Below are 71,106 nucleotides of genomic sequence, written 5' to 3'. Positions count from 1 at the left end.
ATAGGAAACAAAACCACCACCTATACAGGGCAAAGCAACCACTCTCTATACTACATTCCATCCTACTCTTCTCCAAAATGTTCCTTGTGCCTTTTATCCCAGTACTTGGGAGCCTGAGACCTCAGCAATTTAGGGAGGCCCTCTCCACATCTTAGTGAGCTCCCATTTTAAAATAAGCACTAAAATAGGGCTGGGGTGTAGCTCAGAGGTAGAATGCCCCTGGGGGCAATCCCCAGTACCACCACCACCACCACCACTAAAACCAAAAAATGTTCCGTGCAGAGTGGGAGACGCCTGCAGGAATGAGGCACCGAACCTGGACTCTGTGTAAGAACGCCACAGTAGGCATGCATTAGCCCATTAACTCGGAGGGATCTGGGGTCACAGTGGACGGTTTTCTATTAATAGGGGATAAAGCTTCTGCAGACATTAGCGATAATGCTCTCATGGCCCGCGCAAAGTTAACTCCTCCCGGGCCAGCAAGAGAAAACAGGTCCTGCTCAGGCAGCAGTGTGCTTGAACCGCGTTTTGTACCGATACCCTTAACAGGCCAGACCCCCAAGCCCATCCTAAGTTTGTCTCCAGGGAGGGACGGGCGGGGGGCAGCAGGTGGCCAGCAAGTGCTGGTCAGCTCAGCTTTGCCACGCACACGGCTAGGGCCACAGCCGCCAGCAGCACGGCGCTGAAAACGGTGGCGGCCAGGGCTTTGTTGGGGTCGCAGGGCCCCGTCCGCTCCTCTACGGACATTCCGCCGGCCGAGGAGGCGCGGGCACTGGCACTGGAGAGGAGTTCGGCGCCCGCGGCCTGCCGGGCCTGCACTGTCCAGCGGGGCACGTTGACCTTCATTTCCATGTTGTAGATCATCTCGCCCACCTGAAGGATCTCGCGCTCCAACTCCTGCAGGTCGGCGACGTCGAAGTCGCTCTCCGCTTCGTGCCGCAGGCTGCGCGCGCTCAGGGCGCGTGCGGCCACCGCCGAGGAGCCGCCGGCCACCCCGGTGCGCACCAGCGGCCGGCGCGGGGCGTGCAGCGGGAAGGCGGCGCCCAGCGCCAGGGCGCGCTGCATGTCGGCCTCCAGCAGGTCCAGGCAGCCGGAGAAGGCCACCCAGAGGCGCTCGAACTCGGAGCGCTCCTCCGCCGCCAGCCCCCGGTCCCGCAGCGCGACCGTCAGCCGGGCGCCCGCGGCCACCGCCAGCTCCCGCGCCTTCTGGCGCGTCTTCTGCAGCTCTTCCCGCAGGTTCTGCGAGTCCGCCGAACCGCCGACGGTCAGCACCAAGTGGTGGTAGCACGCGGTGGCTCTGTTAAGAGCGTCCAGCAGCGCCTTGCACTCCTCCCTGGCCATGGCCGTGCGCGCCCGCGCCGCCCCGGAGCCCGCGCCCCTCTCGCGCCCTCAGCGCAGCACGGCGCCGCCAGCCCCCGCCCCAGCCCCGGGCTGGCTGGCCCGCACGCTCCTCATGGCCGGCGGCTCGCTAGGTGTTGGCTCAGCCGTCCTCGGAGCCGCCCGGGACCCGCGACGCGCGCCTCCGACGACCCGGCGCGGAAGGGAGCCCGATCAGCTGCCTCCCATCTGCTCGTCCATTCTCCCCGCACGCACTCGGAATCACGCGCCGTATCTCTGCGCGACCCTTGCTTCCACAGTGGCTTCCTGCGTGGCCCGGGGCACGGACCCCATCCTCCGTGGGACTCAGCCCAGGGCCGCCCAGCCCTGCGCTCCGCCTAAGCCGCCGCCTCGGGCTGCGGGGCGGGGTTTTCTAGGACCCGCCCACCACCGGCGGCCCCGCCCAGTCCCCCGACGAGGGGTAGGCGGGGCCTCGCTCGAGGAGGTCACGTGTGGGTCCCCCCTCGGACCCTACTACTGTTCTGGAATGTTAGCGCTAGGCAGATTCAACTTTCCCTATTTTGAAAACTGAGATCCAGATAAAAAGCGGGCTTAGGTCACAGCGAAGTTTGAGCAAGTGAATGGTCTAGAACCAAGGCACATCGACGCCAAGACTCTGGGAGGCAAAAGAAAGTGCTGTGCCTCATAGGACTTGGCGCCTCCGTCTGCACAGCGAGCAGGGGAGGGCTTCCTGCGGGGCCCGACAGCTTCCCGGCGGGGATCCGCCGCTCCACGCTGTCCAGCCCCCTTTCAGCTGGCGCGCTTGGGCCCCACCCTCCCGTGTCAGCTCGCCGCTGGCACCGCCCCTTCCGTTCTGGGCAGGCGCAGTCGGTGGCCCAGGGAGGGACTCGTCTGAGTAGGAAGCGTTGTGAGTCGCCTGAGCCCCACCCCCGGCTGGGCCGCGCTCAATGATTGCTCTGTGTCCCCGTCACTCCTAAGAAGAGCGGCCGCTCATTGGGCCGGCGGGGGCCCGAGGCGCGGCTCCACCCAACGGCAGTGTAAAGGGGTGGGTTGTGGAGCGGAGTCGCGGCGCGAGGGTCGTGGGCTCGAGGTCTCAGCGCGGGACTCGGAAGGTGCTGTAGCAGCCTAGACTAGGCTGGGAGTGAAATTATGTAGAGTCCTAAGTAAGTGTCCGCCGGCCCGTCTCCTCCTTGCCTCCCTTACCTCCGACGCTGGCGCCGTGGGCCCAGAGGCCGGGCGGAGTCCGAGCGGGAGGGGGGAGGGGCTCCTCCTCTGGAGCCCGCGCCCCGGGCTGGGTTGCGGGGCCAGGGCCCGCTGGGCGGTCCAGCCCGCTCTGATCCGCAGCCGGGCGCGCTCGCCCTCTGTGCCCCTCGTGTCCAGAAGGAAGAGGCAGCCCGAAGTACGCGCTCTCTGACCCCTGCGGCTCCGGGACAGGTCGGCGGGTCTGGTCCGGAGAGTTGGGACTTGAGGGCAGTGGGCGGGTCCGTCACTCACGCTCGGAGTCGCCTAGGCGTTTTCCAGGCTGTTTGCGGGGGTAGGAAGGGGGAGGCTGTAGGTGTGGGTCTCAGCCTTCCGCAGGCTATTGTAATCGCTCCGAGGATGCGGGCGAGGGGGAATCTCTAACTGCTGCTTTTCGTGGGGCGAGGTCTCCTCGTTCACTTTGGTGAAGATTACTTCAGGAAAACTTAAGCACTAAGAGATTCTCCAAACTCTGGGTTTGTTCAGTTTTTTTAGTTGAAAATGGACCGACAAGTGGTGAGCGAGCCGCAAGGTGGGCACTTGAGGTCCATGCTGGGCAGTAAGAGCAGGCGATGCAAATTCACAGAGGATTAGGACATTCAGGGAACGAGGGGGGTGGCAAGAGGGGGGAATCATTAGGATGCACATGAGCTAAGGTTTTTTTTCTTTTCTTTTTTGTGGTGCTGGGGATTGAACCGAGGGCGCATTCTGCCTTTGAACTACATCCTCATTCCAATTTTATTTTTTATTTGGAAGCAAGGTTCAAGTTGCTGAGGCAGTCTTCCAACCAGTGATCCTTCTGTCTCAGCCTCCCAAGTCTTGGGGTTATAGGTGTGTGCCACCGTACCCGGGTTGAGCTGTTTGCCAAGTTTATGGGTTTAATGGAGGGCTCCGTTTTGATTAAACAGCGCCCCCCCCCCCCGCCCTAGAGTACAGCAGTGGTTATTAACACTTTGAGATAACTAACCGGCATGGGGCATGGTGTTAAGGCAGCCAAGGGGGCTGGAGTGTTGAATCCCAGGACTTGCTTTCACTCAGGGTTTGTCCTTTCACCGGTTCTGCTGGGTATTTGGGGCTAGGTTTTGAGCGCTCAGGACCTTGGTGGTTCTCAGTGGAGGAGGTCTCAGACCCACGAACAACAAGGGCCTTGAATGGAAATAGTAATTTTCAGGACAAAATGGGTAAAGAGAGGGGAACCCCATCTTTTTGGGGAGTTTGGGGGACAGGCATGGATGATGAAGTTGGAAAGATGGGCAGAGGTAGGACGTCAGAGGCCCTCAGCACCAAGCAGGCAGGTTGGGAGTTCAGCTGATAGGGAAAAGGAGAAGGGTTTCAGGAATCCTGATTGGACTTCACTGTTGGAAATATTACTGTGTTGTGTTTGAGAACAGGTGTGAGAGCCCTAGTCTGGGAGTTGGAGGATGGGAGCAGGAGCAGGTGCTTCTCAGCAGTCCTAGTGGCAAGAAAGCAGTTGGGTCCCTGAAGTTGGGTAGACAGTTCAAGTTTTCTTCTGCCTTTGACTTGTCACCTGAATTACTCCTGCCATGTAGCAGGAGATCAGGCAATAGTGTCTGCATAGGGCCTGGAGTCAAGGCCTTGACTGTACCTCCATGTCTATATTGGACTCTTTTGCCCACATTACAGGCAACTACTGTTTTGTTTTGGTGTATGTGGGGAGTACTGGGATTGAGCTCAGGGATGTTTTACCTCTGAGCTACACCCCTAGTCCTGTTTTTGTTTTATAAATTTTGAGATCAGATCTTGCAAAGTTGCCAAGGATAGCCTCAAAATTGCAATCATCCTGTCTCAAACTCCTGAGTACTGGAATTACAGCTGTGTGCCACTGTGGCTGGCTAACGGCTGGGTCTTTGATATTGACATGTGCTATTTAGTGTTTTTGTGGCATTTGTCCTGTCGAGGCTCTCACTGGTTATCAGTTGCCAGCATTGGACTGGCGTCCACTAACTTCCTCCTCTCCTAGAGGTGCCAAAGAATATGACCATGTGATGATAGATATGAGACCGAGAAAGGACTCAGTCCAGAAGAATACATGCCTTATTTGTCCTGGAGTCGATTCTATGTTAGAATCACACTGAGAAGTGTCCCTTGGAGGTCCTGCCCTTCTACCCAAGATTCTGGTACAGAATCTTGTGGTTCTACCTGCAACTCCAGGAGCCATGTGATGAGATGGTGCTCTTGTGGTACTCTTGTGGGAATCGAACTCAGGGCCTCGTGCTCCCTGAGTAGGTGGAATTACAGGCATGTGCCATTGCATCTTGCTGATGTGGTGGCATTCTGAGGGGTAGTTATACTTTCTCATACTTTCCTTCTTCATGGTTCCATCCTGCTTCCAGTCCTGGGACTTTTTCTCCTTCTCTAATTATGCACATTCCAGCTATCTTGTTTGGCCAGCCCTGAGTACCCTTTTTGTTTTGGAGTTTTTGCTTTTGTGCCTAGATTGGCCTTGATCCTGTGATCCTCCTGCTTTAGCCTCTCAAGTTTTGGGATTATAGGAGTGCATCAGAATACCTGGCTTCCTATGTGTGTGTGTTGGGATCAAATCCAGGGGGTTCTACCTCTGAGCTTCCCACCTCCTAGCTCTTTTACTTTTTACATTTTGAAACAGAAGCTTGCTGAATTGCTGAGTCTGGCCTTGAATTTTCAATCCTGCTATCTCAGGCTCTCAAGTACTGGTATTACAGGTGTGCCACCACGCTCGGCTTTCCAGCTTCCTCTTAATACCCCACTATCAATTTGTTCAAGTGGATGAACATTTGCTCTGTGCCTATAGTGAGCCAGACACAGGGCTGAATGCTTTAATGAGGAGCTTTAAGAAAAACATGGATATGATCCATAGATGTTATAGGCCAGAAGGATGCAAGTGACTATAACAGCATACATTACATCATCAAGTTGCTCCTATTGGTATTAAGCATGGGTGAAAAGAAAGTTTTCCTTTCTCTCTTTTTCCTCCTGAATCACAAATTAAATCAGCTCTAAAGTATTGCTCACGAGTTAGAAAGTGTACTTAGTCTAGGGTCTTTGGTCTGGGCCCTGGAAGGCTGGAAGCAGCCACAGTGGTGTGGTCTTGGTGGGGAGTGCTTCTCTGGGAGCACAGGTGTTGCTGTGCTAGGTCTGCTGAGCCAGACCACATGCTGTCACCAGATGGTTCCTCACTCCCCAGGCTTACCCAGGCTGCCAAGAGGGTTGAAGACCACAAAACCACCCAGGTGCTCACTGTCACCGGGAATGCTCATGAATAGAGGCCTCCTTTGGCTCTCTATTCATGGAGTAGCCTCAGTTAACTCCTGTTCAGAGGTATTTGGAATCTCTAACTCCACTTGCCTTTCTGTGATTTATCCCATCATCTGAGCTCAGGCAGTGATGGGAGTTTTACGGAATTCTGTAAGAGAATTCTCATTTGTTTTATATACAGAAGTCAGTTTTCTTTGCATGTTATTTTAGAATAGAAAACTATTTGTTGCAAGTAGACTTTTCAAGGTATTATTATTATTATTATTATTATTATTATTATTATATTAGAGATTGAACCCAGGGCATTCTACCTCTGAGCTACACCCCAGTCCTGCCTTTTATTCTTTATTTTGAAACAGGGTCTCACTAAGTTGCAGAGGGCCTCACTAAGTAGCTGAGGCTGGCTGCAAACCTGTGATCCTCCTGCCTCAGCCTCCGAAAGTACTGAGATTACAAGCATGTGCCACCATGCCTGGCTGGTATTAAATATTTTAAAACATTTATTCATATATATGAATTCAGCTGTGGTATTAGGTACCAACTTGGACTTGATTATTGCATATTGTTTACTCTAGGACAAAAATGTTGAACAGAGCTCTTTGACTCTCTATGCCTGGACAGAAGGTTCAGTCATTGGTGACCCAGAGGACTAATATGTCAGAGAAGGAAGATGACTTAGAGCCAGGTAGCAGCAAGCTCTGTCTGCTCAACATTAGTGCTTAAAACGCAGGAGGTACATAAACAAATGTATCAAAGTTAATCACCAAACAAGCATGGGATTGAGGGAGGGGGAGGGAATGGGATGGGGGCTGGATGAGGGCTAATTGGATGATGTGTGCTTGTATATCCTCTCAAGTCTTGTACTCCATTGTGATATATGATTACAATGCACCAATAAAAATAAATTAAAAAAAAACTTGTGTGTTCACACACTTCACAAGCATGACCTTGCTATTGTACTTTGTTCTGACTTACTGGACCTAGATTCTTTTTCTTTTTTTTGTGGTGCTGGGGATAAATCCAGAGCCTTGTGCCTGTGCAGATTATCACTGAGCTACACCTCCAACCTCTACTTGGTTCTTATGACTTCCCTGGATTCATCTTCTCATCTAGTAAAAACAAAACAAAACAAAATAAAACATGCTGGGCTTGGTGGAACATACCTGTAATCCCAGTACTTGGGAGGCTGAGACAGGAGGAGCCCAGGTTTGAGGACAGCCTCAGAAAGTAGTCTCTCATCAACCTAGCAAGATCCTGTTTCAAAATACGAATAAAATAGGGCTGGGGGTATAGCTTGGGGGTTAGAATGCCCCTGGGTTTAAAAAAAATAGAGTTACTCTTGGGTATTCTATGCTGTAAAAATAAATAAGTAAATAAATAATAAATAAATACAGAAATAAAATGGGGCTGAGGGTGTAGCTGCCCCTGGATTTACTCCCCAGTACTACAAAAAGGAAAAAAGAAGTTACTCTTGGGTTTTGTCTGCCCACATGGAACCTGTGCTTCTTGAACCTGTGGTTCTGATCTCATCTGTGCCAGACATGGCTCTTTCATTCCCTGCTCTCCCCCTTCTCTACTGTTCCCTTCTCTCTTTGGTCTTTCACTCCCAGGTAGATTGTTTTGTTTTGTTTTTGCTGTACTATGTACCTCCGAGTTACACCCCCAGTCCTGTTTTTTATTCTTAATTTTGAAACAGGATCTCACTAAGTTGCGAAAGGTCTAAGTTGCTGAGGCTGGCTTCAGACCTGTAATCCTCCTGTCTCAGCTTCCCAAGTACTGGGATTATGAGTGTGCTCCACCATGCTTGGCCTAACTGTGTTCTTAATTCTTCCACTGAGGTCCTTTCTGTCTCCTTGGGAGGGGAGGTTTCAGTGCTCTATCAGCATCCAGTCTGAGGATCGGGAGTGTTCTTTTCCATCTTAAGTCTGACCATATTGCACATCCTGTTTCTTTAGGAGTTTTTGTCCAAAGTGTCCTTATTACTGTTGCCCTCTGCCACATAGAACCAATGGTGTCAGGAACCAAGAAGACTGTTGTCTTCTTGTGGCTCTGTCCTGGTAAAATCACAGTTGTTCTGTTGGAGACTCACAAAGGATTATCTGGGCTTTAGTAACAATTGACTTCAAATACCTGAATTTCTGAAAGCTCTTGGGCCAAAAGGAAAGGATTACTCTTCTTCCTAAGAGGTTTTATGGGGAGCTCACGGGCCTCCTTCAGGCAGACCCCAGGGAGATCTGCAGTCAGGATAGGTCTGGCTGGACAAAGAAAATTTGATGTGGAGCCTGTATGGCTTCTTGTGGACTTTTCTATTTGGGTAAATAAAACATGGCTGCTGTATATCTCTGGCTCATGAAACAACCCTTTTGCGGGCAAGTTACTTTACATGTTGGGCGTAGTGGTTAAAGGATGAGTTTTAGAACAAATTCTTATATCTGTGTAATCTTGAGTCAGACAGCCGAACCTCAGTTTCTTCATCTGCAGCATGGGGCTAATGATATCTGCTTATCTGGAGTCATTTGAACATTAAAATGGGAAGAGGACGTATAGAAGTTACTACAGTGCTGAGAACAGGGCTGCTCCCAAATGGCTGCTTTTTTATCATTAGTCATAAAGGATAGAATTCATAATGCATATATTCATATGGTTTTGGTGTTTTCCCAAGAAGGCATTAGGGAACATTGTAGAGAGAAATTCAATTTTTCATTTATATTTCATTCATTGATTTTTACCAAGGGTAAATTTTCAAGGTGCCCCCTAATGGCTGCTAATTTGCTCTCTATAATGGTGAGAAGACTTTAGGCTCCAACCCAGAACCTTTAGCATACAAAAATTTCTAGTGACATTTTAATTGTTTTTATAATTTTTTGTCTTTGTCACTAAGGATTGAATTCAGGGATGTTCTACTTCTGAGCTGTACCCCCAAACCTACTTTATTTCTTCTTTTGAAACAGGGCCTCACTAAGTTGCCAAGGCTGGCCTTGAACCTTTAACCCTCCTATCTCAGCCTCCCAAGCACTGGTACTACAGGCATGTACCACCATACCTGGCATGTGTGTGTGTGTGTGTGTGTGTGTGTGTGTGTGTGTGTATGTGTGTATTATATATTTTTTGTAGTACTAGGGATTGAACCCAGGGACATTCTACCATTAAGCTATGCCCCCAGTCCTACTTTTTACATTTTTAAACAGGGTCTCACTAAGTTGCTGAGGCTGTTAATGAACCCGCAGTCCTCCTATCTCAGCTTTCCAAGTACTGGGATTGCAAGCGTGTGCATTTGGCTTGCCTTTGTTTATCTTCTTGCTTGATTCAGTGTTGTTCTTCTGTAATTTCAGTGACTCTGGAGGCAGAAGCAGGACTCCAAATTTGAGACCAGCCTAGGAAACTTAGTGAGACTATCTCAAATTAAAAATAAAAAGGTCTGAGGATGTAGCTCAGAGGTGGAGTGCCCATGGGTTTGGGTTCCATCCCCCAGTACCACAAAAATAAGTAAGTAAATAAGCACATAAACAAACTCAAAAGGGCTGAGGAGATAAGTTAGTGGTAGAGTGTCCCTGGATTCAATCCTGAGTACCAGTAAACAAACAGACAAACCACAACCAGAAAAATATTTATCATCATTTCTCATAAAGCATATTTTTTCTTTATTTTTTTTAGAGGGGGAACTGGAGATTAAACACAGGGGTACTCTACCTCCAAGCTACACCCCCAGCTACCCCCTTTAAATTTTAATTTGTGTGTGTGTGTGTGTGGTACTAAGGATTGAACCCAAAAGGCATTCTACTTCCAACATATATTGCCGTCCAATTTTATTTCTTATTTGGAAACAGGGTCTCTTTAAGTTGCTGAGGCTGGCTTCGACCTGCGATCCTCCTGTCTCAGCCTCCCAAGTACTGGGATTACAAGTGTGTGCCACCACAACTGACTTATTTTTTTTTTTAATTTTGTAACAAGATCTCACTAAGTTGCTGAGGCTGGCCTTGAACTTGCAATCCTCTAACTCAGCCTCCCATGTACTGGCATTACAGGTGTGCACCATAACACCTGGCTCTGTTTTTCTATCTACTTACGTATGTATGTATGTATATACGTATGTATGTATGTATGTATGTATGTATGTATTCATTTATTTATTTACACTACTGAGGATTGAACCAACCTAAAACTTAGTAGCTTACAACTGCACCAGTTTCACTATTCTTGTCTGCTATGTGGCTGGCTGGGTGGCATGTCTGCAGGTCCCACTCCTGTTGCTTTGTTCTGCTGGCAATTTGGCTGTGCTCACTGGACTACCTGGAGTTTCTTTCCCCATGGTCTTTTACCACATGGAGTTCCCAAGCATGCTGTTCTTGGCTTACTCAGAGAATGAGAGGAATCTGCAAGGCCTCTTAAAACTGATGCTCAGAAATCAAATAGCATTCAGTTCTATCTCTGGGTTGAAACAGGCCACAGTTCTGGCTAAAATTCAAAGGCCAGAGAAATAGTCTCCAACTTGGGATGGGAGAATGGCAAAGGGGCATGCTAGAGATGAGCATAGGTTTTCTAAGACCCCAAAACAACTGATCACAAAGGTAAAAATTGACAAATCAAATTTTATAAAAAGAGACTTCCGGGAAGATGGCGACGGAGAAAAACAACCAATCTCTATTACCACAAAATCAGCGCCTTTCATAGCCAGAAAACACCATCAGCAGAGAAACAAAAAATGTAATTACAAGGGACAGAGAAAAAGAGGGCTGGAAAAATGAGACACCAGAAAGAATCCAGACCGCAGTGCTGTAGCCAGAGCCGCGGCGCAAAGCGGTGGGCGCCATTTTCCCTTGCAGCATCAGGCTCCAGAGAGGAGGGAACTCATAATGGAGCTCAGAGCCAAAGAGGAGATACGCCGGCCTCACGGCTGAGGACGCGACAGCAGCAGCTTACTGCCGGCGGCAGCGGTGAGCTCACCGGACGGCACCAGACCAACGCACTCAACAGCCCACCAGGCTCCAGAGAGGAGCGGCGGACAGCGAGCCAAGATGAGCCGCTGCGGAACAGCCGGGCAGGATTCGGCAGATTTCTCGGCGCAGGGAGCATCTAAAGCTCCCAGAGGCTGGGCTTAGCACACCCTTAAGGGACTCAGAGCGGAGCTCAAAACAGAAAAGAAATATGCCAGCCTCACGGCAGAGGGCGTGGCAGCGGCGCCATATTGCCATCGGCGGCAGCAGCAGTGAATTCACCAAGTCCACTACAGCTCCATCTGCGCACTCAACAACAGTGAGTCAAATTGTGGCCCCTAGAGGAGAAATCCCAGTACTGTACTCCCAGGGACTTGACCCAGTGGGGGAGTGGTGGTGGCAGAGATATCATACCATAGGAGAACACCTAACCTGGCAACCCCCATGGTCTAAAGCAGCCTCGATTGACTCCCAGGGTCTGAGACTCTGCAATACAACCTAGTAAAGGAGTAGTGGGGACCGAGATACCACAGACTCGAGATCCAGAGCACCTTAAGTGAAGTCATAGTGACCCAAGGGAAGAACCCAGAGAAGCCACAAACTTCTGAAATCATGGGAAAGAGGAATAACAATGGAGCAATGAATGCCCACAAACCCACAACATCAGAACCTGATAAAACAGAAATTCAGAGATTTCTAGAAGATCAAATCAGGAAAATAACTAGAAATAATAGAGGTGTTTCGAAAAGAATTCAGAGAGAGCCAAAAAGAGATAAAGGATGCAATTAATGAAGTAAAGGCCTCAATTCAAAGTACAAACAACCGATTAGACCACATGGAGAGTAGAATCTCGCTCTTAGAAGAAGATCAATCCAAAAATGAACCCATAGTTTCTAATCTAGGAAAAAAAATATGACAGCAGGAATCTGACATTGAAGAAATATGGGCCCATTTTAAGAGAGCTAACCTAAGAATAATTGGAATAGAGGAGGGAAAAGAAGGTGAAACCAAAGGGATCAACAATCTCTTCAAGGAAGTAATAGCAGAAAATTTTCCAAACATAGAGCAAGAGGTCGATACACAGGTCCAGGAAACTTATAGAACTCCCTGTTAGAGAGGATCAGAGAAGAGGATCCCCATGCCACATAATTGTCAAAATGACCAATGTGGAAGCCAAGCAGAGAATCTTAAAGGCAACAAAAACAAAGGGCCAAGTGACATTCAGAGGCAAACCACTTAGAATCACTCCAAGAAATCACTGCCAATTTCAATGTTGTGAGGTTTTATGACCCATATTTTCTTCTAAAAAGTTTATAGTCTTAAGATTTATATTTAGGTCTTTTATCTATTTTGAGTTAATATTTGTATATGGTGTTAGGTAAGGGTCCAATTTTATTCTTTTTCATGTAATTATTATTTTTCAACAATATTTAGTTAAAAGATTAGTATTTCCCCCACCAAATGTTCATGGAAACCTTGTCAAAAATAACTTGACAATATATGGAAGAATTTATCTCTAGGCTTTTATTTAACTCCAATGGTTTATATATCTGCCTTTAGAACAGTACTACACTGTTTCAATTATTGTAGCTTTAAATTGGTTTGAAATCAGAAAATATACATCTAGCTTTGTTCTTCTTCGAGATTGTTTTGGGTATCTAGAGTCCATATTCCATATCAGAATAGATTTTTTCTGAAAAATAAATGAATAAATCTATGATAGTTTCACCTAAAAAAAAAGAAAAAAATATTCTCTGGTAAGAAAGAAAGCAAAAAGAAATATTGAAATGTTATCTTTAAGTCATCTAAAGCTTGGTATCAGACAAATGAAACTGTTATGTGAGATTATCATCGTTAATATTGGATAAATCGCTATAAAACTAGATGTCAACCACTAAGCCAAGCATGGGAAGAAGGGATGGGGAGGTAACGGGGTGGGGATCGGGTAGGGGCTAACTGGGCGATGTGTGCATGTATGTCTACAAAAGTATTTTCCTTATACCATTATAATGTATGAATACAGTACACCAATAAAAAAAAATAGATACACAAACTTAAAAAAAGAAAAGAAAAAAAAGATTTTATAAAAAGAAAAAAAGCTATTTCTGAAAATATCCATTTGGAAAAATAAAAGACAGTCATAGCTAGAAGAAGTGGTGTGAGCCTGTAATCTCGGTCCACACTGAGATAGAAGGATCTTAAGTTAAAGGCCAGGCTGCACAGAATAGCTAGACAGCTGCCACTCCATCTTTTTGCCATCCCAAAGTAAAGCCAAGTCAGAGGCTGGAAGAAGATATTTATAACATATTTTAGCATCAAGATATTAAAAAAATCTATATACCATAAGACAAAGGCCAACATCCCAGGATAAAAGTAGGTATATGACATAAAGCAATTTATAAAGAAATGATGTTCAACTTCATTTAATTTTCATTTCTCTGACTTCACTAGAGGAGATATTGGAATCCCATTTATATTCACAGATGTGTCCAGTAGACTACTATAATAAAATACCATAGGTCGGGTATCTTATATATTTCTCAGTTCTGGAGGTTGGGAAGTACAAGGTCAAGCCACAGCAGATTCGGTATCTGATGAGGGCCTGCTTTGTGGTCCATAGTGTCTTCTCTATGTAACTCACATGGCAGAAGGAGCCAAGAAGTTCTCTCAGTCCTCTTTTATAAGAGCACTAATGTCATTCTTGGGGTCTCTGTTCTAACCTAATCACCACTCAAGGGCTCACCTTTGAATCATCCAAAGGGGTTATGATTTCAACATGTGAACTTTTGGGGAATATAAACATTCAGATCATAGTGCAGACTGATAGAAATGAAATAGTGGCTGGTAATGTGGTTCAGTGGTAGAGTGCTTGCCTAGCATATGTGAGGCCCTAGGTTTAATTCCCAGCACTGGAAAAAAAATATGATGATATGCAGATGTTGGTTATGTGACCTGAGGAAGGAGAGTGGGGGTAGAAAGTGGTCCAGTGTTGCCAGTGTCTGCCAAAGCTGTAGATGAACTCACCCTTTAGTTCCTCTCTTGTGGGCAGGCTTCCATATGTGTTCAAGGAACACACTCAGCTAGGCCTATAAGACTTCGTTGCACCATTGATTGTAACTCTGAAAACCCGAAGGCAACTTAAATTTTGGATACAAGATAAATTGCGACATATTCACTTAGAATAATACTGTATAGCAGGAATTAGTGAAGGAATATGATCTCTGTGGCTCAGCATGGATAGAAAACTTAATGTTGATTGAAAAGGGTATGTTCCAGAATTGTATTAGGATGTGATATATTTGAAGCCCACAAAGCAATACTTTTTATTATATTTGACTACGTAAGTATTAAAGTCATAAGCCGGGCGTAGTCGTTCGAAGCCATTGTCAGCTACTTAGTGATCCTCTCAGCAACTTAGTAAGACCCTGTTTCCAAATAATTATAAAACAGGTCTAGGAGTATAGCCTGGAGGTAGAAAAGCACCTGGGTTCCACCCCCAGTACCACCAAAATAAATAAAGCCATAAAAACATAGGCAAGATAGACATTAACTTTATGGTAATAGTTGCCTTTGAAAGGAGAGGAGGGAATGGGATGGGGCATCTAAAGGTGAATCCCAGTTTCTCCGATATACTTTATTTCTTAAAAATTGAGGCAAATACAGCAAAATGCTAAGTTTTGGGTAGTCGATTTGCTTTCTTTTCTTTTCTTTTTTTTCTTTTCTTTTTTTTTTTTTTTTTTTGGTGGTACTGGGGGACGAACCCAGAGGCTTTCTACCTCCAGGCTATACTCCCAGACCTTTTTTTTAATATTTTTTATTTGGGAACAGGGTCTCACTAAGTTGCAGAAAGCCTCACTAAGTAGCTGAGGCTGGCTTCAAACCCGTGCGATCCTCCTGTCTCAGCCTTCCAAGCGCGGGGATTACAAGCATGTGCCACCACACCTGGCTAGATTTGCTTTATTTTCTAGCACTTAAGTAGAGCTTAAAATATTTTGTCAGAAGTGTATGAGGCAGAGCCAGGCATGGTGGCACATGGTGGGCTTGTTATCCCAGCATTTGGGAGGCTGAGACAGGAGGATCACAGTTTAAGGAGAGCCTCAGCTACCTAGTGAGGCCCTTTGCAACTCAGTGAGACCCTGTTTCAAATAAAGAATAAAAAAATAGGTTTGGGGGTGTAGCTTGGAGTTAGAATGCCCCTGGGTTCCATTCCCAGTACCAAAAAACCAAACCAAACCAAACCAAAAAAACATGAGGCCAGGTGTGGTGGTGCACACTTGTAATCCCAGTACTTGGGAGGTTGAGATAGGAAGATCACAGATTCGTGGCCAGCCTCAGCAACTTAAGTGAGGCCCTCTGCAACTTAGACCCTGTTTCTTTTTCTTTTCTTTCCTTTGATACTGGGGGTTGAAGCCAGGGGCATTCTAGAACCTCTTAGCTACACCCCAGCCCTATTTTTTTTTTAATTCTTTATTTTAAAACAGGGTCTCACTAAGTTGCAGAGGGCCTCACTAAATAGATGAGGCTAGCCGCAAACCTGTGATCTTCCTGTCTTAGCCTCTCAAGTACTGGAATTACAGGCATGAGCCACCACACCTGGCTCCAGTGAGACCTTGTTTCAAAATAAAGAATAAAATAATAAAAAATTGGGCTGGGAATATAGCTCAGAGGTTGAACACCTCTGGGTTCAATACCCAGTAACATATACACAAAAAGTACATAAGTAGTGCTCACTTTGGCAGCACATATACTAAAATTAGACTGATAGAAGATTAGTATAGATCTGCACAAAGGTGACACACAAATTTATGAAGCATTGTATATTTTTGCAATAAATCATTAAGTTTCAAAAAAGAAAAAAAAAAGTACATGAATAGACAGGCCTAGTAGCTCACATCTGTAGTTCCAGCTACTTTGGAAGCAAAGGTGGGAGGATCACTTAAGCCCAGTTCAAGACCAGCTTGGACAACATAGTAAGACCCTGTCTCAAAAAAACAAAAAACAGAGACACATAACTGGGCATGGTAGTGCATGCCTGTAATCTCCATACTTGGGAGGCTAGGAGAGGAGGATCTCAGGTTGCTGCCAGCCTCAATAACTTTGTGAGGTCCTCTGCAACTTGGTGATACCCTGTTTCAAAATAAAAAATAATAGCCAGGAATGGTGGCACATGCTTATAACCTAGTACTTGGGAGGCTGAGACAGAAAGATTGCTATTTCAAAGCTAGCCTGGGCAACATAGGCTCTCAGCAACCTCATGAGACCCTGTTTCCAAATAAATAAAATCAGGCTAAGGATTTTGCTTGGAGGTGGAAAGCTTCTGGATTCAATTCCCCAACAGCAAAAAACAAAACAAAAACAAAAACAAAACACCCCCCCAAACCACAAATAAACAACAACAACAACAAAAAACATGATAGCTGGGTATTCCTAGTACTTGGGAGGCTTGAAACAGGAGGGCTATAGGTTTGAAGTCAGCCTCAGCAACCTAGTGAGACCCTTAGTACCTTATTGAGACCCTGTTTAAAAATAAAAAGGGTTGGAGTATAGCATGGAGGTAGAATGCCTCTGGGTTCAAAACCTAGTACAAAAAAAAAAAAAAAAAGTCCAGGAGCATCTTTAGAATGTCATAATTATGGTCATGTAGGATGTTCAGAAAATAGTCATTTGTTCACTGTTAGAGTTTAACAAGATCTTTTGAACTGTTTACACATTTAAACAATAAATGAGTCATCTGGAAATTGGTGGATCATATTTGACAATCCCTGATGGAGTGGTAAGAGTGTGGAGCAGAATAAATATGTGTCAAAAATGCATGTTAGAAATGGCCAGATGATGTGGGTGTGGTGGCGCATGCTTGTAATCCCCGCACTTGGGAAGCAGAGACAGGAGTATCATGCAGGATCGAAGCCAGCCGCGCTGGCTTAAGAGACCCTGTTTCCAAAAATTAAAAAAAGTATAAAACAGGTCTGGGAGTGTAGCCTGGAGGTAGAAGGGCTTCCAGGAACCCCAGTACCACAAAAAAAAAAAAAAGGAAGAAAGAAAGAAAGAAAGAAAGAAAGGAAGGAAGGAAAAGAAAGAAGGAAGGAAAGAAAGAAAGAAAGGAAAGAAGGAGCCAGATGAAGACTTCTGTGTGTTATGTATGAATCTGAAGGTGGGTATTCACTGCTCTTCCTCTATTGTCCCAGGATACTCACTTTGACTGCTCTGAAGTCCATATGGCTCTGTATGATGAAGATCTCCTGAAAAATCCTTTCTATCTGGCTCTTCAGAAGTGGCGTCCTGACTTGTGCAGCAAGGTGGCCCAAATCCACGGCATTGTGAGTGCATTGGTCCTGAGGGGTGTCCTTAGGTGTGGCTGATGCCACAGTGTGGTAGACTGAGGTGAACTTTGCAGGAAGCTGGCTCTACGTCAATCCTGTTGTGTCAATGAGCAGCCAGGAGTGAGCTGGCCTCCTCAAGCAGCCCAGAGTGTAACCCTTCTCGTCCCCTTTGTGACGAATCATGCCCCTTGGTGGAGTCCCCTAGATGGTGCTGCGGTCTCTGGGTGCCCTCTGTTTCTAATTTATTTTTTTGACCATGAGGACTTTTTGAGGGCAGAAGTCATGGCCTTGGGCGTCCTCACCTTCAAGGTAAGTGTTCACTCCTTTAGATGAAGGGAAGAGGGGGTGTGCAAACTCATACATAGCTTTGAAAGGCCTTTCCCAAAGGGAACATTCTTCTGTAATGCAGGCCACAACTTCAAAAACCTACAGGGGCGGTGCTGTAACTGGAATGAGAGAAGCTCATAGAGGAAACTAGCGTGTGGGTGAGGAAAGATAAAAGTAACAAAAGGAGGAAATTGGTTTTTTTTTTTTTTTTTTTTTTTGCGGTACTGGAGATGGAGGCGCATTCTACCTCTGAGCAACACCCCCAGCCTATTTATTCTTTATTTTGAAACAGGGTCCCTGAGTTGCAAAGAACCTCACTAAGTAGCTGAGGGTGTCTGAGAACTGGGATCCTCCTGTCTCAGCCTCCCAAATGCTGTGATTACAAGTGTGCGCCACCACACTCAACTAGTATAATCTTTTTATTGATCTTTTTTTTTTTTTTGTGGTACTGGAAATTAAACCCAGGGTAATTCTACCTCTGAGCTACATTCCCAGCCCTATTTTATTTTTTATTTTGAAACAGGTTTCACTACATTTGGGGGGACCTCCCTAAATTGACCTGTAATCCTCCTATCTCAACCTCTAAAATACTGGGGTTACAGACCTGCGCCATCATGCCTAGCTACTGATGTCCTTTAATTATAGGTTTTTTAGGCTTTAGGGGCTAACTTGGGAACCTAGCAATATGTCATCTGAGTTCCCAGAAGCTGACATTCAGCTCAGCTAAGGACACTGAGATTCACATTCTAGTTCAAAGGATCCATCCAACAGATCTCTGCTGTGAACATCTGTTATATGCTAGGCATTAAGCTATGTTTCCAGGGTTATGTGGATGGGGGTGGGGGATATAGGGAGTGTTCAGGGAATTCCAGAAGCAGTCCATTCCAGGCTAGAAGAATGAGTATAAGGCAGAAGTTGTCAAGGGCCCCTGTGAAGTGCGTAACCCAGTTAGGAGGAGTCAGGAGGATTCCCTGGAAAAGGTGTCACTGATACAGGATTTTGTTTCTGCATTCTTTTCTTTAGTTGTTTATTTAAAAAATATTTATAAAGGGGTTAAAGTTGTATTGTTAAACTTTGAAATGAGTGGGTCCCCAGCTTATGGTGCACGCGGGGATTGTACACTTTGTGTTCCACGGCTGTCTAGACCCCCTGAGGTCTGTTCCAGGAGTGCTCTAGCTCCCTCATGGGAGACCCACCTCCCTGGCACCTCATGGCTGTGTTGCCTCCTGCTTCTGGGTGGGCATCCTCACCCCTGTCTCAGCAGAACTCCTGTGGAGATGGATTGGTCACCACCTAGACTCTTGTCTTCCACTTTCAGTGAAATGCTCCGGGGAGGAGGGGCCTCTCACCTTTGGAGTGACAGGAACTGGAGCTCCTTTTTATGTCTGTCAGAAAAGTGGAGGAGGGGAGTTCTTCACCCAGTGACCATGGGCTACATAATCAGGAAGGGTGCTTGGCAGTGGGCACAGTACAGCAGGAGCTGGCCATGTGTTGTTCAAGCTGGGGAGGTGGAGGTGTGGGTAAACAAGCAAACAGGGTTCAATCATGCCGGGCGTGGTGTCGGACACTTGTAATTCCTGCTCTTGGGAGGCTGAGACAGGAGGATTGTGCAGGTTCAAAGCCAGTCTCAGCTACTTAGTGAGGCTCTCAGCAACTTAGTGAGACCCTGTTTCCAAATAAAGTATAAAAAAAAAATAAGTCTGGGAGTATAGCGTGGAGGTATGGAGGTAGAAGGCCCCTGGGTTCCACTCTCAGTACCACCAAAAAAACAGGGGTTCAGTCACATTTGGGGTGAAGTTTTCTGAGCACCTCAGTAGTTCCTGGTCCCGCAAAAGCTAGATGAAGGCCCTCTAGAATAGCCACCTGTGAGGCCGGGCATGGTGGTCTCCGCGCTCGGGAGGCTGAGACAGGAGGATCGTGCAGGTTCAAAGCCAGCTTTAGTTACTTAGTGAGGCTTTCAGCAACTTAGTGAGACCCTGTTTCCATAAAATATAAAAAAGGTCTGGGAGTATAGCCTGGAGGTAAAAAGCCTCTGGGTGCCATACCCAGTACCACCCAAAAAAAAAAAAAAAAAATAGCCACCTGTGTTTAGGATAGGGTAGAAGCCAGAGCGGGGGTCTCTCTTAGCCTTTGTTCAGGCATTAGATACCTCCAGGATGAGTGGGATCTGCTCTCTTGTCTCCAGAGTCTTTTTGTAATCAGTGTGAGCTACATTTTTTGTGCAGCTACAAAGTCACCTTGGAGCCTTAAGGTTGTTTTTTATTTATAAGCTGATACCCAAGGGGTCCCTTTATTTTAATTTTTATTTAAAATTTCATAGCCGGGCACAGTTAGACTTAAACCCCAGTACTTGGGAAGCTGAGATAAGAGGATCTCCGGTTCAACACCAGCCTCAGCAGCCTAGCAAGATCCTATTTCAAAACAGAAGAAAATAAATAAAAAGTGTTGGGGTATAGTTTGGAGGTAGGAAAAAATAAAAAGTGCTGAGGTGTCGTTTGGAGGCAGAATGCATCTGGGTTCAATCCCTAGGACCCCCCAGAATTCAGATTATGACATTTAATTTCAAACTTACAAGATTAGGAAGAATAACATAATGAGCCCCATATTCCTTCACCCAGCTTCCATTTTAGCAGGAATTTAGTGGCCAGTCAAAATTTATCTTTGTCTACTCTGAGACCCTGGTTTATTTTTAAGCAAATCCCAGAAACATATAAGTTAGACATATCATTTTATCTGTAAATATTTTTAGGAGTGTACTTTTTTGTGTGGTCTACACCTCCAGCCCTAATTTTTTTTTTTTTTCCCTATACTGGGGACAGAACCCAGGGGCATTCTACCTCCGAGGTTCACTTCCAGCCCTATTTTTTATCCTTTATTTGAAACAGGTTCTCACTGAGTTGTAAAGGGCCTCACTAAGTAGTAGCTGAGGTTGTTCAGGAACTGTGATCCTTCTATTTCAGACTCCTGGATGCTGGGATTACAAGTGTGTGCCACCACACTCGGCTTTTTCTTTATTTTGAAACAAGGTCTCACTAAATTGCAGAGGGCATCACTAAGTAGCTGAGGCTGGCTGCGAACCTGCAACCCTCCTGTCTCAGCCTCTCAAGTACTGGAATTACAAGTTGGGCCACCATGCCCGACTTAGTCTTAAGGTTTTTAAGTATTATATCTTCCATGCCAGGCATGTCACTTGCCTGTAATCCAGTATCTGGGAGGCTGAGACGGGAGGATTGCAGATGCTAGGCCATTGTATAGTAACTTAGACCCTGTTTCAAACAGGAAAGGTGGGGGAAACCATAGATTCAGTCTCCAGCACACATATGCACCATCACACAACATCATAGCTTCCTTTCCCCCCTCTTTTTCCTCCTTTTCCTTTTGCCTTTTGCCAGTTGTGGTCATATGGTATACTTTACATGCCCTCTGTATCTGAAATTGGTAGTTAAATTGACATCTTGATCTGACTCAGTCTTGGTTTATTGAGGGACAGACCTTTTCATAGACACCTCTTTCCTCTCTACAGCAAGTGCCCCCTTTTCTGCTGTAATACTTGTGTGCCTCTGAGGGGAGAGAGGCCATACCACTCTCTTTCACCTGCCTGGGGAAGCCCATGATGCTCCTCTTGAGGCTCCAGATGCCATGTCCTGGTGGCTCTGCAGAGGGAACTCCAGCAGGCACTGGGCCCTGCTTCCAGCACTGGCCTCCACGAGGCAGCAGGATGGGGTGGTGGTTAGCAAGGCGGCCAGAGTTTGAATCAAGTCCCTGCCACCCACTCACTGTGTGACCCTGGACAAGTTACTTAATTCTACTGAGCCTCAATTTCCTTTTCTGTGAAATGGGGATAATGCAGAAACTACCTACCTGGGTAGTTATTGGGGGTGATAGTTATATTAACCACTTAGTACAGTGCCTGGCATGTAGTAATACCCAAGAAATGGGGCCCCGGCTCAGAATTACATAAGCCTGTTTAAGATGACACTGCTAAACAGACCTCTGTTCTCACCTTGGAGAGTGCAAGACTCTTGCAGATGTTCACAGTTGTTAAAGCAAGGTTGTCGGGATGAGGTGTCCATTTTATCATGTTTCCACTCCTATGAAGATCTTGGTGAGCGCACCCTGCTCCCGCTGCCCCTCTTGGAATGTGGTCGCTATTCCCCCATCCAGGGCAGGGCAAAGGAGGGGATGGTAACAGCAGCCCTCCCTGAACATAGCCAGGCATTGTTTTGGTTGCTGTCGGTGTAGGACAGGGGCCACAGTTCCAGATTGTTCTCATAGTTTCCCCCTATCCCCCAAGCTTAATGATAGTTTGTGTGGAGGGCCCGGCCCCTGGAGCTTCCTATTCTGCCATTTTCTATGATATCCCCTAAAACTTAATTATTTCTCATATTGCTCATTTGAGTTATCAAGTAATAGCTTTGGATGGGGCCTTCGGGTAGAACCAGCTCCTTAACTGGTAGCCATGTAACATCTAATGGATGACTCAGCCGGGATCAATTTCTGGTGGATTTTTTTTTTTTTTTTGGGTGGTACTAGGGATTGAACCCAGGAACATACTTCCTCTTAGCTACACACTCAGCCTTATTTAGTTTTTATTTTGAAACAGGGTCTCATTAAGTTGCCTAGACTGGCCTCAAACCTTTGATCCTCCTGTCTCACCTACCAAGTACTGGGATTATAGGTGTGTACCACTGCCCTAGCTTGGTGGTGACTCTTAAGGACTCTGCGCTGCTTTAAGAGCCTGCTGAGAGAGGAAGAGGACCAGCTCTGATCCCAGTGAGGGCAGCGCCCCTCCAGGGTCAGGTTACATGTCAGGCACTGGGCTGAGCGTGTCTTGCAGCCTTGCCTCATGCTCCTCACACATCCGGTGCCAGTGCCAGGCACTCTCATTTCTCATGCACTACTTTGTACGTGTTGGAGCCAAGGAATGAAAGGAGTGGTCCTTTGTTCAGCCCATGGCTGGGAAGCATACCACCAGGGAGCCAGGCTGCTCTACTGCAGTATGAGTCAGGCTCTGTAGGGCTTCTCCGCCTTGGTCATCTTCCTTTTAGGTACACTCAAGTCTGAGAGATTTCTGTTCAAGGTGAGTCCCCCCAGCTAAGCACAGGTCTGCACACTGTTGCCCAGGGAAGGGAGCTCCTTCCCATTGTCCCTGTGTGCTGACAAGCGGGTTTCTGGTCAGCATGGTGGTCGTGATCTGACCAAAACTCACTTTGCATGTTTTAGATTAAACTTGCCCCACAGTGAGAGACTGGCCCCCTAAGATAACTCTAGTGGACATGGCAGCCTGTGATGGGAAAGCTTGTCTCTGGCCCCTAATGGGTCCTTACCAACTGTAATCACAACTAAGTTTAGAAAAAGACTAGAAGGGAACTGTCTTCAGAGTGAGGAGTTTATCTTTCTGGTGGTGGGATTGTGTGTGATTTTTTTGTTTCCCACTTGCCTATTCTCTAAGCTCTTCTCTCTTTGTCTCCTCTCATTCCTAAGCTTGTCAGGTCTTAGCTGGACTATTGGGAGTAGGGGGGCCTAGGGTGGGAAGCTACGGGGAGGACCTTGCAAGTGGAGTGAGCCCACTGGTCTCCAAGTCCTGGGATAGAAAAGGACTTGTGCTGTCCTTGTTCTCCCCTCTGCCTGGCATGGGAGCATCATGTGAAAGAACTGAGTAGTCAGCAGCTGTGGCCATTTTGGCAAGCATGCTAGCCTCTCTCCTGGCAGGTCCCCACAGCAATTCCAGGGAGCATCTTTGGAGCCACTCAGTGCTGCAGATGCGGTAAACCACTCCTTTCTCTAGTGCTCACTCGCATTATTTTTCCAGGTCTTAGTGCCCTGTAAAGGAAGCCTGACAAGCAGCGTTCAGTCCTCTTGTCAATTTGAGTCCTACATTTTGATACCAGTGGAAGGACATTTCCAGACCTTAAATGGAAAGGTATTTATTTCTTGGGTTTTCACTGTATTTTGGGACGGGGGAGGAAGAGAATCCTGTTTCTCAGGCTTTCATATAGCCTGGGTTAAGTGTCTGCTTCGACATGCACAGAGCTGCCCTGTGGGAGGAGCTGGATTTGCCTGCCTGTGTGGGGCCCTGGGGAAAGAGGCGATGCCAGGCAGTAGTGTTTGGGACCAGGCTGTGTCCTTGGAGGGGTTTGTCAGGGGAGGCCGCTGGTCCATCTCTCCTCAGCCAGGTCCATGTCAGAGTGAGCTGCTTCTTTCCAGGGCCCTCAAAAGTCCCTTAGTTTCTGGGCCACAAATTGGATACCAGGGCTGATTATTTTAGTATTTAAACCTTTTTGTTTTGCAATAATTTCAGGCCCACAGAAAGTTGGGTTAAATACAGGGATCCCTCACACATCCTTCCCAGACTGGCCAGCAGTTCCCATTTGTGCCACGCTTGTTTGGTCACTCTCATTCAATACACCATTATTTTTCCCCCCTGAACTTTGTGAGAGTAAGTTGCAGATACTTTACCCAAGACAGGTCAGTATATATTTCCTAAAAACTTCCATTCTCTTCCATAACTGCAATGCACTGATAGAATGTTCCCCACCACCATCCTTGTATACATTTACCATACCCCTTTATAGCCAGGAATGATGCTTTTTTTCTAAGATCCAGGACAAACAATGTGTTTGGTTGTTAGTCTTTTTTGTTTCTTTAATTTGAAACAGTTCCTCAGCATTGAGGTTGGCCTGCTTTGTTTTGCACTCACACAGACTCACTCTGGCGAGGGTCTGTCTGATGCTTCCTCATGGTTAGATGACAGGCTTTTAGGTAGGCATGGTGTGGCAGGGACACTTAGTCTTTCTAGCGCACCCTGTCAGTGTCACATCATGTCAGTTCATTGTTTATGGTCATTTGAGGCATATGTTCTTTTTACTTCTCCGATGGAGGTGGTAGGTCTGAGAGGGGAAGATTTCATCTGTAGCTAGCGCTGCAGGGCTAGGGGAGCAGGCCACACCACTGGGGCTGGGCAGTGGTTTTCCCTGGGGATTGTGCATAGGCCTGCAGCACCGTGGCAGGGAGAGGAGGCCCGCTCCAGGTCAGTGGCTTCCTGCCACTCACTTATTAGTGTATGTGCTCAGCAAGCCCATGCTGAGTGGGGTGGCAAGGTCTGGTTAAGCGTTGTATGGGCGGCGGCCGGGGGGGGGGGTTAAGCTGAGAGGGGTTAGAAGTCGCCCCCCAGCTACTGGTAAGTGATGACTTTCTTGTTCCAGGATGTCTTTATACAAGGAAACAGGATTAAATTAGGAGCTGGTTTTGCCTGTCTTCTCTCAGTGCCCATTCTTTTTGAAGAAACTTTCTACAATGAAAAAGAAGAAAGTTTCAGCATCCTGTGTATAGCCCATCCTTTGGAAAAGAGAGAGAGTTCAGGTATTCTGGGAGAAAACCCATTTCTCCTTACTTAGAGAAATATATGTGTTGAACTTTTTCTTGGCATAGCTGTTACAGGTTAAACATTACAGAAAACATTGAAGAACCCACTAGAAATCTGCATAAGTATTAATAGCCCCCATTCCAGAACTTAGAAAAGGAGGTATGGATTAGGCTGCTGCGTGCAGTTGTCCAGGTTGGATGTTACACAGCTGTAGGAGGTGCCATTCACATAGACCTTTGATGTGAGTGTTTGCCCATTGGCTGTACAAAGCAGTAGTCTTGTGGCTCTGCTTTAGATTTGCTCTTACAGCACTCTTACCCACCCCACCTCACCATTGTGAGATCTCATTATTTTTAAAGAATAATAACTTCAGTTGCTCCAGTAATCTGAGATAACAATTCATGTAACAAATGTATTCTGAAGCCTTTGTTATCAGGAGTCAAGGCTTCTGTCAACCTGAGCCCCACAGGTCACAGCCACCTTACGAGATAGCATTGGTGTTGCCCCAGGAAAAGGACTCAAGCGGGCCAGGCTCTCTGGACCCCAGGCTTTCCCATAACTGAGCTGTTGTGGCAGTATCTTGAAGTAAAGACATTTCCATCTCCAACTCTAGACCCTCTGGGAGCAGGACAAGGGATGTGGCACTTCCCGCATCATGAAACACCAAAGGCTTCAGCCAGCCTGACCCTCTGTCTCTTTTTCAGAAGAGCCTCCAGCACCCTCAGATCCCTTTTCCCTGAAAACCATCGAAGATGTGAGAGAATTTTTGGGGAGACACTCTGAGAGATTTGACAGGAACATCGCCTCTTTCCACCGAACATTCCGAGAACGTGAAAGAAAGAGCCTCCGTCACCACATAGTCAGTAGCTGTGTCTTACCTACCTGGCATGTCCTATCTCAGGCCAGTTTAGAGCCCCAGGATCCTTTTAGTTTACTCTGGAACTCTACTGGAGGCTGTCCTGATTATTGAAAAATGTGTCTAAATGTTTCTCTCTAAGCCAAGCATGTTGGCACATGCTTGTTACTTGGGAGGCTGAACCAGGAGGATTGCAGGTTTGTGGCCAGCCTCAGCTACTTATTGAGGTCTTCTGCAACTTAGTGAAACCCTGTTTCAAAATCAAGAATAAAAATAGGGATGGGAAGGGATGTATCTCTGAGGTAGAATGCCCCTGGGTACAATCCCAAGTAATGTTAAAAAAAAGTTTTTAGCTATAAAGGTAGTATAAGCCACTGTAGAACACTTGAAAATCTTGGTGAAGTCTAAAACAGAGTGTTATAATTTTTACCTTTCTTTTTAATGAATATACACCTAAAAAAAGATGAAAAATTGCTGGGTGTGGTGGCATACATATTAATTTTAGTACTTGGGAGGCTGAGACAAAGGATCACAGGTATGAGGACAGTCTCAGCAACATAGTGAGACTCTGGGAAACCAAGTGAGACTTTGTTTCCAAACAAAAAATAAATAAAAAGCTTGGAAGTGGAATGTCCCTGGCTTCAGTCCCCAGCACCAAACACACAACAGAAGTTGAAAATCAATCACATAATTGACTTGATAAATCTTGCATTACCCCTGAAAGCTTGTCATCCAACAGGTACATTTTGTGGGACATTCTGATTTTTGTGCTATGGCCTGTGATTGTACGAGTGGCCTGTCTCTCTGCTCTCTGTTGCGCAGGACTCAGTGAATGCTCTCTACACCAAATGCCTCCAACAGCTTCTGAAGGACTCCCACCTGGTAAGCAGCAGTATTCCAAAAGAAAGAGTTGCAGTTTGCCCACATGCAAATCCAGGGTCTTTGACTGTATTTCTCTTTGTCCTCTAGAAAGTGCTTGCAAAGCAAGAGGCCCAAATGAACCTGATGAAGCAGGCCGTAGAGGTAAGGAGAGGATGGTGGTGGCTGGGCGGCCCTCCTTGTTCCCAACACACACCCTGATCTGCAGTCTGTTGATTTCACAGATGTATGTCCATCATGATATTTATGATCTGATCTTTAAATATGTGGGAACCATGGAGGCAAGTGAGGTAGGTTCGCATATATCATCATCATCATCATCCCGGAGGGAAGCCTTATTCTGTGTTTTTTAAGAAATTTGAAGCTTGGTTAAAATCTGTTGTTAGGATGCTGCCTTTAACAAAATCACAAGAAGCCTTCAAGATCTTCAGCAGAAAGATATTGGTGTGAAACCTGAGTTCAGGTAAGGGCCTGTACCGCTTGGCACCCTGGCAGGCCAGGTGCTGTCTTCTCCCCGAAGCAGGGCCTCTCAGTGTGGTGGCAGCTCTCTGATCAAATGTGTGTGCTACTGAGGAGCCGAGAATTCGCTTGTGACCAGAGATAAAGGGCCAGAGTTCCCCCATGACTGTTTTGTCACCGTCCCCTCCTGCATGTGGGCCACATGCCAGCTGGACAGGAACTGAAAGGGGACAGGGCTCTGCACACCTGGTCTCCAGGTGGGCACCTAGCTCTCCCAGGGGGTCTGTGCTCAGGGCATCTCTCCTCACCTGCCCGTCTGAGGGACCCGACCATAGATACACTTGCTTTTAAATTCATGTAGGTTTCAATAGGATACAAAAATGTCTAAAGCTTTGGTGCTTAAGCTTCCAAACACTGTTTGAGCTATTTTTTTTTTCTGGGCTATAAGAGTTTTATTTTTATTTCCAAATTTCTAGTACAGCTCTAGCACTTGGCAGCCTCAATGGGCTTGGAAAATTTTCTGTTTTGCCATGGACTTGAATAGAATTCCTTCTCAGTCTCTTTTTTGTTGTTGTTGTTTTGTTGTTTTGTTTTTGTTTTTTGACGGGTCTGGGGATGGAACCCAGGGGCACTCGACCTCAAAGCTACACCCCCAGCCCTATTTTTTATTCTTTATTTTGAAACAGGGTCTCACTAAGTTACAGAGGGCCTCACTAAGTAGCTGAGGCTGTCCGTGAATCGCAATCCTCCTGTCTCAGCCTCCCGAATGCTGGGATTACAAACCTGCACCACCACGCCTGGTTTTTAGTCTCTGTTTTTTACTTTAGCTACCTGCTGTTTGTTACAACAACTAATTACAACAATGGAGCTGGGTATAGTGGCCCACACTTATAATCCCAGAACTTGGGAGGCTGATACAGGAGGATTACAGAGTCAAGAATATCCTCAGCAACGTAGTGAGACTCAGCATCCTAGCAAGACCCTGGTTCAAAACAAGAAATTCAAAAAGGGCTGAGGGGAGCCAGGCATAGTGGCGCACACTGTAATCCCAGCACTCGGGAGGCTGAGACAGGAGGATCACGCAGGTTTGAAGCCAGCCTCAGCTACTTAGTTAGACTCTCAGCAACTTAGTGAGACCCTGTTTCCAAATAAAGTATAAAATAGGTCTGAGGGTATAGCCTGGAGGTAGAAAAGCCCCTGGGTTCCACCCCTAGTACTACAAAAAAAAAAAAAAAAAAAAGGCTGAGGGTTTAGCTTGGAGGTTGAAAGGTTGAATGTCCCTGAGTTTAAGCCCTAGTACCACACCCCTCCAAAAAAAAAAAAAAAAAAAAAGGAAAGGAAAATGGAAATGGAAATGGTTCTCCTACTGTGGTTTGAAGTCACTCTCAAATTATTTTATAGCTTCAACATCCCTCGTGCAAAGAGAGAGCTGGCGCAGCTGAACAGATGCACGTCCCCACAGCAGAAGCTGGTCTGCTTGCGAAAGGTGGTGCAGCTCATTACACAGTCTCCTAGCCAGAGAGGTTTGTGCTTGGGAAAGGGCCTAGCAGAGGGGTGGGAGCACTCTGCTGAAGGAGTCTGTTCAGGAACAGTCATCCTGTAGGATCATTCCGATGGGGCTGAGGGTCAGGGCTGCCTTCCAGTGTGTGTGCCCTGTGTGGAGCTAGGTTAGGTATCATTAGAAGGAGAAAACAGGGACAAAAAAGCAGAGGCCTCAAAATTGAGCCAGACTGGTGATGTGTACGTGGAGAGTCAGCTGTTTTTTGGGCTGTTCCCCTTCATTTTTCATGTTTGGAATTTTCTAGTATAAAAAGTAAAGCAGAGCTAGGTGTGGGTGGTGCATGCCTATAATCCCCATACTTTGGAGCCTGAGATAGGAGGATCACGGGGTTCAAGGTCAGTCTCAGCATCTTAGTGAGACCAGCCTGCTTCAAAATAAAAAAATAGGGCTGGGGATGGAGCTCAGAGGTAGAATCCCCTGGGTTCAGTCCCCAGGACCAAAGTGAAACAGTCTGGTGTGTAGCTCTGGGGTACGTACTTGCCTCTCATTCAAAAGGCCCTGGTTTCAATCCCAACATCATACAAACGAATCAAAAGAATCTAAGAAAAATTAACAAGGAACAGGCCTGTGTATAGATAGGGAGAGTCTCCGAATTTTTTTGAATGAAATAAATGTGAGTTTATTTGGTATACTTCCAACAATGTCTGGAATGGAGGCAGCTTTATATCCCTAGAGATGATGGCAAGTTCATCGGGTGTCTCTGGAAAGATATGCAGGAAGCATTAGTGGAAGACTGGGTACTCAGACAGGGATGCAAGGGATACTCATGGCTTATTCTTTTGTACTGTATCAATATCTATCACTGAGGAGAGACTCCAGGGTCTAACACATTCTACCAAGCATCTTACCTCTGAGCTACAATGCCCCAGCCCCCTGTACTGTGTAAATTTTAAAACATGTGAATGGGTTACTTACATTTTCAAAACACAAAAAATAAAGTTACATGTGGCTATTGGGCTCCATGTGTATAAAACAGAAGTGACCAGGAAAGAGAGACTTCTGGTGATGAATCTGGGCATGTCTCCCTTTTGTGTCACAGTCACTGTCTCCCTGGGCTTTTTAACCACCCAGGAAGGTGGTAAGGCATGGTCAGCTTGGAGGTACTTTCTTTTGCTGTGTTCTGAAAATGGTGTGCATTCTTTTATCCACTTGAATGTGACATGTGCTATCCAGGCTAGGTGGCTTACGCTTGTAATCCCAGTACGTGGGAGGCTGAGACAGGAGGATTGCAGGTTCATGGCCAGCCTCAGCTACTTAGCGAGGCCCTCTACAACTTAGTGAGATCCTGTTTCAAAATAAAGAATAAAAAATCAGGCTGAGGGTGTAGCTTGGAGGTAGAATTCCCCTGGGTCCAATCAGTACTTGGAGGGAGGGGGGAAGACCTCTGCTCAGGATACTGTAAAGGAAGTTGTGCAGTTTCTCCCTGATGTACAATCTTCCTGAATGTGGTTTTGTGAGTTGGATGGTGGCTAAGAAGATTATTCGCTGGTTCTTCCATTCGAGTCTTATGAACATGTGTTTTCCCCTTGCAGTGAACTTGGAGACGATGTGTGCTGATGATCTTCTTTCAGTCCTGTTATATTTGCTTGTGAAAACAGAGATCCCTAATTGGTAATATTTTTTGTTAAAATACTTTTTAAGAATGGCAGCACTGTGTGCTGTGTAATCTCAGTGCAACCCCATGAAAAGCTGTTTAGTCAGTCACACATCTCTAATGAGCCAGTGCTGTGCCTCCTGGTCCTTCATTCTGCAGGGGCATCTATCTTACATTTCTCAGTCTGGAATATGTGGCTAGTCTGTGGCTGATTCCAGTTCTTTTTATCCTACAGGAACTCACAGTTCACTTTACAATAATCAGCTTTCTCAAAGCTAGCCTATTTCAGGGAAGTGACAAGTACTTTTACTTGTCCTAATTGCACACTGCAGAGAGGGTGAGGGGACAGCAGTCAAATTTCCCTGAGCTAGTGGACCTCCAGTAGGTATTTGATCAGTTACTCAAATACCCACAGTGTTCTTGTAGAAGTAATTAGGTATCCAGCGATAAAACTTTTCTTCTTTTTGTTAGGATGGCAAATTTGAGTTATATCAAAAACTTCAGATTCAGCAGCTCGGCAAAAGATGAATTGGGATACTGCCTGACGTCAATTGAAGCTGCAATTGAGTATATTCGACAAGGGAGCCTTTCTGTCAAACAACCTGTAAGATCTTACTCCTGTCCTTCTTTTAACGGTATTGTGACTCCATTGATAGGGGTCTGGGCTTCGTTATGGGGAGGGGTTGTGTGTGTGTGGGGGGGGTGGGTAATGGGGATGGAAGCCAGGGGTATTCTGCCTCTGAGCTATACCTCCAGCCCAATTTTATTCTTTACTTTGAAATAGGGTCTGACTAAGTTGCATATGGCCTCACTAAGTTGCTGAGGTTGGCTGTGAACTTGTGATCCTTTTTTCTTAGCTACCCAAGTACTGGGATTACAAGAGTGCACTTCCATGTCTGGCAGGGAGGAGAATTCTTATATGATTTCCCAAGAATATGGCCTCAGTTGTTTGAGGAGGGATGTGAGGCTTGAAAACTACCATGTGTGTGTGTGTGTGAGGGGGGGGGGTACTGAAGATAGAACCTAGGGTATTCTTCATCCAAGCTACTTCAGCTCTATTTTATTTTTTACTTTGTTTGTTTGTTTATTTGTTTGTTTATTTACTTATATTTATTCATTTTTGTGGTACTGAGGGTGGAACCCTGGGGCTTTTCTATCCGGGTTATATTCCCAGACCTATTTTATACTTTATTTGGAAACAGGGTCTCTTTAAGTTGCTGAGAGACTCACTAAGTAGCTGAGGCTGGCTTCGAACTTATGCGATCCTCCTGTCTCAGCCTCCTAAGCGCTGGGATTACAAGTGTGCGCCACCACAGCGGCTTATTTTTTACTTTGAAACAGGGTCTTGCTAAGTTGCTGAGAACCTAGCCAAGTTGCTGAGGCTGGCTTTGAACCTGCGATCCTCCTGTCTTTTTTTTTTTTTTTTGAAGATTTAAAGAAGTTTATTACAAGATAGAAATGCAGAGAGGATAGGTACAGCTCCATACCAGACTAGCATGGAGGGGTGACTCGAATGAATACACCGGATCCTCCTGTCTTATCCTCCCAGGTAGTCGGATTACAGGTGTGCACCACCACGCCCAGCTTAAGCCTCTAATTAATTATGAAAGTTGATGGGTTATCTTTGAGAGTCATTGTTAATGTCCTGCCTCATTAATCCCTGTCATCGTTAAAAGCGCATATGTGCAAAAGAAAGTCAGGAATGCTGTATTTGGATTTTGTAATGATAGACAAGTAACAATTATTCTTGTGAGTAGTGTTAAGACTCAGTAGTCTCATTACTGTTTTCTCGGTTGGTTGGTGAGCATTGGCTGGAGGAGGTGGTTCTGTTTCTATGTGAATTGTGAGAATCTTAAACCTAGATTATATTGCTGGCCTATTTTACTAAGTATCAGCCAGTAACACTTACAGTGCTCAGCTGGGCATGGTGGTGCACACTTGTAATCCCAGCATTTGGGAGGCTGAGATAGGAGGACGCTGTTCGAAAACTGCCTCAGCTACGTAGTAAGGCCCTTTAAAAACTCAGTGAGACCCTGTTTCAAAAGAAAGAATAAAAAATCGGGCTGGGTTGTAGTACAGAGGTAGAATACCCCTGAATTCCATCCCCAGTACCAAAAAAAAAAAAAAAAAAAAAAAAGGTGTGCTCTTTCGGGGACATTTGCTATCTAACTATACAGGTTGGCCCTCTGCCCTTGTCTGGTGTTTGACTTGATCTGCTCAGGTGCTGGTATAATTGGGGGCTGTCATCCCTCTCAGATGTGTCTGGCTGTGGCTCCTTTGAAGAGTTGTTTCTTTCTGCCTTGCTTTGTTCCTTTGTTAGGGGAAATCACTTAATGTTCCAGAGTGCACATGCATGTACCTGCTTCCTCTGCATGTGCATGTGTGTGTAGAATATCAGAATTGCTGTTCATTTCCGTAGTTGGGGAAGAGTTCTTCACTTGAACATGTGCTTTTCTCAAGGGATCTGGAGAGGCCTTTCATGGTGATTCTTTCTCATTCTTTCCCTGTGATTGATCTGAGAGGTCACTCCCTTTCTGGCTAGGATCATCTTAGACCCTTGGAGGGAGGTGTCCAACTTTTGAAGGTACTTTCCTCTTACTGTGCCATAACGTGTCCACACTGCCTTTTCCTTTCTGTCTGTGACACTTTGGCAGGGAGATGGATACTTGAAGCCCTTGGCCACCTTGGAGGGAGGTAATTGACCAACAGACCCAGGTAGCTTCTCTGGCCTGCTTTTACTCCAGAAAATGCTGCAAGTACTCAGAGTTGGTACAGTTGCTCTTGAGCTAATATTGGTTTGAGGCTGGCACTTCTGTGTGACCAGGATTTTTATTTGTCATTCTAAGGCTTTATCCATCTTTCTGACTACACTGGGGATAATGAATATTTTACCAGTTGATAGAAGGTCATGAGAATCAAGTGTGATATTGAAAGGTACCTTTTCAAAACATCAGCAGATACTGAGTTTCTTGCTTGTTCTCTGACACCCCTACATCCAGGGTTGTGTCTGTTTCTTGATTCTCTGGTGTATCCCCTAAGGACTTTCCCAAGGATGGTGTTTAGTTTGTGTAAATAAGGGAGGACAGAGCCCATTGTGCCTGTCTTGTCTGGGGTGACTGCTCCAGTCTTGCCTTCCTACATCAAGGGTGGTAGATTTTGCTAGATGTTGGGACAACAGGTACACCATCTTCATAGCCTGTTGTGGAGCTCATCCCCTGAGCTGACCAGGTCAGGCCTACGGCATGCTTCTTACCTCTGCTGACCTGTTGTTGACAGAGCTGGTGCTATGGCTTCCTCATGTTTCATTACCTTAGCGCTGGGATTTCCTCTGACAACCACCTCTGCCTTAGCTGCTTCACTGGCTTCTTTTAGGTAGTGAGGGTCATTTAGGAATGTGTGGAGCCAGTGCAGTGTGGCTTATTTTCTGGGGAAAAAGCCCAAATATGAGGCTCCACACAAGAGATGAGGTTTCTGAAAAGTATTATGGACTAAATATCAGAATATAAAATTAGGCTTTACTATTCCACTCCAGTTTGCAGGGTTTTGGTCTTCATTTTTCTGAGTTTCTAATAGTCTACCCATTTTCTAAATACGTCTTTACTGACTGCTTCTCCTCCCCTGAAGAACCAGTCCTGGAAGACCTACCTTTCTTGATCACTGCTCTTCAGGTAACTTCCCAGAGTTGAGGAAAGAGCCCAGGTTGACCTGCACAGTAAAGTTTTTGATATTTCTCTAGCCCTAAGCTGCTCAGTTGTAAGTCACTTTGTAAAGCAGATTGTTTGAACTTTATATAGCACTTAGCAGCTGGGGGCAGAAATAACTCATTTTGAAGTGTTGATGTTTTTCAAGTTAACCCTTCTTGGAGGGCTGATGTGATGGAGGACCCCTGTGGAGGTGCTGTTGGCTTGCTATTTGACAAAGTCAGACTCAGAGGGATCTGGAGAGCATTTTATTCTCCAGTTTTGCCAAGGTTTGGTGAGTTCTTCTGGAAGCACCTGCCTAATGGGGGCAAATGCTCCTTACCTTCACCAAGATACTTTTTCAAAAGTTCATTTGTCATCATACAACTTAGTTGCAGATGCTCATGTGAATATGGAAGTATCTAGCTAGAAAGGTTTTCACGAGGTAAGGACACAATTTTAGATTTTTTTATTTAGGTAAACATTACCCACAATATTAAGAACTGGATTAAGAGTGATCCTTGAAATGCAAAAAGGAGGATCTCTGTGTCAGAATCTTCCCCAGTATCTTCCTGGGCTTCATCCCTGTGACTGTATCATCTGTTTTTATAACTGTGTTCACAAAGCAAGACCCTTTCTTTTTCAGCTGGTTGGCACTGGGAAGTAGAGACCAGTCTGTCTGGTGGTTTTCCTGTCTGTAGGGCCCAGTTAAAATGCCAGTGAACAGGGCCAGGCAGGCTTTGGACAGAAGTCTGAGAGGGGAGGACGCCAGGACACTCCGGGTTTCCATCTATCTGGAGGCTGGTGGTGTGGGTGTGCCATGTTGCCTATGTAGAGCTGACGCACCCACACCCATGTGTCAATCATGTGCTGCCGCCTTCCCCACAGCCACCAGAGCCACCACTTCCAGATGGCCCTGCTCCTCACTTAGGAGTCTGCTGTCCATCTCAGTGAGCAGATACAGGTGTGGGGAAGAGGCCTGCTGCTCCTGTTCTATGAATGACAGGGCTCGCGTCTGGGCCCTCTGTGGAAGAGTCTGCACCATGTCCTACGTGATAACTGATTGTTGATGTTCCCTGTAGGAGTCAGAGGGACTTGGGGACAGATTGTTCCTTAAGCAGAGGATGAGCTTACTGTCTCAGATGACTTCAACTCCCATTGACTGCCTATTTAAGGTAAGACACCAAGACATCTCAGTGGGCAAAGATGTGTGAGGAGTGCTCTGTCAGTGTCTATAAAACTCATGGGGGATGGCCTGTGCAAACACTGAAGCTCATTTTGCACTCAAGTCAAGGTGGGTAGTAGGGATGCAGAGGTTTTAAATTTGAATCTCTCTATCTCTTAAATTTACATCTCCCTATCTCTCCCCACTGCCTAGTACACTAATAGCGCTGGTCCTCAGAACCCTCTGCCTGGGCAGCTCACATTTATAATTTTGTCAGAATACTGAATGTAAGCAGGTGTGGTGGTGCATGCTTGTAATCCCGGTCTTTGGGAGGCTGAGAAAGAAGGATTGCAGGTTAGTGGCCAGCCTCAGCAACTTAGGCCCTCTGCAATTTAGTGAGACCTGTTTCAAAACAAAAAATAAAAATAGGACTGGGAGTGTAGTTCAGAGATAGATTTCCCCTGCAAAACACACACACACACACACACACACACACACACACACACACACACCTTGTAAGGCTGGGCATGATGGCATACTGGCATAAACCTGTAATCTCAGTACTTGGGAGATAGGAGAATTACAGATTTGAAGCCAGCCTGAGCAATTTAGTGAGACTTTGTTTCAAATTTTAAAAAAAGGGGCTGGGTGTGGTGGCAGCACACTTGTAATCCTAGTATTTGGGAGGCTGAGACCAGAGAATTGCAGTTTGCAGACAGCCTCAGCTATAAAAAAAATTTTAATACCACTAAAAAATAGGGGTGGGGATATAATGTGGAGGTAGAATGCCCTTAGGTTCCATCCCCAGTGCCACACACACACACACACACAAAAAAAAAAAAAAACAAATATGGAGGTGTAGCTCATAGGTAGAATGCCCTCTGCTTCAATCCCTAGTAACTACCACCAAAACAAAACTGCCTTCATGGCGAGCTCAGTGGTGCCTTCCCTGGTGGCCTTGACACAGGTGCTGGTATCGCATCTGTTTTGTGAGCACGCTTTGTGTGGGGAGTCACTTAGCATCTGAGTCCCTGGTGGTTTGACTGGGGGCACGAGGAAGCAGCTCCATACTTGATGCTGACTGAGCCCTGGAAGGCTGCTGAGGTTCCCACTGAACAGCCACTGAGGGTTGGGTGAGAGGACCTCCTTCAGGAAGCCTTCAGTGCTTTCAGGCTGCCTGGCGTCAGAGTGAGTTCTGTGGAGGAGTATATCTTGGAATCATGGGTGAACCCCACAGGTCTGCATGCTGATGGGGCCTCCTGCTGATTCCATCTTACTCTTTGTCCCAGCAAGACTCATTTCAAATATAAGAGGAACAAGACTGAGGCATTTTCTGTTGAGGTATCAGAATCCACACTGAAGTTCAGAGATGTGTTGCACCCCCTTCCCATTGTTTTGGGAATTTTGTCATGCTGGCTGTTAAACTATGAGAAATTTCTAACGTAGATATAGAGAGAACAGTATGATGAGCAGACTGCCTGGTAGCCATAACTTGCTCCCTACCCACTTTCCCCATCCGCCCAGATAATCTTGCAGTAGATCCCAGAGAGCAAGTTGATTCTGTCATGAACTCATAGATACGCATTTCTTTCAAGACTCTCGAGAAATTCATGCCTTCAGAAAGAGATGTTTCCTTAATAATATTGATAGTATTTGGGATGTTAGCACATTGCAGCAGGTAACCACCAAGAAGTGGAGAGACTTCTAAGCCAAGAAGACCATGACAGAGATGCTGTCCAAAAGATGTGTCACCCGCTGTGCTTCTGCGATGACTGCGAGAAGCTGGTCTCTGGGTAAGAGTATGTGTGTGAGGCTCCTGTCATGCAGCTGTGAGTTGTCTTTACTCTCACTGCACCTTACGCCTCTGTGTCACGTGCTCTGCCTTTTGGGAGACTGGGTGCAATAGTACTGGAAACATACCTGAACACCACTGGGCTGGATACCAGGGCAGGCTGCTGCAGGGCCTCTTAGCCCCAGAAGGGGGTTGTAGAATGGGGGAATGTCATTTTCTCTCAGTAACAGTTTTGGCTTCCCATTATTCTCAGAGGGCTATTTTGCAGGGTTTTGAGGCCCAAAGGGGAGGGGCATGGAGCTATAGGCCTTAGTTCCTCACCTTAGGCCTCTGAGCAGGGACTGCATGACCCATGGGACAGTGTGGAAGAGACACATCTTGAATCACATCCTGTGATCTGTCTTTGAGTCGCCGGGCACTGACATGTCCAGCCTGGACAAGAAGAAGCTTTGCCATGCCATTTCTGTGGTGTATTTGTCTATGTCTTCCTCTGTTATAGGAGGCTGAATGATCCTTCGGTTGTCACTCCATTCTCCAGAGATGACAGGGGTCATACCCCTCTCCATGTGGCTGCTCTCTGTGGTATGTGGTCTTGGGCTGGCTTCTATGGTCTACTGAGCAAACAGATGGTGCTGAGGTGGGCCAGGACAGGCCTGATGGGTGGACGCTGGTAGAAGGGGTCACATTGTGGGCTCACCTTGCAATGGCTAGAAAGGAAAAGCAGCAAATGTCCCACAGGCCCTGAGTGCCATGTGTCACCTCCTGGGCTGCAAGAGCATGTGTATATGGTCCTCGCTACACTGAGACTCTGTCTCACCCTGCTCTGGCTGCTAGGCCAGTGGAAGAGCTGACATCTCAGCTATGAGAATGGTATCAGAACTGTTAGTTTGGGGTTCTCATACCCTTCCTTTAAAAAATAATTTAGAGCCAGGGGTGGCTGAAATAGGAGGATTGCAGGTTAGAGGCAAGTAGTGAGACACTCTTCGACCTAGTGAGATGCTGTTTTAAAATAAAAAATGAATAGATCTGGAGGGATAGCTCAGAGATAGAATACGTGTGTTTAATCTTCAATGTCCCCACCCACCCAAAAGTAATAATTTTGAGCCAAGCATACATCTGTAATCTTAGCTTCTTGGGATGCTGAGGCAGAAGGATTGTGAGTTTCAGGACAGCCTGGGCAACACAGACTGTCTCAAAAACATATTTTTTTGTATTGTCTTTAAAAGTGTACATTCAAGATAGAAAACTCAAATACCTCCAGTGTCACCAATTTCTTTTGATTTATGTGTGTGTGGAATTTCTGCATCCTGCGTATATATAAAATATATGATGATGTGTAGGCCGTACTGTTCTAGACTATGTTGTTTTTTCCTTTTTCTTTTTTCTTTTTTTTTTTTCTTCTTTTTTTTGGTACTGGGGATGGAACACAGGGGCATTCTACCTCTGAGGTACATCCTCAGCCCTATTTTTTTATTCTTTATTTTTTTATTTTATTTATTTTATTTTATATTTTTTGCGGGTCTGGGGATGGAACCCAGGGGCATTTGACCTCCGAGCTCACCTCCTGCCCTATTTTTTTTATTCTTTATTTTGAAACTGGGTCACACTGAGTTGCAGAGGGCCTCATTAAGTAGCTGAGGCTGTCCGTGAACTGCAATCCTCCAGGTCTCAGCCTCCCGAATGCTGGGTTATTCTTTATTTTGAAACAGGGTCTCACTAAGTTGTGGAGGGCCTAAGTAGCTGAGGCTGTCCGCTAACCATGATCCTGTTTCAGCCTCTGAATGCTGGGATTACAAGCTTGTGTCACCATGTCTGGCAGCTATATTGTTTTTCATTTTATTTATCAGAATGTTTCTCCTGCCAGCAGAGAGAGAGAGAGAGAGAGAGAGAGAGAGAGAGAGAGAGAGAGAGAGAGAAAGAGTGTGTGTGTGTGTGTGTGTGTGTGTGTGAGAGAGAGAGAGAGGGAGAGAGATATTAGGGAATGAGCCCAGGGAGGCTCTACCTTTGAACTATACCCCCTCTTCTCACTCTTTTTATTTTTTCTTTTGAAACGGGGTGTTGCTAAGTTACTACACACTGGCCTTGAACTTGCAATCCTCCTGTCTCAGCTTCCCAAGTATTTGTCAGTATTTTTTAGTGGCTGCCTAGTATCCTGCCCTATAAACTGATGAACCACAGAATTTTCTGTTGATATCTAAGGCTTTTTTTCATTGCCTTTTATTGCTGAGATGGAGACTTTGCCTGTATCCCCAGTGTTCTGAGTTTGCAGAGCCTGACTTGGTATTAGTTCTTGCTCCTTTCAAGCAGAAAACATATCTCCTGGCATGTCTCCTGCTGGGGCATAAGAGGGTGTTGGGTGTTGTGGTTTCATATCAGGTCTGGGAAGCGCCACTCGTTCCTTCTGCACAGTGAAGTCTTTGTGTTCTGCAGGGCAGGCATCTCTCATCGACCTCCTGGTCTCCAAGGGTGCTGTGGTGAATGCCACTGACTATCACGGGTCCACTCCTCTTCATCTGGCATGTCAGAAGGGCTGTCAGAGTGTGACGGTGAGCAGTGGGGCCTTCGTGGTTCTCCCAAGAGCTCAGCTCTGCATGGTGACCTATGGTTGGGCCGGCAGCACTATGCATCCTCTGTTTCGTGCAGACTCTGCTTTCGCATTGCAGTGGGGCTGGGAGTCAGAGGTGCCTGCCCGGCTCCACTGGACAAAACTGTTAGGTTAGACCTCTGAGGAAAGAAAGAGGAGCTGTACATCTTTTTCTTTAATTTTTAAACCTTTTGACAGGAGAGCAATGTCAATCTTAATAGCAGCACAGTTTGAGTATCCTTTATTCTAAATGCTTAGAAATGTTTTAGATTTCATATATTTTTGGATTTTAGAGTAGTGGCACATCCCAATTGGGGGTAGGGCCTAACTCCAAACATGCAATTCACTTAAGTTTTTTATATACCTTATATTACATAGGCTCAAGGTAATTTTACACAATATTTTATCTGCACCTGTACTTTGACTGTGACTTGTCACATATGGTCAAGTATGGAATTTGCTACTTAGAGTATTGTGTGGGTGCTCAGAAAGCTTCAGGTCTTGGGGGCTAGGAGGGTAGCTACTGTTACTTAGTATAGCTCTGGGTTCCATTCCTTACATGCAAAAAAAAAAAGTTAATAGATTTTGGAGCAGTTCAGATTTTAGATTTTCTGATTAAGAATGTACAGCCTGTGAAAGTAAGTAAGATTTAAGGTGGGGACAAATGACCTCTTGTGAGACTCTGCTGGGCTCACCTGCTGTCTTCCCTCCTCTGCAAGCTGTTGCTGCTGCACTACAAGGCCAGCGCTGAGGCGCAGGACAACAATGGCAACACCCCCCTCCACCTGGCCTGCACCTACGGGCACGAAGATGTAAGTGGCGCTCAGTGTTCTCAGGGCCACTGCTTGCGCACTCTCGCATTCATGCCAAATGTGGATTTCCAGATGCTTCAATGTTGTATTTTGTTTTGATAAGTATTGGAACATTGAGTGTAATCTTTTATTTTTACACATTTATTGGTGCATTGTAATTGTACTTCATGGTGAGGTTCAAAGTGATACAAACATCCATCACACAGCACTTGGTGTGTTTCTCTACTCCCCGTACATATTAGTGAGATTCGTAGGTCAAAAAAACCTTCATTTTTGGGCACAGCACTATTTTTTTAAGTGTGTATGTGTGTGTGCCTGCGCATGCACGCTACTGGGGATTGAACCCATAGGCATTCTGCCTCTGAGCTGCACCCTATTTTATTTTTTATTTTGAAACAGAGCCTAAGTTGCAGAGGGCCTTGCTGAATTGCTTAGGCTGGCCACCAACCTGTGATCCTCCTGTCCCAGCTTCCCAAGTATCAGAATCACAGATGTGCACCACCACACCTGGCTACATAGCATTGTTTGAACCATTTCCTTCATCAATTCTCCTTTTTTTTCCTCTCCTGAATCTCTTCTACTATTCTACTGGTCTCTCTCCTCATTTATCTAAAGTCCTTTTGTTTCCTGTTTTCTCTGTAGCTTCTACATATGAGAAAAAAAAAATGACCCTTGATTTATTTACCTTTCTTTTTTTTTTTTTTTGGTGGTACTGGGGTTCCTGGAAGCCCTTCTGCCTTTGGGCTACACTCCCAGACCTGTTTTTATAGTTTTCTTATTTGGAAACAGGGTCTCCCAAGCCAGCACATCTGGCTTCGAACCTGCGCGATCCTCCTGTCTCCACCTCCCAAGTGCGGGGATTACAAGCGTGTACCACCACACCCAGCTAACTATTTATTTATTTATTTATTTATTTATTTATTTATTTATTTTGCAGTAGTGGGGTTGGAACCCAGGGGCATTCTACCTCTGAGCTACACCCTCCAGCCCTATTTTTTATTCTTTATGTTGAAACAGGGTCTCACTGAGTTGTAAAGGGCCTCACTAAGTAGCTGAGGCTGTCCATGAACTGCTATCCTCCTGTCTCAGCCTCCCAAATGCTGGGATTACAAGCATGCATCACCACACCTGGGTTATTCTCTTTTTGAAACAAGGTCTCACTAAGTTGCAGAGGGCCTCACTAAGTAGCTGAGGCTGTCCACAAACCTGTGATCATGATCCTCCTGTCTCAGCCTTCCTAGCGGTGGGATTATAAGCATGTGCTACCCCACCCGGCTGACTTAATTTTTAATTAGAACTTTTTTATCGTATTATAAATTCTATATCAAAGTCACAGACATCTAAAACTTAATTGTCCATTATCCTGAAATTACTTTTCTTTCATCCCTTTGATTTTTATCTTCGTATATATTTGGATTTTCTACTATATAGTAATGTATAGGAATTTTATAATTTCTGCTTTCACTTGCTGTGTTACTGTCTATGTGTTGTTTTTGATACTCACCCTTCCTTCACCCCTCTAGAGTTGGATTTATACATATGTGGGGTTTGGATTTATACATAGGGTGGGTTCGGGGGTTGATGTATGAAAATGTGATCAAACCCCGAATACTTGTCTGCAACGTGCTTTCCTACCTTAGTACTGCTTGTGGGAATCCACTAAGTCCATCAGCATAGATCTCGCCTACTCATTAATAGCTGCACAATGATCTGTCATTGTGTGCCAGTCAGAAGTCTTCAAGAGCCAGGCATGGTGGCACATGCTTGTAATCCTAGTACTTGGGAGGCCGAGACAGGAGGATGGCACATTTAGGGACAATCTCAACAAGTAGTAAGACTCTCATCAGCCTAGAAAGACCCTGTTTCCAAATAAAAATAAAAAGGTCTGGGAGCTTAAATAGCTCAAAGATACAATGTTCCTGAGTTCATTCCCAGTGCCACAAAAGTAAATAAATTAGTCTTCAAGACCATCTGTAGACTCAGTTATCTGCTAGGAAGACACAGATTATAGTCATTCTGCTCTCAGCTGTGATTTATTACAGTGAAAGGACATGGCAAAATCTGCAAAGGTAAGAGGCACAGGGCTAACTCTAGAGAAAGCCAGGGCTGCACTTGAAACAGTCTTGTTCCTGTGGTGTCACATAAATGTGCTTAATTCCTCCAGCAGTGAGTTGTACAGCGCAGGGAAGTTCACTGGGGGCTCAGTGCCCATGACTTAATTATTGAAGTCTGGTCCCTTGAACAGCATCCGTGCAGCACGAGCCAAAATTCCATACTCTCCGAGGCATTGTTGTAGGAAATGGTCTAGGCCCATTGAGATACCTTATTGATTAGGAAACTGTGGGAATGCTCCTCAAATCCACAGGAACAATACAGGCTAGTGGACAATCTTGCAAGCAAGCCTTTCAAGAGATAGTAGTCTCGGGCCTGCCCTGGTAACTGCTTGTACAGGAGACGTCACAATTTCAGATAGCTGTTTCTTATTGATCGGCAGTAGTTTACTTTTGTGTGTTTGAGTGTGTAGGTGGTACTGGGGATTGAATCCTGGGGCATTCTACCTCCAAGCTATACCCCTAACCCTATTTTTATTCTTTATTTTGAAACAAGGTCTCACTAAGTTGCAGAGGGCCTCACTAAGTAGCTAAATCTGGCAGAGAACTCGGGATCCTCCTGTCTCAGCCTTCCAAGTACTGGGATTACAAGCATTGACCTCCACCCCTGGTTAGTAGTTTACTTTTGAAAAATGAGGTGTCCTGGTCAGCCGACATGGAACCTTTGAGTCATAACTGTCCATGGCTGTACTTCTACTTGTTGAACCAGAACATAGGTTAAGGCTAAGGAGATCACCAAAATTGCCCAAGGCTTGGCATGTTAGTAAATGATGCCATTTTCCAATTTTTTTGCAGTGTGTGAAGGCTTTGGTGTACTATGATGTGCAGTCATGCAGACTAGATATTGGCAACGACAAAGGAGACACACCCCTACACATTGCAGCACGCTGGGGTTACCAAAGCATCATAGAGACATTGCTGCAGAATGGAGCACCCACAGACACCCAGAACAGACTGAAAGAGACGCCACTCAAGTGCGCATTAAACGCAAAGGTAGTTCTTTTCTTCTTTGAGCAGCAGTATGACTAAAAAAAAAATCAGTGTCTATAGATTGGCCTTGGTAGACAAATGTACATTAGTGACAGGGCAGAACTTGACCTGTACTCTCCCTGCCATGTTTGGGACCTCATTGTTAGTAGGTTTTTACTCATGTTATTTTTAGTTCTATTAGCAGTTTTGCTCAGTCTTGTTCCAAGAGCCACTCCCAGCAGAGTTGGCCCAGCCAGTGAGTGCTTTGGATTTACCAGCAAATGGACTGAGTGAAAACTGGGATGATGGCTCTGAGGAGAAAAGCAGACACGGGGACATGGGGAAATGACAGCAGTACGTGCTCTGTTTCCCATCGCTCTCTTTTTAACTTCTAGAAACCTTATTCTAATTTGGCTGATTTTTTAAACATTATTTAGTATAGTTGCTTTCATAAATGATTTGTAACAAACTCATTTATCTGATAGTATTTTCTGGAAGCATGGTTCTGGCAACCTGTAGTGGAAGTGCTTGCCACTGCCACTCTTGAGCAGCCGGGAAAGGGGGTGGCTCACAGAGACCCGTTCCTTGTGTCCCTGCCTCCCCGCGCAGCCCTGGTGGAAGGGGTGCAGAAGAAGAGCAGGTTGACAGAGTTGCCCAAAGAAGCGAAGGCTATTGTGAGATGCAGCCATTTGTGGGTGCCCAGAGCTTCAGTGATTTTTGCCTTGCAGAGGTGACGCCATTTTAGTCCAGGCCTGACTTCTGCCTTTTGATCATCTCCCTTTGGTGATTTCCAACTCTCTTCTAGGAAGTTTGCACTTGTTCACTTCTTATTCTGAGAGAAGCACAGTTTTCTAAAACCACTTCTTTTATTTATTTATTTATTTATTTATTTATTTTGTGGGTCTGGGGATGGAACCCAGGAGCATTCGACATCTCCTGCCCTATTTTTTATTCTTTATTTTGAAACAGGGTCTTACTGAGTTGCGGAGGGCCTCACTGAGTAGCTGAGGCTGTCTGTGAACCGCGATCCTCTAGTCTCAGCCTCCCGAATGCTGGGATTACAAGCGTGCACCACCACACCCAGTTCTAAAACCACTTTATTGAAGTATGATTGACATACAAAAGGCTGTACACACTTCAGATATACAACCTGATAGATTTGAAGATGAGTATATACCTGTGAGACCATCTCTACAGTCTATGCAGTAAACATATATGTCACCTACAGAAGTTCCCTCCCACCCTCATTCTTCTGTTTTTGTGTATAGTGAGCATGCTTAGTATAAGGTCTATGGTAGCACTGGTTTTGTAGGGTTATATCCCTGCTTTGAGGGCATCAGCTATATCGATACCCCAAACTCAGTGTGTTGGCCTTGCAGTTGCCATGAGGCTCAGTGGAGCTGCTTTATCTGATGTATTAGAGGCCTTGGCAGGATGGGTTTTGTCCCACGGTGGCTTCCACAATGACAGGTGTGGAGGAGAGAGAAGGCTGCCTTCCTGGCTCAGCTCTGAGCTGCCCATGACTTAAGACCTGTGTGTGCAGATGGGAAGTTCACACTCAATATCGATGTATATACCAGTCAGGAATCATACAGGGAAGTCAGAAAGGGAGCCTTTGAGGTCCCTTGTAGGAAGCACTGCTCTTTGGGCCACAGGAGAAGCATGATATGATGGGAGGAGAGCCCAGCTCCCTCCCTGTGATCCTGAATAAGCTCCCACTTGCTCAGGTCTTGGTTCCCATTTACACTAGGGTCTTGCTAGGATACAGGACCAGTGGGTGGCCATGCTTTGTTACGACCTGTCTCATGCAGTGCTTTTTATTTTCCCTTTGTCCTCCTAGATTCTGTCTGTAATGGAAGCCCATCATCTGTCCCTTGAAAGAAGGCCGAAGTCTTATGAGGTAAGTCACCAAGGCTCTGCCTGTTGGTTATATTGGAGGCCAAAGGCCTTCACTCTGGTCCTCGTGTGTCTGTATGCTCATATCTCTTCTCCTGTCTGGGTTCCCATACTGCAGGTCCCTGCACAGTCCCCTCAACACTCCGTGGATTCCATCAGCCAGGGATCCTCTGCCTCCAGCTTTTCCTCCATGTCAGGCAATTCTAGACATGAGGAGATCAAGAAGGACTACCGAGAGGTGAGCCTTCCAGATGGGAGGACAGTGACGAGGCCCTGGAGGCCCTGGTGTCATGGCACCAGTTAGAGGGCATAGGCTGATCAGAGCTGCCTCTTGAGCCTGTTCACCAGTTACACAGCTGCTTCTGTGCGGAGGCCGAGTTCAGTGCCTTGGAGAAGGCCCGGTTGTATCACACACTGCTTGCTTCTGCTGGCCCTCTCGCGGGCCTCCCTCAGCAGCTCCTTGTTTGTGGGGAGTGTGTCTGTGAGAGTAAGAGAGAGAAAGACAGAGGTAGAGAATATATTCTAAGAAAAATACAAATAAAGCTACCTATAGATGCAGATTTCAGACCTCTTACAAAGTATATTCTCTGACCTGACCCCAACCCTATACACCCTGGTCAATTATCTGGCTTTTTATAGAGTTTAGGGTTGACATTTACATGTAGAAACATGTTACATTTTGTAAAAGCTGATATATTACCTGGTGGTGCTTTTTCACCCCCTTTTAACTTACCTTGGAGCTTGTTCAGTGTCAGCCCAATAGCTCTGCCTCATTCTTTCACTGAAGAGTGGGCCATTGTATGGTTCTTCCACAGCAAGTTTGCAGTGAGTTTACCAGATCTATCCTGGTGTTCTCTCCCATCCCCCAGTCATAACCTACTCTTGGAGAGTCCAGTAAGCTTAGTGCTGAGCAAAGCCACCAAGAGACCACAGTATGACAGAGACCTGATATCTTTCTTGGGAGGGGGCATCCACCCATGTGCCCCCCTCCCGCCTCCCAGCTACTGGCTAAGGAGAGCTGAGCATATGTAGTTCTGAATAACAGGGTGGCTGGCTTCTCACCAGTGGACTGTCGAGGTCACTGTTATCTCACCTTTCCATATAATCAGTCATGTGTGCGTGTGTGTGTGTGTGTGTGTGTGTGTGTGTGTGTGTTGCTGGGAATTGAAGCCAGGGGGCATTCCACCTTCAGGATTATGTTTTATACACTAAGTTGCAGTGGGCTCTCTGCACAGTAGCACCTTCCAGGATGTCTGGTCTAAGCATCTTTAGGGATGTTTTTGAAGGGTGCTAAATGAACCACTGTACCACTACATGTAGAGAGACAAATGAAGTTTGCTAGGTTTTCAGAACATCTATATAATTTCTGTTGTTTTATTATTAAGAAAAATTTCCTAATATTATTTTTTCCTTTTATCAAGATAGAAAAACTCTTAAGAGCTGTTGCTGATGGAGATCTAGAAATGGTGAGTTTTTTTTTTTTCTTTTTCTTTTTAATTTTTTATTGCTGCATTGTAGTCATACATCTTAATGGAGTACAAAATGGTGGAGGCATACATGCACATATCACCCAGTTAGCCCTTACCCAATTTCCTCCCCATTCCCTCTCCCTCCCTCCTTCTTAGTGGTTGACATTGATATGTTTGTTAATGTACATCATGTGCATTAGAGAATTTCCCTCTAACCCCCTCCCATCCCCTCAGTTAGGTCGCCTTATTTGCTCATCTATAGTATCTCCATCTTTATCTAGAGTTCCTTCTATGACCCGTTTTCTCCCTAGCTTCCACATATTAGGTAGAGCATCCAATTTCTTGTTTTCTGTGACTGACTTATCTCACTTAACCTAATGTTCTCCAGTTCCATCTATTTCCCCTGTAAATGATGTAATTGTGTTTTTCTGTATGGCTGAGTAGAATTCCATTGTGTACATATCCCATAGTTTTGTAATCCATTCATATGTTGATGGACATCTTGGCTGGTCCCATATGTGGACAATTGTGAATTGTGCAGCTATGAATGTAGATACACATGCATTAGTTTGGTAGTTTGGTTTCCGTTCTTTTAGGTAGATACCCAGAAGTGGTATTGCTGGATTATATGGTAAGTCCTTCCCATTCTTCTGAGGATCCTCCATACTGTTTACCAAAGTGGTTGCACTAATTTGCAGTCCCACCAACAGTGTATTAGAGTTCCCACTTCTCCACATCCTTGCCAGCATTTGTTGTTGTTTGTGTTTTGAGTGATTGTTATTCTAGATGGAGTTAGGTGAAATCTAAGGGTAGTTCTAATTGGCATCTCTCTAATTGCTAATAATGTTGAGTATTTTTCATGCATGTATTGGCCATTTGAATTTCTTCCTTCATGAAGTGTCTATTTAGTTCACTTGCCCATTTTTTGATTGGGTTATTTGTTTTCTAAGTGCTGAGTTTCTTGAGTTCTCCGTATATTCTAGATATTAGTCCTCTATCGGAGGAGTAGTTGGCAAAAATCTTCTCCCATTATGTTGGCCAATGATGAGTTTTTAGAAGAGCATTTTAGAAAGCTTGTTTTCAGTTTAGAAGAGCTAGCTCCATGTTTCTTTCCCAGTTCAACCTGGAGCTGTGTGGGTTTCTTGTTCAGTTCCACTTAGCACACATTCAGTAACAGCGATGCTGTGTTTTCTCAACAAGGAAAGGTGGTGCACAGTGAACATGGTTCCTGCCTTCTAGACATTCCAACTCCAGTATTGGCAAAAGGAGCAGAACACACCTAGTGCCATAGAGTGTGGACTCAGGACCCAGGCCTAATAGCCAGGGAGCAAGGTGGGCAGCCAAGTCACAAGTGAGCACAGGGATGTGGGAGAGGAGGAGGTGAGGTGAAGCTAAGGCCAGAGGAGTGGGGCTCGCCTGCATGTGGGCAACTCCAGCTCCCCCGCCAGGAGGCTGAGCTCTGAGGCTCAAAGCTCCCGAGACTCACAAGCAGAAGTCTGGACAAGGTGGCGCTGACTCTCTGGGTCTGCAGCTAGAGAGAACATCATGCTGTGCTTATCATCACTGTCAGGGCGCAGGGTACATCTCATGATGGGATCTGTGGACGCAGAGACAGCCTTTGTGAGGTTCCCACAGGCACTTTCCCCTGGTTTTTTCTTGGCTTCTACTAGTTTTGATTTCTGGAGTGAGTTGTTGGCCCCCCAGCCTGTTTTCTGTCAGGTAAGAAGGCAGGAATCTGGAGCTGCCTCACGGGTTGTTGAAGGCAAACCGTTACTTAATGTAAGAGGGCCCTGGGTTAGAAAGCCCTTGCCTGAGGCAGCACCAGGCTGTCCCTTCATAGAAGAAAAGACTAACTTGAGCTGTAAAAATGATGGGTTAATCCTTCTGTGTCCCCATTAGAAGGATTTAAAAAGGCCTGAGCACAGGTGAACCTGGGAGTCTGTTGGGGAGCTGAAGCCATTTATAAATTAGCATGGCGATGGAGGAAGGCAGCATGGGCCTTGACTTGGGAAGAGTTTGGTGTGTGAGACACTGCAGCTTGTGAAGGCTCTAAGGAGAACTTGGTTCCTGTTTCCTTACTCCCCAACACCAGGTGCGTTACCTTTTGGAGTGGACTGAAGAGGACCTGGACGAAGTGGACGATGCTGTCAGTGCAGTGGAGCTTGAATTCTGTCACCCCTTGTGCCAGTGCCCCAAATGTGCTCCAGCTCAAAAGGTTTGGCTTTGCCTCTGCTGGTAGAGGTGGGGGTGAGGAGATAAACTCTTCTTTCTCCTCTTAGAAACGTTCTTCGCAGCCAGATAATTACTGAGTTATGAATGAGTATCCCCTGAGACATGCTGGGCATTAACTAGCTGGGGCTAGACTAGAAAGAAAGAGTGGTGTGGGATGCAGTGTGGGCTGCCTGCTTCCGGGCAGGGAGGTGTGCTTCATGTTGCAGCTGTGTGCCTGGCCCACGTCATGTGGTGTAGGAGTCTATGAGCAGCATGCCCATGTTGTGGGTGGAGGCCTCTGGGAGGCTGCACACTTTAAGCTTTTTTATTTTTTTAATTTTTTTTTGTGGTACTGGGGATGGAACCCAGGGGCATTCTACCTCCGCGCTACACCCCCAGACCCATTTTTAGTCTTTTTATTTTTGAGACAGGGTTTCACTGATTTGCAAAGGGTCTCATTACGTAGCTAAGGCTATCCACGAAACATGATCCTCTGGTCTCAGCCTTCCGAATGCTGTGCCATCACACCCGGTTCACTTTATACCTTTGAACATTAGGTTCATCCATTGTGGGAACTGCCCTCCCAAGTACAGAGAGATCCCTTGTGCCTTTAACCCATTGTCTCCCAGTGGCAACATCTTGCAAATTTATAGTACAAAAAAAAAAAAGCAGAAACCCCCAAATCTCCAGCATATTGACATTAATGGAATCAATTGATTTTTTTTTTTTTCCTTTGTGGTACTGGGAATTTAACCCAGGGATGTTCTATCTCTGAGCTACCCTGCCCCAGCTTTTGTAAGAGGGTCTTCTTGCTAAGTCACCACCAGCTGGCCTTGAAACTCTGCCCTTCCTGGCTCAGTCTCCAGGTGCTGGACTGAAGGCAGCTCGCTGGCTGACTGATATTTTTTTAGTGTCACTTGTGCTCATTTTCAATTTTGTTACATGTAGTTTTGTGTATCCACCACCATGGTAACTATAAGAATGGTTTTCTCACTACAGGAAGAATCACTCAGCCTTTTTATCACCCCATGCCCATTCCTCTCTGTCATCCTCTACCCCACTATCCCTCATCCCTGCAATCACCAACCTGTGCGTATCTCTAGTCCAAGCCACTCTGGAGGCCGAGGCAGGAGGATCACATGGGTCCAGGAGTTTAAGACCAGCCTGGGCAACATTGTGAGATCTCACCTCAATGAATAAATTAATAATAAGAATAAAAGAAAAGAAGAAAGAAAAAGTTATGTAAATGTGAGTGTTTTGTGGTTGGCTTGGGTCATCACTCAGCATGATTCCAAGATGTTTCATGTTATCAACAGTTCCTTTACTTTTGCGTAGTAATTCCATTATGTATATACCAGCATTTGTTTAACGATTCACATGTTGAAGGACACATGTCAGTTGTTTCTGGTTCTTAGAATATTACAAATATCCTTTATTAAAGTGGCTATGAACATTCAAATCCAGCTTTTTGTGAGAATGTAAGTTTGTATTTCTCTAGGCTAAATATCAAGGTGTGCAATTGATGAGTTATATGGCAATTGTAAAGCATTCCACGGCGAATTTTGTAAGGAACCAATAGGCTTTTGAGAGTGGCGGTGCCATTCCACGCTGCCTCAGCTACCCGCAGTGTGTGTGTGATGCCGCTTCTCCACATCCTTAGCAGCAGCTGCCACGGTCACCTTTGATCTTGGCCATTTTGACACTCGGGTGGTGCTTTCTCATCGTGTTTTAGTCTCTCCTGAGTGGCTGATGATGTCGACTATCTTTCCATGTACTTATTTGAACATCTTTTTGTGTACTTCAGTGAAATGTCTGTTCATTACTTTTGCATGCTTTCTAATTTATTTTTCTTCACTGTTGAGTTTTGAAAGTTCTTTATATATTCTAGATACTAGCTCTTTGCCAAGTATATGGTTTGCAAATATTTTCATTCAGTTTATATCTCACTCTAGAATCTTTTGCCGTGGCCTCTAGCAGAGCAAAAGTTTTAAATTTAGAAGCCCTGATTATCAGTTTTTCCTTTTATGTAGTATGCTTTTGGTGTCAAGTCTGATGTCTCTTTGCTTAGCTCTAGATTACAAAGATTTCCTTTTTTTTTTTTTTGGCGTACTTGGACTGGGCGCAGGGACATTCTACTTCTGAGCTACACCACAAGCCTCATTTTATTTTATATTTTGAAACAGTGTCTCACTAAGTTACAGAGGGCTTTGCTGAATAATTGCTGAGGCTGGCTTCGAACATGTGATCCTCCTGCCTTAGTTTCCCTAGTACTGGGATTACAGGTGTGCACTACCATATCTGGTACAAATGCCATTTTTTTTTTTAAACAGGTTCTCCCTAAGTCACCGAGGCTGGTCTCAAACCTGGGATCCTCCTATCTCAGCCTCCCAGGTATTGGGATTACAGGAGTGTGCTACTATGCTGTTATACTGTCTACTCTGGCTTTTTTCACTCAGGGTTTTTTTTTTTTTTTTTAATACTAGGAATTGAACCCAGGGTCCTTCTACATCTGAGCTACACCCTAATCTTTTTTATTTTGAACCAGGATCTTGCTAAGTTGCTGAGGGTTTCACTAAATTGCTGAGGTTAGCCTTGAACCTGTGATCCTCCTGTCTCAGCAACCTTGTAAGACCTTATTTCCTAGAGACTGCTGATCTGTTTCTTTACCCTTTGGGTTTGTCATTCTTGACTGGTTTGACATTAGTCATTCCTTAATGACTAATTATGTTAAACATTTATTTATTTATTTATTTATTTATTTATTTATTTATTTATTTATTTATTTATGGTACTGCGAATTGAACCCAGGGGTATTTTACCTCTGATCTACATACCCAGCTCTATTTTATTTTTATTTTGAAACAAGGTCTTGGTACGTTGCTGAGGGTCTTAAGTTGCTGAGGCTAGCCTCAAGCCTTTGGTCTTGTCTCAGCCTCTCAAATGGGATTACAGGTATGTACCACTACAACTGGCTTTTGTGTTCTTATTGACCATTCATCCACCTGTCTTCTTTTGTGTTACGTTTATTAAAACTTTTGCCCTTTGTAGTGGGGAGCACTGAGGTTTTACCTAGGGACATTCTACTTCCAAGCTACACTCCTAGCCCTGTCTGTCTGTCTGTCCGTCCGTCTTTCTTCTTTTCTTTCTTTTCTTTCTTTTCTTTCTTTTCTTTCTTTTCTTTCTTTTCTTTCCCTTCTTTCCTTCCTTTCCTTCCTTCCTTTCTTTCTTCTTCCTTTCTTTCTTCTTTCTTTCTTTCTTTCTTTCTTTCTTTCTTTCTTTCTCTTTTTTCTTTCTTTCCTTCCTTCCTTCCTTCCTTCCTTCCTTCCTTCCTTCCTTCCTTCCTTCCTTCCTTCCTTTCTTTCTTTCTTTGTACTAGGGATGGAACCCAGCATTCTATAATTTTGAAATAGAGCTAACTAAGCTGCAAAGGACCTCACTAAACTGCTAAGGCTGGCCTGAACCTGTGATCCTTCTTTTTCAGCCTCCCAAGTACTAGGATTACAAGCCTGTACCACCAGGCTCGGCATTTTTTTTTTTTTTTTAAATAGTGTTTCACTGAGTTGCAGAAGGCCTTGCTAATTTGCTGAGGCTGGCTTTGAACCTGCGATTCTCCTATCTCAGCCTTCCAAGTCCTGGGATTATAAGTGTGTGCCACTGTACCTGACTCTTTTGCCTATTTAAAAGAAGTTGGATTGTCTTTAGTTGTAAGAGATTTTTTTATGTGCTCTTATTGGTGCATTATAGTCTCACATCATAATGTAAATCACATTGACAATGACATACATGTATATAGCAATTGATGGTTCCCCCACCCCCATTTTTCTTCCTCCCAGTAGAGTACCTAGATTGACATTGGTATATTCACATACATTCATATAGTCTGTGGTAGTATCTCCATTAATGAACCTCAGTCTTCCTCCTCCACTGTTCTTATATCTCCTCCTAGGCTCCACTGAGGTTTCTCCTCCTTTATCTGGAGTTCCTCTTACTGCTTATTTACTCCCTATTATCCCAGTTACTCCCTATTTTGTGAATATTAGAGAAAACATATGACCCTTTGCTTTCTGGATTAGCTAATCTTATTTAACATAATGTTTGTTCTCCAGGTCCTTCCATCTTCTTGCAAATGACATAATTTTGTTCTTTTTTTATTGCTGAGTAGAATTCTATTATGTGTATTTCCCCTAATTTTGTAATCCATTCATCTGTTGATGGACACCTAGGTTGGTTCCATAGTATGGCTACTGTGAATTGTGCTGCTAAGAATATAGGTATGCTTATATTACTCTACTTCTCTGGTTTCTACATAGCCCTTTGGAAAGATACCCAGTAATGGTATAGCTGATCATATGGTGGATCCATTCCAAGTTTTCTAAGGACTCTCCACACAGATCTTCATAGTGGTGGGACTAGTTTGCAATCCCATCGACAGTATAGAAGAGTGTCTATTCTCCCACATCCTTGTCAACATTTACTGTTATTTGACTTCTTTATGACTGCCATTCTGATTGGGGTTAGATGGAATCTCAGTATAGTTTTGATTTGCATCTTCTTGATTGCTAATGATGTTGAACATTTTTCATATAGTGGTGGTTTGTATCTCTTCTTTTGTGAAGTGTCTATTCAATTTAGTTGTCCATTTCTTGATTGGATTGTTTTTCTAATGTAAAGTATTTTAAGTTCTTTATATATTCTAGATATTAGTCCTCTGTCAGAGGGATATTTGGTAAAGATCTCCCATTCTGTAGCCTTTCTCTTTAGACTCTTGATGATTACTTTTGATGAGCAGAAACTTCTTAGTTTGATTCAATCCCATTTATTAGTTATTATTTTAATTTCCTGAGCTTTGGAGGTCTTGTTGAGGAAGTTTCTAACTGTGCCTCTATGTTGGAGTGTTCAGCCTATGCCTTCCTCTAATAGCTTCACAGTCTTTGGTCTGACTTCCAGGTTTTTGATCCATCTTGAGTTGATTTCTGTGCGGAGAGGTAAGGATCTAGTTCCATTTTTCTAGCCAGTTTTCCCAGTACCACTTGTTAAAAAGGCTGTCTTTTTTCAAGCTGGGCATGGTAGTGCATGCTTGATGTAGTGTTATTTCTCCTTTGCTTAGTTGCGTACCTAATGGAATTTGTCTTCTCTCTATTTCTGGAATTTGCTTCTTTTTTCTTCTTTATGCCTTCTTTTTTTCTTTGGTGGTACTGGGGTTCCTGGAAGCCCTTCTACCTCCGGGCTACACTCCCAGGCCTATTTTTATACTTTTTATTTGGAAACAGGATCTCTTAAGCCAGCTTTGAACCTGCACAATCCTCCTGTCTCTGCCTCCCAAGTGTGGGGATTACAAGCGTGCGCTACATGCCTGGATATACCTTATTTCTTTAAGTATTTTCTCTAGTGTTGGTTTGGTAGTCCTGAATTTTTTTAAGTTTCTGCTTATCTTGGAATGTTTTTATTTCTCCCTTAACTTTGATATCTTTGCTGGGTATAGCAATCTTGGTTGGAAGCTGTTTTCTTCCAGGATCTAGAGTACTTCATACCAGTCCCTCTTGGCATTTATGACCTGGGTTGTGAAATCTGGAGTTATTTTTATTGTTTTTCCTCTGAATGCCACCCATTCTTTTGTTCTCACTGCTTTTAAGATTCTTTCCTTGGTCTCTATGTTAACCATTTGATTATTATGTGGTGTGGGGAGGTCCTTCTTTGATCTTATTATTTTGTGGATGTCTGAATCTTTTTGTGTTTGGAAAATTCTCTGAAATTATTTCTCTGAAGAGATTTCAGACATCTTTGGTTAGTGCTTCTATCCCTTCTTCAGTGCTTTTTATCCATAAGTTGTCCCATAACATTTCGTATTGTCCCATAATTGTTGGATGCTTAGGTTGTGTTGTTATAATAGTTTTAAGAGATTTTAAACATTCCTGAACTCTGTTTAGTGCAAGTCCTTGAGGTGTAGTGTTGCAGACATTCTCTTCCATCCTGCTTCTTGCCTTTTCGTCTTTTTTTTGTTGGGGGTGGTACTAGGGATTGAACCCAGGTCCTTCTACTTCTGGGCTACACTCCTGGCCCTATTTTATTCTTTTATTTGGAAACAGGGTCTTTTAAGTTGCTGAGGGTCTTGTTAAATTGCTGAGGCTGGCCTCAAACCTGCAATCTCCTTTTTCAACCTCTTGAATACTGGGAATACAGGCATGTGCCACTACTCCCAGCTATGTTGCCTTTTGATTTTTGTGTTTGGAGATAGGGTTGATGTGCAGACTTCTTACATGTGGATATCCAGTTGTCGCATTATTTGTTGAACAGACTTTCCCCTTTGAATTGTCTAGCATAAGAGACATCATTTTAGGGGGCTTGTTTTATTAAAAATTAAAGTTAAGATTTTAGTCTATAACCTCCCCTTTTTTGTGTGTGGTACTGGGGATTGAACCCAGGGGTATTCTGAGCTATACCTCCTGTTTCAGCCTCCCAAGTTTTGAGATTACAGACCTGCACCACCATGCCTGGCTCTGTCATCTTTTTTTTTTTTTTTTTTTGGTAGTACTGGGGAAGAAACCCAGGGGCATTGTATCTCCAAGCTACACTCCCAGCCGTATTTTTTATTTTATATATACGTACATATATATATAATTTTCGAAACAGGGTCTCACTGAGTTGTGAACCTCGCTAAGTAGCTGAGGCTGTCTGCGAACAATGATCTTCCGGTCTCAGCCTCCTAAATGCTGGGATTACAAGTGTGTGACACCATGCCGGGCTCTATCATCCCTTCTTAAAGGAAAAGGAATTCAGCCGGGTGTGGTGGTGCTCACTTGTAATCCCAGCATTTGGGAGGCTGAGACAGGAAGATCATGGTTCATGGACAACCTCAGCTACTTAGTGAGGCCCTTTGCAACTCAGTAAGACCCTGTTTCAAAATAAAGAATAAAAAATAGGGCTGCGGGTGTAACTCAGAGGTAGAATGCTCCTGGGTTTCATCCCAGTACCACAAAAAAAAAAAAAAAAAAAAAAAAGGAAAAGGAATTCATCTGTGGGCAGTGTGATTCTGGATTCAACAGTGATCCCAGGTTTTGCACTGGAGCTATTTGTGTGGCAGGAGTGAGCAGATAGTCTCTGTTCCTTCAGCCTGATTTTTTTGCATACTGATGACATTTCTGTCTCCATCTTCTACATTTACTAGAAGCTGGCAAGGCTTCCTACCAGTGGGCTTGGTGTAAATGTGACCAACCAGGAAGGCTCTTCCCCACTGCATGTTGCTGCCTCACATGGTCGCGTCGACCTCATCCCCCTCCTGTTGAAGCACGGTGCCAATTCAGGTGCCAGGAACACAAACCAAGCTGTTCCTCTCCACCTGGCCTGCCAGAAGGGCCACTTCCAGGTATGGGCTGTGTCTCTTGGGCAGTGTAGCGGGCGCTTGTTGTGGGCTAGGACCTTACTTAGTTGGAATGCGCAGAGGGCCAAGGCCTTGTGGGCTAGCCCAGGGGACAGGTGCATCCTTCCTCCCTGCCCTGGGATTGAGCCATGCAGGTGGCAGGATCACTCAAGAGCAGAACAGAACTCCAGTGCTGTCTGAGGGTGGAGCCGGCCCCCTCCCCATTGCCATTCACATCTGGGTGACCCAGAGCTGTCATTCTGATGCTGACAAAAGAGTTGTCTCTTGCACTCATGTCTAGGTCACCTTACCACCTTTATGTCTGTGCTTAACAGTTTAGTAGGTAAAGTCTAGTCATGGTCCTCTAGAAGGGGTCCAAGAGAGAATTTGGGATGATTTATTTCTTAAAGTCCTGTTTTCTTTTGGAAATTATCTATGTGCATTTTTTTGTGTGTGTGGCACTGAGGCTGGAACCCAGGGGCATTCTACCTCTAAGCTATACCCCCAGTCATATTTTTTATTCTTTATTTTGAAACAGGGTCTCACTGAGTGGCAAAGGGCCTCACTAAGTAGCTGAGGCTGTCCATGAACCGCAATCCTCCCAAATGCTGGGATTATAAGCATGCATCACCATGCCCAGCTTATGTGCATATTTTTTAACTTTTTGAAGATGAGGACCATACCTCAGGTCTCCATCTCTCTCCTAGACACTTGGCAGACTACTTTCAGCATCAGCCTTCTAGTCTGTAAAATTGGAGCCATAATTCCAGTTCTCATGGGTAGACAGAAAGAGTGAGCCAAAACCCTAACCCTAGAACCTTGTTTGAGCACACCTGCACAAATGTCAGCCCCTGTGGCCAGACATGTGGCTTCAGAGACTTTCAATGAGGTTAAAGAGAAACCAAAGAATTTCACATTAGAGGGTTTTTCATTGCAAATTTTAATTCAGGTCAAAATGTTTTTTCTCTGGATTAGGTGGTGAAATATTTATTAGATGCTAATGCAAAGCCCAATAAAAAGGATATAAGTGGAAATACACCCCTCATTTATGCCTGTTCCAGTGGCCACCATGAAGTTGCTGCACTGTTGCTACAGGTAAGGGCTCCTCCCAGCCACAGCAGTCCTTCACCCTATGTCCTGAGCTGGCCCCTCATCATCACAGGCCTTTGGAGAGAGGAGCTTTGCCCCCACGTTTCCATGGTGATTGTGTGAAGGGAAGGAGCCAGTGCCTCAGCACCTATGCTGGGTGGGGGTGTGGCATTTCAGACTCAGGCTCTGCTCTTGCCTGGGGTTTGGCCTATTTCTCATGGGTGAGCCGAGCTATTACCTGACATGTGAATCATGTGGCTTTTGTCACTGCCACTCTTCTCTCTGGATAAAGGGTTATGTGTTGATGGTAGAAAAAGACTGTAAAGAAGCAGTGAAAACCAACTTGGCCTAACCCTACTGCTCAGAGCTACTCATTTTGGTGGACTCTTAGAAAATATGTGTAGTTTAGCCGGGCATTGTGGTGCATGCTTATAATCCCAGTATTTGGGAGGCTGAAACAGGAGGATTGTGCAAGTTCGAAGCCAGCCTTAGCTACTTAGTGAGGCCCTTTGCAACTCAGCGAGACCCTGTTTCAAAATAAAGAATATATATAAAAAATGGGTGTTGCTTGGAGGTAGAATGCCCCTGGGTTCCATCCCCAGTACTGCAAAAAGAAAAGAAAATACATGTAGTTTTAAATCAACATTGTTTTCTCTTTCATTTAATGTAGAAAATCATTGATTAAAGCCTTGATTTTTAATGGTCAAATTATAGATATACCATAGTGTTTTGTTTGTTTGTTTGTTTGTGTTTGATGCTGGGAATTGAACCCAAGGGCATTCTACGTTGGAGCTACATCTTAGCCATACTTTATTTGAAAACAGAGTCTCACTAAGTTGCTGAGAGCCTTGCTGTGTTGCTGAGGCTTGTTTTGATCCTGTGATATTTTTATCTTCAGCCTTCCAAGTACTGGGATTACAGGTATGCAGCACCATGCCTGGCATCCGTGCCAACATTTTAAGAAAATTTTTAGACATACAGAGAAATTGAAGGAATTTTACATGAGTACCATCAGCCCCATGATCTAGATTCTGTGTTAATGTTTTTTAGCATTCCTTATAACTGTGCCGTTTCTTCTTCTAGCATGGGGCCTCCATCAATGCTTCTAATAATAAGGGCAACACAGCTCTGCATGAGGCCGTGATAGAAAAGCACGTCTTCGTGGTGGAGCTGCTTCTGCTTCATGGAGCATCAGTTCACATCTTGAACAAGAGGCAGTGTACGGCCATAGACTGTGCTGATCAGGTGAGGCTCCAAAAACCATCAACAACCAAACCACACCAGACAAAAAACAAAACAGAACACTTAAAACTTTGGTTCTGAAAGGAGAATTGATAACCAGCTCACCTGAACTCTGCAGTGCTGGATGTTTGTCATGGAGCGTGGTGAAGAAAAGTCCTTTCTCCTGGGAGAGTGTAACTCTCTTCTGTTCCCATCTTCATGGTGAATCTACTCAGAATGGACAGCTAGTAGGCTATTAACTGGCCCAAGTCAGATGTGAAATTCACCATATATCCAATGTAATCAGACTTATATTAAGTTTGAATGTTGGGTGACTTTTTTGACCTTGATATTGTTTTCATTTGGAGATTAAGTATGGCATAGAAGTATAAATGATGACAAGGGTGCACCTGTGATGGGTAACTTTTGGTGTCACCTGTTGGGTTGAGAATGCCTTGCTGGCTGGTCAGGCATGTCCAAGGGTTGACATTTCATAACAGAACTGAAGTATTTTAAAATTTTAGTTGAGCACTTTCCAAAAGGATGATAATGATGTGTGTTTTGAGTACTGACTTGTGGTGGCCCCTTGATAACCTCTCCCAATGCACATTATAGGTCCCATTATTGCTACCCCAGATGTTCAGAGTAAATACCCAGCCCAGGGTTACTAGTAGAGGATAGAGCCAGGTTCCAAGTGTGTGTGTGTGTGTGTGTGTGTGTGTGTGTGTGTGTGTGTGTGTGTGTTTTGCTGGGATGGAAACCAGGGCCTGGTATCTATTAAGCACAAGCACTCTATCACCGAGCTGCACCCCACCTCCCAGCCCTTATGGCTGCTTTTTTTTTTTTTTTTTTTTGTGGTACTGGGGTTCCTGGAAACCCTTCTACCTCCGGGATACACTCCCAGACTTATTTTATATTTTTATTTGGAAACAGAGTCTCTTAAGCCAGCGCGGCTAGCTTCGAACCCGCACGACCCTCCTGTCTCCACCTCCTAAGCGCGGGGATTACAAGTGTGCGCCACCACATCCGGCCCAAGGCTGCTTTTATCACTGAGTTTTACCATTAGGCTTTATGGCCTCAAAGTTTTATTTGTAGTTTTTTTTTTGGGGGGGGGGGTGACTGGGTATTGAACCCAGAGATACTCTACCTTTGAGCCAAACCCCCAGCCCTATTTAATTTTTATTTTGAAACAGTCTAAGTTGCTGAGAGCCTCACTGAATTGCTGAGGTTGGACTTGAGCTTGAGCCTGTGGTCCTTCTGTCTCAGCTTTCCAAGCTTTGGGATTACAGATGTGTGCCACACTTTGGCTTCAAAGTTTTGTTTGAAGTTGCTTTGGAGTATTTTTGGGACAGTCACCCCAAAACTGACAAATTGGAAACAAGAATCTTCTTAGAAATAACCTAAAAATCACTATTCTCTTTTCCTTTGAAATTGTAGGACTCAAAAATAATGGAGTTACTTCAAGTTGTACCCAGCTGTGTTGCCTCATTAGATGATGTTGCTGAAGCCGACCCCAAGGAGTATGTGACTGTTAAGATCAGGAAGAAATGTAAGCACTTGCATTCTTTCCCTAATTCTCAGTTTGGGCGTATTTGGAAATTCATCGATAGTCGTTGGTTTTTATTTGAGTGTAAATGTAAAATGTGATTACAGTTATGACAGAGGAATAGAGGAACCATAGAACTGTATGTTATATTCTGTGCTCTCAGAGAAGAGTAAGCTTTTTTTTTTTTTTTTTTTTTTTTTGGTACTAGGAATTAGACCCAGGGGCATTCTCTGAGCTACAATCCTATTTTATTTTATTTAGTTATTTTTTTGAAACAGAATCTTGTTAGGTTGCTGAGGGTCTCACTTAAATTGCTGAGGCTGGTCTCAATCTTGTGGTCCTCTTGTCTCAGCCTCCCAAGTACTAGGATTACGGGTTGATTCCCCCCTCTTTTCTTTTTAATACTAGTTTTCTGGTTGATTGTAATGTTTCCTGAGCGGATGACAAAAACTCTTCAACATTACCTGATGGCTCGGGCCTTCACTTCCCAACTGGAGGGAGGAGTGGACTCTGGCAGATCCTTCATGCCTCCTCTTCCTGAGCTAGCTGTTCTCTTGGGTAGACACTACCTTTAGCATTCATTTGTTTGTGTTGCTTTGATTTTTTGCAGTGCTGGGGATGGGACCTAGGACCTGAAACATGCTAGGCGAATGCTCTACCACTGAGCATCTGGTCTTCCACCCCACATTTTAAAAAACTTACAGGTGCACAGAGGTTGATGATAATTGGAATAGCAGTTGCCACACAGCTGTGGAGTCAAAGTATTCTTTTTAAAAAGATTAAAGCTGGTTGTGGTGGCACATGCTTATAATCCCTGTACTTGGGGGGCTGAGACCAGAGGATCACAGGTTCTAGGCCAGCCTCAGCTACTTAGGCCCCCACAATTTAGTGAGACTTTAAAAAAATAAAAGACCAAACAGGACTGGGAGTGTATCTCAGAGGTAGAATGACTGTAGGTTGCATCCTAAATACACCCCCCCCAACGTGCACACACACATAGAGACACACAATTAAGAAGAATCCTTGTTCTACTACCTTTTAAAAATTCAATATAAACCGGGCGTGGTGGTGCCCGCTTGTAATCCGCGCGCTTGGGAAGCTGAGACAGGAGGATCACGCAGGTTCGAAGCCAGCCTCAGGTGGTTTAAGAGACCCTGTTTCCAAATAAAATATAAAATAGGTCTGGGAGTATAGCCCAGAGGTAGGAAAAAAATCAATATAAGTTTGGGATGCAATAACAAAACCATTTGTATATCTAGACACTCCTGCCTCACCATAATTGGCTATTGCTGGGGAATATCAGTGTGTTAGGATTTATCTTTATCTCACAGTAGTTCACATAGTAATATATAAGTATCTGCTACTTTAAGAAAAGCTAGCATTTAATTTTATAAATTTAGTTAGATTAAGAAAGAAATGGGGCTGGGTGTGGTGGCACATGCTTGTAATCCCAGCATTCAGGAGGCTGAGACTGGAGGATCGCAGTTTGCAGACAGCCTCAGCTACTTTAGTGAGGCCCTCTGCAACTTAGTGAGACCCTGTTTTAAAGTAAAGAATAAAAAATAGGGCAGGGGGTGTAGCTCAGAGTCGAATGCCCCTGGGTTCCATCCCCAAACCTGCAAAAGAGAGAGAGAGAGGAGAGAGAGAGAGAGAGAGAGAGAGAAAAGAAAAATTGGAAAAATTGCACCTGAGCCACAATTTTGTTATCTACTTATTTTTGTGGTTCTGGGTTGGAACCTAGGGGCATTCTACCTGAGAACCACAACCCCATCCCAATTTTGTTTTATTTTTGACATAGGTTTATTTTTGACTAGGTTGCTAAGTCTCACTACTTGCTGAGGCTGTCCTTGAACCTCACATCCTCCTTTTTCAACCTCCCAAGTACTGGGATTACAGGCATGCACCACCACGCCCAGCTGAGCTGCAATTTAAAAACTATCTTTTTAAACTATTTTTGAAGTTTTCAGGTGTTTCTCATACTTTTATCTACAGGGAACTCAAAAGAGTACAATCTACCAGATGAATCTTTTACGAGACAGTTTTACTTTGTTCACCCAGTTGGTCAGTATAAGTGAGTATAAAATTCAAGTTGATTTCTGTGCCTTTGACCTCATAGCTTACTGATATAGAAGTAACTTACATGCAGCTTTAATTGGTTGTGGACCAATCTGCAGTGATAATGGCATCCAGTGCTGCCGCCTTGTGGCCAACTCAAGTGTTCCACACCACTACCACAAATACTTAAAGAGCTTATTTTGGATTTCAGGGGAAGGACTTCAGGGGAAATTATGGCAAGAGACAGAAGTGTCCCTAATTTTACTGAAGGTTCTTTGCATGAGGTGAGTTATTAAACACTGGCTTTAGTCGTGTTTTTAAGTCTGACTCTTTCAAAAGTAATCCATGGTAAACAAAACACATTTCTGTGAGAGTCATCTTCATTTCATGGTTCCCTTCATTTAAGAATTAGCAACGATTAGCTAATTAATGGCACACCTGTTTTTTCAGTGTTTGGGATGCTGAGACAGGAGGACCACAGGTTCAGGAACAGCCTCCGCAACTTAATGAGACTCAGCAACCAAGCAAAGATTGTTTCAAAAGTGAAAAATAAAAAGGTCTGGGGCTGTAGCTTGGAGGTAGAATGTCCCTAGGTTGAATTCCTACCTCCCCTCCAAAAAAGAAAAATTAGCGACATTTAAAATTGCAACTCCTAGCCGGGTATTGTGGCGCACACTTGTAGTCCCAGCATTCAGGAGGCTGAGACAGGAGGATCACGGTTCATGGACAGCCTCAGCTAATTAGTGAGGCCTCTGCAGCTCAGTGAGACCCTGTTTCAGAATAAAGAGTAAAAAATAGGCTGTGGGTGTAGCTTGGACGTAGAATTCCCCTGGGTTCCATCCCCAGTACTGGGGGGAAAAAACCTGCAACTCTTTAGGAGCTTAGTCAGAAGTATGGGCTTCGTTATTATGTTTAAAAATACATTTCCAAGTGGAGAAAGGAAAGTGAGAGAAAAGTGCAAAGTAGTGGTTCCTATGGGAGGCTGCCGTTTCAGTTCATAGAGTAAGTGAGGTATCTCAGATTTAATCGTTGTTTCAGTCATTAATTAAGGAAGCACATGGCAGTTTGTATCTCAGTAGATAAATGGTATCTCCAAATATGGTATAAAATTGCTCATAAATAGTTTTTGTTTCACTTTGCTTTGGTATCGAGGATTGAACCCAGGAGGAAGGAGGTCGGCCTCTGAGCTATACAGTTCCAGCCCTATTTAGTTTTTTTGAAACAGGGTCTAAGTTGCTGATGCTGTCCTTGAATCTGCAGTAGTACTATCTTAGCTTCCAAGCACTGGGATCACAGACGTGTGCCACTATGCCTGGTAGACAATACAGTTCTTTATATGGCCCTCTCCCTGCTGTAGTGTTTAATTGCTCGATTTTAAAGAGAAGCCTTCTTTATAATCTATGCTATTATAAAGTGATTCTCCTCACAAATAAAACTTTCATTATTGTTGATGTGGTGTAGGCTTGTTGGAACAAGTAAAAGTTTTAAATCATTGTTTTAGAGCATTAGAATTTCTGTTAACGTGACTAGTTTTTACTTTATATTTAATCTTCTATAGCTTTGCTAATAGACCCGCTTCTTGGTGGGAGATCTGTAAACTAGGATCTGCTGTGTTTAATCAAGTGCTGACTTTTCCCTTACAGCTGTAGGACTTAAGTCAAGATTACTCATGCCAGTAGTACCTACTTTTTAGTTATAAAGATTAAATGTGAAACTCCGTGGAGCTCTGTGTGACACAGGTGGTATCATGTTGCTGTCACACCGGGATGCTAGAATTGAAATTGTGTAGAGCACTGAGCACACTGACGGTGTCCTGCAGGGGGAGCTGCTGTTGCCTCTTGGTGGAATGTACACTGCTGGTCAACTGAACTCTCTCTCTTCTTTAGCCAGAGAGGCAAAGGATCACACAGAACCAGAATAACCTGCCGGGTCAGAGCAGATCTCAGACTGCTAATGAAGGAAATGATAACTGGCCCCAGGAGAGGCCTGGACTGACACACACTGTTCCTGGAAACAGGCGCTTGCTCCGCAGGCACACAGTCAACAGCACAGCTGTCAGCAAGGGCCTGGAGGCCGCCAGCCTAGCCCCGCCTGCAGAGGATAGTGTTTCCCAGCTGTAACAGTAACACAGGATCCTTAAATTTGCTGTCAAGAAGTAGGTATGCAATAAGATGCTGCTGCTGCTGCTGCTGCTGCATGAGTACAGCTTGAAACTAATTACACTTTCAAACAACTGGCTTGAGAGACTGTTTCAGCAGAAAGTCCCTCAAAGGGTTTTTGTTTTTGTGTGGCCGAGGGAATAAATGCAACAAAACCTTATCACCATCTCTCCCCTCTTCAAAGCTATTGAACACCCTTGAAAAGGAATGGGCAGAAATTCTAGTAGTGTCTAGAGCCTTCATTTGAGATGTATGTTTCTAAGTATTAGGATTTCTTGGTTCCAGAGAAAGGTTTCAAAAGCTGCTAAACCTCTGTGCTGTGCTTGAATTAGCAAATGATAAGCTAAAAATAATTATCCCCACTGGGATAAGCTGAAGAGAAGCAGGTTTCATGGTACTGTGGAGGCCACAGATGCCACATTGGTATGAAGAAATGGACTCTGGAAAATGTTCCTTTGCAAAGCAACACTTGAACCAAAAGATGCCTAAAATGCCATTTTGACGTTCATCTTAGTATAAAGGACATATTTGACCTGTTCTGCACCATATATATGGGAAAAATCTGTTGTCATTTTTCTTCCATCAAAATACAGATATTTGGTCACTGCACATATATACCTGTAAAAGTGTTTGTAGAAACATCTCCGTTAAGAACACCTCTTGAATGTCACGCCTGATGGTTACTAGAGGGTAGATCTGGCACATCTTTCTTTATTCTTTTGATTCAGATTCAAAGTTAACAGCACAAACCAGTTCAAATTTACTTTAAATTAGAATTTATTGCCGTTTATTCCTTTTTATAAATTTCTATAGATTATACTGTTATTTTATGTTATTGGTCTAGAGCTGCAAACGTGGGTCTGTCCTGAGTACATTTTCAAATAACTTTGTAATAGGGAAATGGTTTTGTGCATGTTCTTGGAAATACTTGTGTATGTATAGAAGGGAGGGGTTATTTTTCTACAAAATAATTTATGATTTCTAATTTTCTAATGTGCCTTGGATATGTGCCAAATGATGGAAGAGAAACAATAAACTTTATGATTCTCAAATGTGTTGTGGTTATTTTTTTATTTTTTGTAGTATGGAGATGGAACCCAGGGGCATTCTACCTCTGAGTTATACTAGGGTCTCACTGAGTTGCAAAAGGCCTGAGTAGCTGAGGCTGTCTGCAAATTGCGATCCTCCTGTCTCAGCCTCCCAAATGCTGGGATTAAAAGTGTGCACCACCACGCCCGGCTTATGGCCTCTCTGCCATAAAACATGTGATTTATATGTGTACCAATGGTCCCCACTGAATGGATTTTTTTCCAGTTAACAGATGTGTGACTGAAACACCCTTGTCCATTCAGAGATCATTATCCACCTACCTGACCAAGGCAGACTTAATGCAGTAGATACAGGCTGAGGGCTCACAGAAGAATAAATACACACAGGCTCAAGGCCAGCCTCAGCAACTTAGCACAACTCAGCAACTCAGAGACCCTGTTAAAAAATGAAAACTAAATCGGGCCGGGGGGGTAGCTTAGAGGAAGAACTCCCCTGGGTTCAACCCCCCCAAGTTACACTTACACACACACACACACACACACACACACACACACACACACACATACTAGTAGAAACAGAATATGAGCAGTTACTTTGATAGTTTGTTGATTTATTTTTCCTCTTTCCCCCCAGTTTTAAACAAAACCTTATTAAGTTGTCTGGCTATCACCTTAACCTAAAAACTATGTACTTTTAAGCTGCTTAAAAACTGGTTTACCAACATAGGCAGTTTCTGGATGAAAATACATGTTTGGTTGTCTAACAACATAATTTTGGTTATCTTTGGGTGGTACAATATAGTTTTGAAAATGTTTTCATGTACCTGTTTAATTCCAACAGCTGCACTGGATAGAACTGTCAAATGAGAAAAGTTCAGAGAAATAAGGGGGCTGATTTGCTTGGGATGGCAACCAAATCAGCTTTCAAGCTTGGTGTGTCCTTTTCTGGAGGTATGTCATGAATTAGACTGTCAGTCTTTGGGGAAAAGTTTCCTCTTGAGCTATTGTGACTCAAGTTACCTCCCCAATTTCTTTTTAATTTTATTGATGTACCTTACTTGTTTTTAGTGCATTTTCAGTTGTTTCCCTGTTTGAAACACTAAAATGTAGAGTTTGGAAGTTGGTAATGCCTGAATTTCTATTTTTAAGTTTTTTTTTTTGGTGGTACTGGGGGGTAGAACCCAAAGGCTTTCTACCTCCGGGCTATACTCCTAAACCCATTTTATATTTTATTTGGAAACAGGGTCTCACTAAGTTGCTGAGAGCCTAAGTAGCTGAGGCTGGCTTCAAACCCGCGCGATCCTCCTGTCTCAGCCTCCCAAGTGCAGGGATTACAAGTGTGCGCCACCATGCCCGGCTTTGTGTAAGTTTTAAATTCAAAGTATTACGAGCTCACTGACTTTAGACAGTGTAGACTAACCACTCCCCACTTCCTAGACTGCAATGTACTCGGCTCCTGGTTGCCAAGAACGGCTATCCTTGTATACACACACAACTGCTTTCTACTCTCAAGTGTCTTCAGTACAATCTCTCAACACGTTCGCATCGATGGTTGGTCAATGGTTAAATGGTTATTACGCAAGAGAAAGTATGGAACAGAACTTGTTGAGAATTGTCTAATGTCCTAGCATTTTCCTATCAGCAAGGCCTATAGCAAAAATCACCTGTAACAGATTTTACCCCCAAAGTCCCTGAACTTTTTTTTTTTTTTTGTACTGGGTACTGAACTCAGGGACAGGTTGGAGGCCAGCCCCAGCAACTTAGCAAGACCTTCAGCAACCTAGCAAAACCCTATTTCAAAATAAAAAATGAGAAAGGCTGGGAGTATAGCTCGGAGGTACAATGCCCCAGGGACAATCCCCAGTACCACACACACAAATTTTCTTTTTTTCACGGTACTAGGGATGGAATCCAGGGGCTTTCTTCGAACTACACCCCCAGGCCTATTTTTTATTCCTTATTTTGAAACACAGTCTGAGTAGCAATGGGCTTAAGTAGCTAAGGCTGTCCGCAAACAGCAAACCTCCTGTATCAGCCTCCCAAATGCTGGGATTACAAGCGTGCACCACCATGCCTGGCTCAAATTAAATTTTTTTTTTCTTCTTACAGCACTGGGGATGGAATGCAGGGGGCATTCTACCTCCAAGCTACACCCCCAATTCTATTTTTTATTCTTTATTTTTAAACAAGGTCTCACTGAGTTGCAAAGGGCCTAAGTAGCTGAGGCTGTCTGCAAACTGCAATTCTCCAGTCTCAGCCTCCTGAATGCTGGGATTACAAGCGTGCGCCATCACACCCAGCTCAAAATTTTCTTAATGGCTATACTCATTCACTTATAAAAGAATGTTAGACACTTATTAGTCATTGTTGGGATCAGCAATGACTTTATTATTTGGGCTACTGGAGATCAAACTCAGGGCCTCCACATGCTATGTAAGCTCTCTACCACTGGGTGACACCCTAGCCCTTACACTGATTTTCTTCAAATATAAAACCTTAAATATAATTTAAACATGTATCAGCAGTATACTAAGACAATTAGAATTGTAAATGACATTTACTATCACTTTTCTGCTACTAATACTATTCAATATCTTATTATATTTTCTTTTTTTGTGTGGTACTTGGGGGTGGAACCCAGAGGCTTTCTACCTCCAGGCTATACTCCCAGACCTATTTTTATATTTTATTTGGAAACAGGGTCTAAGTTGCTGAGAGCCTCACTAAGTAGCTGAGGCTGGCTTCAAACCTGTGCGATCCTTCTGTCTCAGCCTCCCAAGGGTGTGGATTACAAGGGTGCGCCAACACGTCAGGCTATACTATCCATCTTATTAAATGTTAACAATTGTCGGGGCTGTACTATTCATCTTATTAAATGTTAAGAATTGCCCAGTGTGGTGGCGCATGCTTGTAATCCCGGCGCTTGGGAGGCAGAGACAGGAGGATCGTGCAGGTTTGAAGCCAGTCGCGCTGGCTTAAGAGACCGTTTCCAAATAAAAATGGGTCTGTGAATGTAGCCAGGAGGTAGAAGGGTTTCCAGGAACCCCAGTACCACCAAAAAAAAAAAAAAAAAAAAAGTTAAGAATTTTCTCCTGGTCTAAGACTAAGAGTACACCTAACCAGGCATGGTGGCACATGCTTGTGATCCCAGTACTGGGAGGTTGAGATAGGAGGAGCACAGGTTTGGGCCAACCTCAGCTACTTGGTGAGGCTCTCTGCAACTCAGTGAGACCCTGTTTAAAGAATAAAAAATAGGGCTAGAGGTGTAGCTCAGAGGTAAAATGCTCCTGGGCTCCATCCCTAGTACCACACACACACAAAATACATCAGCCAGGTGTGATGGTGCACACATGTAATCCCAGTGCTCAGGAGGCTGAGACAGGAGGATCACAGGTTTATAGCCAGCTTCAGAAACTTAGGCCCTCTGCACCTTAGTGAGACTTTGTTTCAAAATAAAATAATAAAATAGGGCTGGGAATATAGCGCAGAGGTAGATTATCCCTGGGTTCCATCCCTGGTAACACACATACACACACCAAACAGCTTAGCTAAGAATTAAATTTATGATTTCAATGCATGAGTGACAAGTCAGCAGCAATACTTCTCCAGAGTGGGGGTGAGGCCAAGAGCATCCTCAGGTACAACTGGCAAGCACTGAATAGAAAAGGGCAGTAGAAGTGCCTGGGAACATGGAGTGATTTTTTTCTAAAGGGGGTAATGAGACCAAGCAAATTTGGGAATCTAAGAAGTCTAACTCAAGAGATGAAGACTGCCTTAAGTTACCTGCAGTTTTATTAGTAAAGAACCCAGAATACTGCTACCAAAACATGTAACTGCTCAATGATCTCAGCCTGGACTTTAATTTTAGCAGTTATTTCTCTTACAAACGTGTTTACTGTTAAAATGTTATTACCAGTATATCCTAGTTATTATGGTGATTTTTTTCAGTGGAAGTACTGTTACAGTACTTCTGAATGGGAGTGATATCTGTTAGATAATTTAATCTCAATGATTTTCAAAAACAGATTATAAAAGAAATCAAAGTTATAAAGTTTTTTCCCCCCTCTTTTCTGGTGGTGCTAGGGACTGAACCTTAGGGACTGAACCTAGGTCTCACTCATACTAGGCAAATGTTCTGAATTACATCCCCAACTCTAAAGCTAGGAATTTTCTTACATTAAATAGAAGTACTATCTGCAGGAAGAGAAAAGTTTACCTGCTCCCAGAACCAATGTCTTAGAAGTATCAGATGTGCCAGATATTAAAGCTGATTCAGTTGTCCATGAGTCGTAATTCCAAGTGTTATTGGCAATATGTTTTCTTCTCACTGGAGCACGGTGAACAGCTTCTGTCACTCCCTAGGACACGTTCTATATTATATTCATGCTGCCACATATTTAAATGCGTTTGATAGGAAGGGGAAAAACTCAAAACAGATCTTCTGGTCGCTTGGGTATGATACTAAGACAACTTAATCCTAATTGTTTTTTTTTTTGTGTGTGTGTGTAACAAGTTTATTTTTTTTAAAGGTATATAGACAATAAAGTAAACATTTAAACAGATCTTCTGTCCTAGAATTGTTCCATTAAGGGCCAGTCTCTAAACATTTCTATTTCAGTAATCATCATCTTCATCAGAGTCCATTACTTTTCTTCTGTTGAACTGTGGGGAAAATTAAATGAGTGTCATAACATGTTTAATAAAGCACAACTCAGATTCTTTCTAAGAAGAAAACTTTCTACCTACTTAAGACTTTTTTGTGTCTCTTAAACAACTCAGGGATGAGCAAAGAGGGAAGCATTTTGGAGACAAGATCCTTAACATTAGAACCCCCTCAATGTATTAGCCCTTCTTCCTAAACTTCCATGTGTTACCAAAGTGTCTATGTTATAAAGATGTTTTTGATATGGTACATGTATATGCAACACTAACATTTAAAATATCAACTTTTTCTTTTGCCACGTGCATCTGAGAAAACTTACTTTAACTGTTGTTTTCTTTTCTGTTTGTTGGCTTACTTTTTCAAGGATTTCTATTAAACCTTGTTCTGATACCTAGAATAACCAGAAAGAAAAATATTTTTTAAAGCAGAGCATATGTAGCCAGGCGTGGTGGCGCACACTTGTAATCCCAGCACTTGGGAGGCTGAGACAGGAGGATCGCACAGGTTCGAAGCCAGCCTCAGCTACTTAGGGAGACCCTGTTTCTACACAAAGTATAAAATAGGTCTGGGAGGATAGCCTAGAGGTAGAAAAGCCATCAAAATAAGAAAGAAAAAGAAAGAAAGAAAGAAAGAAAGAAAGAAAGAAAGAAAGAAAGAAAGAAAGAAAGAAAGAAGAGAGAAGGAAGGAAAGAAAGGAAGGAAGGAAGGAAGAAAGAAAGAAGTGCATATCCCTCAGCAGAAGGATATGATTTTACTTTTTCTATTGTGTAAAGGAAGAGGTCAAGAGGAAAGCAGTGGTGGGACAGAAGGTTGAAACTACTGGTTTCAGTTCCAACTAATTTGGCTTTGCTATTTCCCTTGTCCTAGGAGTGGGGGAACACATCCACCAGATCACTTCCTCATAAAAGTTCAAAGTTAACAGGTATTTATGAACATCCCTATCAACACTAGTAGACAATGGCAAGCAAATACACCAGTGTGTAGTGTTGAGGGATGGGCCTGCTACCTGCCTGGGAGCTCAAGCACCTCCTCAGAGATGTCACTCTCAGCGAGAGCAGCTGGCTGTCTGTCTCCCACATGCAAGTGTTCTTCCTGTGAGGGGCTCGGGGGCAACAGGTGGGCCTTGTGTGGCTTTTAAAGGAATACTGGA

The 71,106-nt window shown here is 44.5% G+C and overlaps 3 protein-coding genes across 3 annotated transcripts in view; 1 reads left to right on the top strand and 2 right to left on the bottom strand.

Moving 5' to 3' along the window:
• Positions 1–627: 627 nt before the first annotated feature.
• Positions 628–1,341, bottom strand: RGS9BP (regulator of G protein signaling 9 binding protein; the record flags this gene model as incomplete). The annotated part of the gene is made up of 1 exon (XM_080703385.1): positions 628–1,341. The coding sequence occupies one exon, from the start codon at positions 1,339–1,341 to the stop codon at positions 628–630; it is 714 nt and encodes a 237-aa protein (XP_080559511.1).
• Positions 1,342–16,975: 15,634 nt separating this feature from the next.
• Positions 16,976–64,205, top strand: ANKRD27 (ankyrin repeat domain 27; the record flags this gene model as incomplete). Its single annotated transcript, XM_080703544.1, has 28 exons — positions 16,976–17,083; positions 23,226–23,336; positions 24,619–24,775; positions 25,484–25,638; positions 26,458–26,517; positions 26,605–26,658; positions 26,739–26,804; positions 26,901–26,977; positions 28,375–28,496; positions 30,067–30,145; positions 30,600–30,732; positions 34,891–34,983; positions 36,639–36,766; positions 37,265–37,347; positions 39,196–39,311; positions 40,069–40,161; positions 43,068–43,265; positions 45,082–45,141; positions 45,256–45,375; positions 46,559–46,603; positions 48,699–48,821; positions 55,983–56,180; positions 57,150–57,269; positions 58,347–58,508; positions 59,922–60,033; positions 62,023–62,101; positions 62,297–62,369; positions 63,972–64,205. The coding sequence occupies exons 1-28, from the start codon at positions 16,982–16,984 to the stop codon at positions 64,203–64,205; spliced, it is 3,153 nt and encodes a 1,050-aa protein (XP_080559670.1). The 5' UTR covers positions 16,976–16,981.
• A 5,581-nt stretch (positions 64,206–69,786) lies between these two features.
• Positions 69,787–71,106, bottom strand: part of PDCD5 (programmed cell death 5) — a 5,327-nt gene continuing 4,007 nt past the window's right edge. Inside the window, exons 5-6 of the mRNA XM_080703295.1 lie at positions 70,276–70,347; positions 69,787–69,955 (exon numbers count right to left, since the gene is read on the bottom strand). Of these exons, the coding sequence (XP_080559421.1) occupies positions 69,908–69,955; positions 70,276–70,347 (120 nt within the window). The 3' untranslated portion in view covers positions 69,787–69,907. The remainder of the gene's footprint in view (positions 69,956–70,275; positions 70,348–71,106) is intronic.

The sequence above is a fragment of the Muscardinus avellanarius genome (assembly GCF_963383645.1).
Source record: "Muscardinus avellanarius genome assembly, chromosome: 10".
Lineage (NCBI taxonomy): Eukaryota > Metazoa > Chordata > Mammalia > Rodentia > Gliridae > Muscardinus > Muscardinus avellanarius.
This window is presented reverse-complemented; position numbering and strand designations above follow the sequence as displayed.